Source organism: Stegastes partitus, unplaced genomic scaffold, assembly GCF_000690725.1.
Source record: "Stegastes partitus isolate 25-593 unplaced genomic scaffold, Stegastes_partitus-1.0.2 Scaffold214, whole genome shotgun sequence".
Lineage (NCBI taxonomy): Eukaryota > Metazoa > Chordata > Actinopteri > Pomacentridae > Stegastes > Stegastes partitus.
Window position 1 is genome coordinate 1 of NW_007577945.1, and position 63548 is coordinate 63548.

The 63548-nt window shown below is 41.4% G+C and overlaps 3 protein-coding genes across 4 annotated transcripts; 2 read left to right on the forward strand and 1 right to left on the reverse strand.

Annotated features, from left to right (window-relative positions):
* Positions 1-170: 170 nt before the first annotated feature.
* On the reverse strand, positions 171-33824 carry LOC103356685 (ADP-ribosyl cyclase/cyclic ADP-ribose hydrolase 1-like). Its single transcript, XM_008280928.1, has 12 exons — positions 32086-33824; positions 14871-15035; positions 7531-7863; positions 7051-7172; positions 6822-6945; positions 5618-5744; positions 5391-5526; positions 3996-4078; positions 3776-3849; positions 3592-3684; positions 3028-3114; positions 171-2179 (listed from the first exon to the last, which is right to left on the reverse strand). The coding sequence occupies exons 4-12, from the start codon at positions 7154-7156 to the stop codon at positions 2080-2082; spliced, it is 930 nt and encodes a 309-aa protein (XP_008279150.1). The 5' UTR covers positions 7157-7172; positions 7531-7863; positions 14871-15035; positions 32086-33824; the 3' UTR covers positions 171-2079.
* On the forward strand, positions 12784-27064 carry LOC103356684 (inositol monophosphatase 1-like). 2 transcript variants are annotated; one of them, XM_008280927.1, is made up of 9 exons: positions 12784-12804; positions 17945-18058; positions 19125-19258; positions 21096-21200; positions 21454-21499; positions 21693-21801; positions 21976-22084; positions 23315-23466; positions 25858-27064. In XM_008280927.1, the coding sequence occupies exons 2-9, from the start codon at positions 17996-17998 to the stop codon at positions 25971-25973; spliced, it is 834 nt and encodes a 277-aa protein (XP_008279149.1). In that variant the 5' UTR covers positions 12784-12804; positions 17945-17995; the 3' UTR covers positions 25974-27064. The 2 variants fall into 2 exon arrangements, with proteins under 2 accessions (XP_008279149.1, XP_008279148.1); XM_008280926.1 differs by lacking the exon at positions 12784-12804 and adding an exon at positions 17552-17609.
* A 108-nt stretch (positions 33825-33932) lies between the features above and the next one.
* LOC103356683 (inositol monophosphatase 1-like) lies at positions 33933-38377 on the forward strand. The gene is made up of 9 exons (XM_008280925.1): positions 33933-34017; positions 34919-35013; positions 35742-35881; positions 35990-36094; positions 37052-37097; positions 37189-37297; positions 37403-37511; positions 37814-37965; positions 38142-38377. The coding sequence occupies exons 2-9, from the start codon at positions 34951-34953 to the stop codon at positions 38270-38272; spliced, it is 855 nt and encodes a 284-aa protein (XP_008279147.1). The 5' UTR covers positions 33933-34017; positions 34919-34950; the 3' UTR covers positions 38273-38377.
* The last annotated feature ends 25171 nt before the right edge of the window (positions 38378-63548 follow it).

Here is a 63548-nt window from a genome sequence, read left to right on the forward strand (position 1 = left end):
TTGTATTAGTACTTTTACCAAAATAAAACTTCTTCCTCTCCACAGAAATACTCTATTACAAGTAAAAGTGATGCATTTAAAAGTTTACTAGAGTTAAAACACAAAAGCATTTATTTCAAAGCAAACGGAAGACACCTTTAAAATAAATAAACAAAATAATATTGATATACATTTATCGGACAAATGCGCTAATATGTTTGCTTATTTATTAAGCAGTGGAATAAAAAGCACAATAGTTCCCTCTGAAATGGTGGAGTACATGTTTAAAGCAGCAGAAGTCCAAGTAAGTTTGTATCAATTGGAACTACTTTTACTTTTAATAATTAGTGAGCAATTCAGATCAAAACTGCAAACATATATGAAAATATAGCAGTTTATATGATGCATTGTTGTACATATACGCTAAACAGTGGAGTAGATGAGTTATTAGCTCCATTTCACCCAACAACAAATAACATTTAATTGCAAATATTTCTGTGGTTTTACTTTGTGCACTTTTAAATCTGAATCATTTGAAATTGAGTATTTGTGTGCAGAGAGTAATGTCATTACCTAATGCATACCTCTTTCACCACTGCCTCTAAGAAACAAAAATAAAGACTTTTATTGTGAAAGGCCCATATCTAGGACATTAGGAATGATGAGGTTAATAACAGACACATAAAAAGATAAAACGTGAATGATTAAATATATAACGATTAAACGAGCCTGCCCCCAATGGTACCAACCAAAACAACAATACTTCAATAACAGCAATAAAGCTATTTAAAGTTCAATAAGATGCATTATCTGTACATTGCACTTCCTTGTGGAGGGTGTAAATGCTCACTAATGGACGCCTTTAACAACAAGACAACAAAATAAATGGTAAATAATTAAATAGGCTACATTATATATTTTTGCAGCTCTAAATTCAGTTAAACTTCAAAATCTGAAGTGTAAACATTCAGATATGAACCCACAACAGATCCATCAAACGTGCTTTTTAATAACTTACAGTAACCACAGTTCTAGATACAGACACCTTCTGATTGGCCGCAGTGCAATTCAGGATGGGAGTTATTCAAAAAAGCACAAAAATGTATGCGTGGTGCAAGCATAAACATGTCCACGATGTTTTGTGTCGAGCGAGTAAGTGGGTTAATAATAGATATGCTGAAGGATGTTTGTGGGCTATAATTCAAAGGTCATGAAAAAGCTGTCAATAGCGAACGTGTTGAGAAACGCCACAGAGCAAAAGCGAGGGAGTCAGAAGTAAAGGTTAGCCGCTCCAGTAAACAGGTTTGTCGTCCCAGTTTTTATAACGACTTAATTGCTCAGTAATACAGGCATGTCTAAGATGTGTCCTACTGGAATGACCTCATAAATAAATAATAAATGAAGTGGCAGAGTAGGCGATAAGTACGTTATGGTTCCAAGATCAGATCAAACTCCAAACTGTGGTTTCGATATGAACGGGAAACGGCAAAACAAAGCAAACAACTCAAGTTTCATGTGGGTGTGTTCCACCCTGAAGCTTTATATTCATGAAAGCTGAGCACGCTGTATTGTGATACTTGCTACTGAAACCAACGTTTTTAAAAAAATATTCTCCAAACTATCACAGAATATTTTAATGTTCAGGGCTTGCACTGCATCCTCTGTGATCTGTGGTCACCATAAAAACAGACAGCACGACAAACTGGTGTTTTAGAAATTATTATTATTATTATTATTAACGTGCTTCAGAGCCCCACTCATCACCAGCACTCATCCAAGCAGGTTTTTAACCCGACAATATCTGACCACCAAAGGGCTGTGTTCAAATAATTTCATGCCAAAATATGACTGATCTTTTTCACCCAACACAATCCTGCTGAGAGTACGCCCGGAGCTCTTGGAAAACAGACACTCAGGGTTTTTCTGCAAAGACTTAATCTGAACACACATCTCATTCAAGAAATCATTGGAGCTGCCGATCTCTGACCTTTGTCTCGAGATGTCAGCATTCACAGTGTCGGCTGTTTGCTTATTTAACAGTGACCTTAATTCCACCTTCACCCAGTATAAATACCAGCATCAGACTACACGGAGCGGCATTCAGTCGGACGATAAGCTCGTTCTGTGTTGGAGGCTGTTTGCACACGTCTGGCAGGACGACTGCTTGGGGTCCTGGATACACTGAAGGATCATCAGGGTCCTGTGGACAGACATGATTACTGTTAATCCAGAATGCTCTCATTAGAAAGTTGAGCTTTTAACAAATGTGATATAAAATGAAGATGTCACGATACATCTATGTAGCTAGCTTAGCCCTTAAATTGAACAATGATAAGTTTACTGCAAGTGCAACAGTGCCAGATGAGTCTATTAAAGGCTTAAAACGACTTGTTTTAGTCAAAATATCCACAATGTTGCAACAGCGAGTGAATTCTGTGTCATGTCATGTTATATTCCAGTTGGTTGTAGAAGCAGTCGAACTGTTAGAATTTACACACAGCCTACGCAGGTGGCCTCCATCCTTGTAGGTTATTTTTTGGGCCTTTTTTTTGGCCTTTATTTGACAGCACAGTGACGAGAGAGACGGGAAAGTGGGGGAGAAGAATGGGTGAAGGATCTGCCGTAAAGGGTCTCGAACTCACTACCACAGCGTTGGGGACTTTAGCCCCTGAACCTGAGACGCCAGGTCAACCAGGTGAGCTGTCATGGCGCCCCACAAATGCATTTTTGAGGGCCTAAACATGCTCAAAAACTTGTGAAATTTGCATCAGAACTGGCGAAAAATGTGATATTTTATGGGTCCTAATGTGGCTCCTTAGCACCTCCTACACACTTTGTAACATCCACTATGGCCACGACGTTTCACCTACAGCTACGATTTTTGGTAGCGTATTTAAGTTTAAACCTCCAAATCATCCATCACCAATGTGTGTCCAATGGCAATCTAAACCCATCGTCCTGGATTGACGCCCGAGGTTTCTACCACTTCCCTGTTATAAATCTCTCTAAAGCCACAGCGGCTTGAAGGGGCCTCAGGATGTCACTTACTGGTCGTTGTCGGTGCAGGTCCAGCGGAAACCTCTGGACTGGAGGATCTGGATCAGGTCCACAATGGATCCATGACTACATGATTCTCTGTGGAGGAGAAGAACAAGTGTTATAAACTGTGAAAATGATGTTTAAAAGGATACTACTTTCTGATAAGTTACCATTTACTATTATTTGCCGAGTATAATGACAACATTTGTGCTCCCAGACTGTGGAAGATGTTCCTGTTTGATAAGGTTCAAATCTACTTTGTGGTCATTATATTTGGGTAACAGTATCGCCTTGTCATTTTAATTATAAACGCTGGATACTTGTGGGCTTCAAGCTTTTTAATAAACCATAACGATCGCAGTTTATATGGTAATAATAAATGGATTTTGGTCCATCAGTCCTGCTGAAAGAGCGAAAAATATTCATGTTTTGGTGAAGCAATGATCTACTGACTATCAATAAAGTCATTATTTATGGCTCATGACTGCTTAAATAACAGTAGCTTATCACAAAGTGGTCCTTTTTGTATAGTAACTTGGTGTTCCTGGTGGTGTTTGCTGTTTTTGTGCTCACATATGGGGTCCTTTTAGGTCGGTCACCACCTTAATGTTGACATAATCCACCCTCTGAGGATTCAGGTTGTCCAGTTCAACACTTCCAAACATGCTGTGAAATTTTTTAAATAAAAGAAGATTTTCTTTAATATATAGTCAAAGAAACTGACAGCAACGCATCAGCATCGTTCACTGCTTCCTACCTTTTCCTGTTGAAGGCGTTAACAATAGATCCATTCAGTAACACAGTGATGTTTCCGCACGCCGTCTCTGCAAACTAACAAATGGATGAAGAAAATCACTGGAGAGCAATTGTCCCGCTGCCGGTTTTGGAGCGGTATGTTGCAGAGGAATGACAAACAGCACAACTGTGTGTAGAATGTCATGATGGAAGTATTTCTGCAGCTGGGACATTAAACTCACATTTTGCGAGGCTTGTCTCCACAGAGAGTAGACTGGATGGTTTCTACATGCTGACCAGTTCGGACAAGAGCTGAAATCAAAACCTGTGTCAAATTCACATGTGTCGTTACTTGAGAGATGAATTAACAGTAACAAAAACAAGTTGAAGGTGACATGCACATTTGTAATAAAAGTCCGAAAAGGATCTAAAAAAAACATTTGGGAGCACAGCTGCAGCTGCCTGAGTGATGATGTTTTAGCTAAATCCCAGTGCTACCGTATGATTTCCAGATTTCTTCATGGTAAAAATTCCCAAACATAAATGTCTCCATCATTCAATACACATTTTTTTTTTGTGACTTAAATACGAACAACAATCATTACACAAATAGTTTGATATCATGTCTATATAGTGAATGTGATGCTATAGTTGGCAGCTGGTTAGCTTAAATATGAAAAATGCCAGGAAATGGGGGAAACAGCTGGTCTGGCTCTGTCCTTAAGTTGCAAACTCAAGCTACAAGCAGCTGTAACGCAAAAATAATTAACCCTTAATATCTACTTTGTCCACTATGAGCACAAACAAGTGAGCTCTTCCTGCTGTTTCATGTATTTGTGCTAAGCTAGGCTAAGCTAACTGGTTGCATATGTTAGTTTCAGATTCATTAAACAGGCGAGCGTGCAAGTTTATTTCAATATAACTTTTTTATATTATTAGCAAAGAACATTCTTTGTACTATTTGCACTATTTTAAACTTAAATACTTGAGATATGTATTGTTTGTAGAATTAATCTTAAATGTGACTTGCTAATGTTGATGGCTAGCTCTTAGCATTAATAATAGCACTACATTAACATTTTAAATGGTGCAGCATTTAAATATAAACAGTATATGTATGTACTAGTGATAGCCTGAACTATAAAACAAATGTAAATGTAAAAGTTTTTAATTCTTTAATTAATACATAATTCATGTTTCATTTTGTCTTTTCTTTATTTTGATTTCATTTTGGTAAATATTAGTAGACTTAAATGTTTTTCTTTTGATAGACGAGGTCACTTGATTTGTTCATAAAATAAAAAAAAAAAAGAAAAGAAAATGGAATTTATATTTTATATTTGCTTTTATGTGATTACTGATTTAATACAGTGGTTCCTTCAAGGGATCATGATACATCTCAGGGGTTGTAAGATAATTAATTAGACAGGAAAGAAGACAAACTGTTTTTCTGCTACATAAAAATAGATTTTTTGTCTTTTCTCTTTTTTTCATTTGAGGAAACAATCTGTCTTTGGTGAACTTGTGCACATATTCTAGATATACACAAGGTTTATTGAAGTTTCTTTATCAAAAACAAGCATTGTGGCACATCTTGTAATCGTCTCTGTCTTGTTTAAATCTGAAAAACTACATACCCGAGTCCTCGTCTTGGCCACACCAGATGAGGTCATTGAACATGTAGCCGACCAGTGTGTCCTCCAGCGTCCAGAAGTGCCGGAAAACAGCTGCGTAGCTGTGCATCAGTGTCCTGGTTTTACTCCAGAACAGGAACTAAACAAAAAAACAAATTTGAAAACAAAGCATGTTAAAGTACAGAATCAAGTATCAATGAAAAATGAGCTCAAACAAAAATACCACTCACCCTGTTGCAAGGCCAGATCTGTGGCATCACATTAAACATCTGATAATAATCCTCCACTGAGACGTTACAAGAAGACTGATGGACCACCGCCTCCTCAAACTGTCTCCAGATCTCCTCACAGTCGTAACTACACATTAAACGACAGAGATGCAACAATTAGTCAATTTAAAATGGAAAAGAGTACAAATGGATCGGCAGCAATTCTAAAAAGCAGAATTAGTTTTGACACGTGTTATTTGTACAGAAAAATAGGCCAAAATTCTTGCGTGTACACAGTTCTGAAACATGAATATTTACTGGTCTTTGGGGGTTTTGTTGGACAAAATAGGACATTTCCTCCCTTGAGCTCTGAGAAACTGAGATTTTTCACCATTTTCTCACATTTAATAGCAAAAATGGTTCAGAAATTAATCCACTGATTAACTGATAACAAAAGAACAATAATTAGCTCTGATTTCAAAGCACATGTGCCACGTTTGGGGGGGAAAAAAAATGCTTGTTCTGCAGATCACTAGTATGCTTCCAACTGTACAGACGACATTTTGAGCTTCATGAGATTTATGTGATGTTTCTCATTAAATTTAATGCCAATTAAAAGCGTGACCAACAGATTGACAGTTGATATTACGTCAATTACTGGACTGTAATCCATGAAGGCCTCAGCATGAACAGCCTGAGCAGAGGTTTTGACGCTTTGTTTACTTGTGATGAAACGGATTAACAACAAATGACATGTGTTACAAATGACATTGAGTTAAATTACAGGTAGTCGAGTAACATAAGAAAGAATTCTCAATTTAATAAAAATGTATTTTCATGCAAAGGATATCAGTACATGCTCTTTGTTACACAGTAATAAGCTCTTTCTTTCTTTCTTTCTTTCTTTCTTTCTTTCTTTCTTTCTTTCTTTCTTTCTTTCTACAGAAGCTAAACCCATAAGAAGAAAGAAACTCATTCACTGAACACCACATCAAAACTACCCTTCATCTGGACTTCAATACTGGCCTGATAATGTGCCCGCCAAAACTTTCTTCTTTTTTTTTCATTTGCAGAAGCTCAAATCTTTCAACTTTTGATGCTCAGTTCACATCAGAGCTAAGCTGTGGATTCATGTTTCAATGCATCAAATGTGCATCAAATCTGAGGCCCGGTCAAGGTTGCAAAATGCTGTGACAGGATAAATAATGGTTGCACGGTGCCTTACCTTAAGCTGGGGTTGACTATTGTGACGTAGGTGTAACACCTTCCAACCACAATGTGTTTAATGTTGGGGGTTGTCCCGAGCTGTGCCCTCAGTTGACCCTGGCACATCTGAGCCATGATAAACCCTTTGAAATAAATACAGAGAGAATAGAAACGATGTGATCTATTACATTTAGGAGTGGCACTACGAAAGACAAAGATGCGGGTGAACTTTACGAGGAATTACTTACATATTGTGACGCTGACGGCGACAAAGGACGCAGATGTTTTGGAGGAGGCGACAGCGAGACCCTGGACCGCCTCATCGCTCCTCTGAGGAGATGCGTGTTTGTACATGTTTCAATCCGCCTGGCTGTGGATGAGAAAATAAGGTTTTATGTCAGGTTTCGGATGTGGCAGCGGGCCAGCAGGTACTTTCCCTTAGAACTCACAAGATGTGTGTTTAGTTCTGTGTGATTGACTGGAATCTAATTATCCTGTGGCGTGTATAGAACTCCTTCCCACGTTTGTTTTTTTTTTATTCTTCCAGAGCTGTCGAACTTGGCAACACTCCTACACCCTCCAGGAGATGGTTGACCTTTAGACAACAATACAGCTTCTTGCATTTGAAGGATAAACCCAAAACCCACATCACCAATTCTAGACTACAAAGGGTAGCGCATGCAATCCAAATCTGCTTTGCAATTCAGTGACAGAACGTAAATGCTCACCGCTTTCCATGCAGAAGGTTAAGCTGCAACAAACGGCTCCATGGCTGCGATGGTAAACGCTTGGCCCCCCCAGTCTGACTTCAGCCTAAATGGAGTCCCGTCGTGGTGTGATGCGACGTGTACCCTCCTCTAATGGTTGACACGCTCGACGGGACGCTCTTCATAGGTCGACGAACGCGTCTCCTTACCAACCCGGAGACGTTCTTAAAGGACGGATGAGATAAGGTCGTTTTTTGTCTTGCAGAGAGTGGATCCACATGACTCCCATTATGGTGCCGCTAGGAATCCCCCTGAACACAGTGAGCGCTGTTCTCCCGGAGCCTGTTGTGACAGCTGGAGAACAGTATATGCGTTACTGTATTTCTTAATATGCGACATAGATTCAGCTTCTCAGGCTTCATGTTTGTCTCGAGATTAGCTGAAGGTGTTGTGTGGCATTTGCTCAGCTGTAGGCAAGCAGCTGATTGAGGTTTTATTAGCAAACGTACAGACATGGCATGGAAAGAATTATTAATTTTCAATAAACCTCTGTATTAATGATGAGTTCTCGGTTTTGTTTGAGTGCCACTGCAATGCCTTAGAGGGCTTTGCAAAATGTTATTTTGATTAAAAAGCAGCAGCATGTCTGTACCGTATAAGATCAATGTTAGAGGTGAATGCAACAGTTATGTAAGACTGGGACACTGCAGCTACTGCAGAATTACTGCCAGTAATCGTGTACTTTGACTGGTTTTAGTCAGATATTTTCACGCAGGTCCTGGATTTTAAATAGTGGATCATTTCATTGCATACTTTTACACTTTTCACTGCTCATGTGCATAAAGAACTGAGCAAGTTAGTGATTCTTAAATGTTAGATGACAATCAATCAGGTTAGTTTGCAGGTTGTGTTTGTCTTTTTGGCTGTGAGTTACTGCAGAGAAAGTATGCGATTAGGTCATTTGTAGCCATTAAAATGTTGTTCTGTCTGTTTGTGAACCACTTCGGTCCAAACCAAGACTGTTTAAAAGAAGGCGGCGTAAACCTGCATTAATTCTCAAGCCATAATGAGTTGATGGTCTTAATTACTTCAAGCGTTTCAAGCCTCAATAAATGCAGCATAATGTTCATTTTGTCAATTACAGTTCCATGTATGTTTGTGTACAATGTCAGTCTAAGTAATCGGAACTCTTTTTGGGCTTTTAAAACCATTTCATCGCTCCTCCAAAAGGCTTCCTCAGTTCCAGCTGACAGGTTGGGAATCCCTGGAAATTATTCTCAAACCCAAATGACCCCGAGACGAGACGGCTCGAGGTGTGAGCGGTTGTGAAACCGTGAGGTGAAGGAAAAGTCAAGGTGTTAACGGTGGTTCAACTTACAACACAGTCCAAGTTTATTTTCCCTGACGGCCTCCTGGTGAACTTTAGTCCCATTTACGTTGTCAGTTGGCCCCATGTGAATAAAGAGTAAAACAGCAATAATAACAATCTTATTGTATTTTTTTCTATTTGTCTTTTAGGCATTGTGTTTGACTTTGTTTTATGGGTTGCTATTTTTAAACAAACAGCACTTTGGTTCAGATCTTGCTGTTTTTAAATGTGCTAAGTGATGCAGGTTATGTTTCTGGCCACCTTGTGATTGACAAGATAATATAGTTGTGGCACAGTGGCGACGTCAGTTTCTTTAAATACTGTCGATGATGCTGATTAAAATATCTAAAGAACTGTTTGATGGATCGCCACTTAATTTGTTACAGAAACCCAACCTTCCCTCTATCGATTTAATGTGAAATATTATGTCAAAATGCCAATTACTGGACGGACTGACATGAAATCTGCTGCAGACGTCCAAGGTTTTCCTTTGCTAATAATCAGACATCCATACTACATTAACTGCACTCAGCTGTGTGCTTGTTAATGAGCAAATGTTTGCATATTAACAGGAAATAAGATAATGAACAGGACAGACATCACATCTACTAAACACCAACACACTTGCTTTGTCATTGTGAGTGTGAGCACAGATGTAAATCCTCGGATTAGTCTTAGTTAATGTAGGAGCTACTTAAGCTTCAGTCACAACCGGACGCACGACTTTTGGGATCAGACGTCCTTTGTGGATTGTGGGTGCCATAGAGGCCGTAGAGGTAAAGGAAAGGTTGCAAGGGCTCCGTCACAAAGGCGCAAGTCTGCCTTGCGAGTCGCAGGGGCGATGTGAATTGTCCGTTTGAGCAGGGGTGCTAACTGCAAAGTGTGATTGCTGTGGAAATTGTATTCACTTCTTGAGTTTGTCTTGCCACCAGCATACGTGGCACACACTCACCGCTTAGGAAAAGACAGGAACACATGGTGAAAGGAAGTCACACTTGCCTCACACAAGACGACGTACTGACAGCGGACGTCAGCTTGGTGTGATTTTCGAAAAACAAAACAAAAACAAAACAAACCAGAGACACTTCAGCGATCAGGTGATAGGTGCTCTTTCTATCTTTCTAAATTCTGTTAACATACTGACAGGGTTTGAGCTAAAGGTCGTCCCATCATCCTGGGGCGCTAAAAAATAGATCTGGGACGATACAAATTGATTTCAGGACAAAAGTTAAAACTATATAACAAATAGTGATGAAAATCTGTATGTGTGTAAATGGTAAGTGGTCTGCACTTATATCGCGCTTTTTCTACCTTAGCGGCACTCAAAGCACTTTACAATGTTTCTCATTCACCCATTCACACACAGAGCGGCCATGCAAGGTGCTGCCTGCCACTGGGAGCAACTTCGGGTTCAGTGTCTTGCCCAAGGACACTTCGACTGTGGAGGGGGCGGGGATCGAACCACCAACCTAATGGTCAGAGGACAATCGCTCTACCACCTGAGCCACAGCCGTGTGTGTGTGTGTGTGTGTGTGTGTATGTGTGTGTGTGTGTGTGTGTCCAGCTCCCGTTGGTCTGCTCAGCTTGTCTCTGTGTATCAGGCGCCAGTCAGTAACTTAACTAACTCTTAAGTGATAACAAGAGGACACTCAGGTCATAAACAGTGAAGTCAGAGCAAAAGGGACTCTAGTCTCTAATCTTTTCACATGGAAGGGAGAACATCATGCTGCTGCTTCAGACGTTAAAATGAACTCTTGTTTGCAAAGAGGTAGATTAACTTAAAGCAATACAAAGCTGATTATAATATGGTATATCCATTATTTGTTTGAAGCAATAGAAGATCACTGGTGAAACACGGGAGAGCGCCGTGAGCACGCCGTTTATACTCCTGCATTGGGTGACGGACGCCCACTGTGCGTTCGATTTTGTTCATGACTTGTGAGTGCGTGCTCCATGCTTAACACAAAAGGGGCACTTGCTCCCTCATTGCATGCAATGTGCATCTTAGACGACAGATTTTCTTCCCACAGCACCTTAAAAATTGCACATCTCACTTGCAAACTAACCAAGTTAAACTTGTGGCGTCGCTGTTCTCACATAATTTGTTGAATTTTTTTGACATGTGCTTACAGGTTGTCTGCATCTCAAAATTTCAGAGGACGGACTTGCGTGGCCATGCACGTTATTTGGACGCAGACGGGCCGCAGGAGCCTGTACGGCCGGTTGTGTCAAAGGAAATTATATGTTTCACAGTGTTTCACAATTAACGGTTAAAACATTTCAACATATTTAGCTGAGTGATGAGTGTAGGAGGAGAGCATCCTGCATGAGACACCGCTGTCTTCAGTAGACAAACTGTCATAACATCAGATTGTTATCTCACTGCTACTAGAAAAATGTGAATTAAATATTTAGGTTGAAATGGCCTGATTCCTGTCAGCACTCTTAAAGGGTTCTGAATTATACTGGTTCACTTGTACACTGAACAATATAAAGGACTTCCCATTACAGCATCACATTAAACCCTGTTTTAGTTAATATATAGGCAGCATCCGCAAAAAAAATTCTAAAGAGTAGAAGAGGAGTGATTCATATTAAACTGGCCTGTATGAAACGAGGCAGCATAATGTGCTCTGAGCTGGAGGACTTAATGCGTGCCGAACTGTTGCCAGACATCTCATTAGCTGCTCTAAGAAGATGACGACTTGGAATTTGGAAAAAAAAAAAAAAGGCCATTTCAGGTTAAATCTGTAAGACAGTATGGATGAGATTGTGCCCTCGTGTTTTTAAAGCTAATTGCGTTATTAGCACTCTGCACAGGAGGACAGAGCGTCTCCACAGGACTGTCTGAGCTTTATTGACCAAAGGAAAAACTACTCTGAGGTTAAGCAGCTGAATAAAAGGGCCTCGACAGAAAAAAAGACGCTGAGCAAAGCACAAAACTTAATCCGGACCTTTAGGTAAAGAAATGTGGGCATCAGATTTGAAAAGCAAGCAGTTATTTCTCACACAAGGGCCCTAAATTCTCTACCGACAAACTCAAATGTGTCTTGGAAACTAACTGAAGTAAAAGGACACTTAAAGATCCCTGCAGTGAAAATCGAGTTTTTTTCTCCCTTGCCATCATGTCGCATTGAGTAGTTTTACAGCGATTGAGCAGAGGTGAGCTGGTGTGCTTATGCTGCAGCGACTTCAGAAGGGAGTTTAAAGAGAGAGAGGCAACAGTGTGGAGTTAAATCTGAGCCATTGTGAGGGACAAAGGGATTATTTTAATTGAAAAAAGGGTTTAAATATGTATTTCTGATGCACGGAGATAATTTCAAACAACCTTAAAATAACCAAATCATCTCTATAGACAAGTAAACAGGAGTTTTCTTTGGTTTTGTTTTGGTTTTTATCCCACTTATACAGCATCAATAACACCTCAGTGATTAGCTCAACTTTGATGGCAACGATGGGAAACTAACTGAACAAATATTTCACAGTGAGATGCAGGAAAAGTCATTCGCTTGCGTACAGATCCTATTGCACAATTACTCAAGAAGCCACAGTCTCTATTCCAACTAACTTTTTTTGACGCAATTTCCTCTTCCCTGGGATTATTTTGCAATTAATTGCCCTCTTCCGAGAGCGCAAGTTAGTGTGGGCAAGTTTACTCTGAGGTAGAGTGAAAAATAGAAAGCTGAGTGATTTACTGGTTGACGGAAGGAAGTCTGCGTCGAGCTGAAGTGTCACTGACGCTGCAGCCACATTTGATCTGTTTCCCCTCCCGAGCGTCTGCAATTCATTTGTTTATGGCCGAAACTATGACAAAACAATGACAAAGCTCCCCTCACAAGCTGCTCACGTTAAGACTACTTAATGTGTTTTGTGACACCAGCCGCCGAAAACAAAGCCAAAATGACTCACGGAAAGCAGACGGGCCAGTAAGTCGCCGCATTTGCAAGGCTATGACTGGCAAATGTTTGAGATTTTACTCAGCTGCAAAAACCAAAACCACCTTGTTAGTGTTTCAGTTTTATATAAAGTCTTAATATGAGTAATTACACATGAAAGAATCATCAAGCTTTTTAGGTCAGTGGGGACAGGTTTTGACACGGATCACTTCATGTCAATTAAAGATTACACCACCCCAAGTCGCCTGCAGCAGTAAAAACCTCCACACAATATGTTTTTTTGATTCCTCCTCAGAGGCAGAGGCAGCCGGCGTAGCTGTGTATAATCACTTACAGTGTTGCTGCTGCCATCTCATGGCCTAAAGAGGCCTTTTGTGTTTATTAATATGTGCAACGGCAGTTTGTGAAAACAAGGCAATCCTTTATCGTAAGTTTTAAGCATGGTGTTCTCCCATGCACTAATTTCTCATCTTAGATTTGATACTGATGACTACGATTGGTTTAAAAAAAACATGTAGAGCAGATGGAAAATATGTGAGATGTACTGATTAGAACCACTCACTGGCAAAGTGAGTTGAGTATCTTGTTATACCGCAACATCCTGCCATTCATGTGGATGCTACTGTGACAAAAACAGGTTCCTAACCTACATAATATCAAACATGTGATTTTAATGTTGTGGCTGATCAGTGTATTTAAACTTAGTTCAGTGTTAGGTGAAATCATTTTAGATATTGTTGCTCTGTAGATTTGAAGATAAATACTGATAAATTTACAACTATTGACATATATGGAAAATAAAAATACTCAAAAGATAAAAGTAAAGTCAAGCAGGTAATTAAATATTGTATTCTGATGAAAAAAAGTCAGATTTGCTCAATTTCATCCTGAGCTGTGTGAGGGGCTGAGATATAGCATCATTTCTTTGAGCTGGAAAGCATGTTATGCTAATATGATGGTGAAGTTTGACATTATATCAACTTATTGTATAATCTAATTAATGCAAATGTGGTGTAGTGGTTTTTTTTAACATGGTAACAAAAATTTCAACTTGTGCAATGTACAGTATGAGAAACTATGGAAGCGCTGAACTGCCACTCCTCACAAAAAAAAAAACAGATCAGTATCTCGTTATAACGTGATATTTTTCACGTTATAATGAGATATTACGGAGCCCGTCTGGTGACATCGATAAGAAATAAGAATAACTCGTTCCCACGCATCAGTAAAGAGATCGCAGGATATCGGTGTAGTTCATTCCAAGGTTCAAATCAAATTAAATGAAATCAAAATACTCCATGTTTCATGCATGTCCGCCCGTTATCCTTAATCGACAGCTGGTTTGACCGCACTGTGAAATTTGCTCCACAACTTCTCTTGTTTCTTCATATTAGTAATGCGAGGCCACGACTTAACTATGTTGTTCCCACGCATTAATAACTCGTGGCCACGATTTACTAATGCATGGGAACGAGTTAGTTTTTATTTCTTATCGATGTCACCAGACGGGCTCCGTAAGATATAACGTTTCAACAACATACCAACTTATCTCGTTATAACGAGGTACGTTTTTATCTCATTATAACGTGATAAGGTTTCACGTTGGTCTCGGTGGAGGAGGCCTCCTGTGCTCTGGTTGTGAACCGGCACTTGGCCGTTGCAGTGGCAGCTGGCGACACCATGGCAGCCCTGAACGATGCCCCACTGTTGAAGTTTCTACGAAATCATAGTGTACCAGAAGAGTGCCTCTCGTATATGAAATCTCACCATGTCTCAACCCAATCATGAAGTAGAATTGAATCAGATCGTGTAAATGAGTCATATTCCTCTGTTTATCCGTGCTCTGCCTGCCATTTTCTCAAACGTGATATGGCTTCACGTTATAATGTGATAAATATTATCTCGTTATAATGTGAAACTTTTCACGTTATAACGAGATACTGATCCGTTTTTTTGGCGGTTCAGCGCTTTCATAACTGACGTGGTTCGAAAGGTCAAATTCTGCTCATGTAATCTGAAGAAGTCATTCGTTATATCAGATGACAAAGTGTAACACAGTCCCGGTAATTAAAGAAAAGCAGGGCAAACATGCTCACTGAGGGTTGTTTGTGCAGCATCTATCGTGTCTTTGGCTGCACAGCATTCCAGCAATCAGGGCAGATGAGGCCTAATGGAGGGCGTTTGACGTATGTGGCATCAGCGAGGTCTTCAGACGGGCTGAACTCAGAGTGACTGTGTCTGGGCCCCGAGGGAAGTCTCTCCTGATACAACAACAAGAAGAAAAGAAGACACTGTTTGAATGATAAGCAAACATTTGCACACATTGTTTTGGACTCATTTGCAGTTTTAGTTATTTTCTTTGCATTTAAAATTCCGATCTGAGTGCGATATCAATTCACAGTGGACTGGAGGAGTACGTGAACCCTTTAAAACATTCTGCATTTATGTGTTTGTTTACCAGATTTTCTTCTAAGTCACAGTTACAAACAAAAAGTCTGTCTAAGCTAATACCACACCAGTCATTGTGCTGTTCTTGGCTGTAATGAATACACCATTCAAGTGTTCACAGTGCTACTAGCATCAGAGAAAAGACTGGAGTCAGGAGTTGGCAAACCTGGAGTCCACTCAGTGACAGATGACTGGAGGTTAGAGCCACATTCAAAGCATCTGCTGATGTGAAGCACGCCAAGAAAGAACAAAAAAAAACCCCAATCTGAATTCATCCAATCAGTAATTGTTGATTTGCATAAAGCTGGAAGGAGTTGCAAAGTAATCTCAAAGAGTTGTTAGATATTCATCAGTCCACAGTCGGACAAACTGAGTACAAAAGGATTTGGTGCTGTGGCTACTCTCCATTGAAGTGGGCGCCCGGCTAAGATGACACACAACGCAGAATGCTCAATGAGGAAAAAGAAAAGAAAGAAAGAAGAAGAAGCCCAGGGAACAGCGAAAGGTTTAAAGGATTCACTGGAGTAAACAATATGAAAAGCATGCTTGAAGTTTGACATAGAGGACGTGGATGCTTCATAACACTACCGCCATCATTAATCATCATCCTAAAGGTGAAGCACGGTGGAGGCAGCATCATTATCTGGCACCTGAACAGCTTGCCATCGACAAGAGGAGAGTTTTTCTTGCAAGATAATGTCAGGGTGACAGACAGTACAGCAGGAAAATGCCCTTCAACATTCGAGTAAATATGCTAAAAAAAAAAAAAAGACTTCAGACTAAGGAAATCCAGCCTTTGGAGCAGCCCAGGCACTTCAAGAGATCCATACCAAATATCGATGAGAACACGGCTGAGCTGAAGCCTCCAAAATTCCTCCTGAACCACATGCAGGTCTGATCCAAAGCCACCAGAAACTGCTGTTTGAGGTTTTTACTGCCAAAGAAGCTCCACTACTCATTAAACTCAAAAGCCAGATGGAGGCACATTGTATCAGATTTCTACATCTTGGTTGAATTGCTCCTGAAGTGTCGTGCAAATCGAATAAAACTGTACAAGTTCATCTTTCCAACGACACTGGTGGTTTGTCTGTGCGATGAGGTTTTGGCAAGAAAAGTCCTTTTGAATTGTACCTAAAATGTAATCCTCATTAAAACCCATGCTGCAAAGGGGCCACTGGGGGATCTTAGTGTTCAGGCTACTGTATGTAAATGTTTAAATTAAAAATATAAAGAAATTGCATATTTTGTAAGTCATACAGTATCCCACCACCCCTCCTACACAGCTCTTTTGTTCGCATTTTAGGGTGAGGTACATGTAAGAACAATCATTTTAATACAGGATAGTTTTTTTCTTTATATAAAAGTTTCATTTAAAAAAAAAAAAAAAAAGTCTGCAAGCATCCTCTTATAAAATGATGGACAATCTGGATAACTTTTCTGAAAAAAAGAAAATGATAAAACATGCACAGTGAGCCCTCATAATAACCAAGATAAAAGCTTAAAATCAAAGTTACTCATCGGGCTCATTGGGTTAAATCCAAGTCTTTGCCTCCTTTTCCCACCTGCACTGTGGATATTTCACCAGTGTGTTCAATTATAAAATAAGACATTAAAGGCGGTGGGTTATTAGGTTAAACAAATTGTGTTTGTTATTGAATAAAGACGAGATTACATTTCACTTATTAACAATTAATGGTACAAAAACTGGCAAATCTAAGGGCTTCGCACAGTTTCTTGTCACTGTATCCACCATTTGTTTTCCCACATGCTCATATACAAACAACATACTAATACACATGCAGATATACACAAACTACACACTTATCACAACATAAACTCAAGACCTTATTGTCAAACAAGCTGCTGCATAAATTCCTGATTTATTACCTGTGTGCACATACACAAGAGTCCTGTTTTTCGTGTGTGTTGCAGAACACTGTTCATTTTGCGTCTTGTTTTGCTCGTGCACAAGACAAACACACTACTAGCTGAACCTGAATGTAAATTAAACTGATTTTAATCCACATTTAAACAGGCAGAGGTGTAATACTTGACTGTGACAGTGACCTGGAAAGATGTACCGACTTATTATTAAACATTACGTTCGTCGGTAAGACAGAAAAAACTCCCACTTGCAAAAATTACCCACCGTTGCAGTCTCTTCTTCAAGACTTGTCAAGAAAAGTTGTTGTAGAACGAAATCGACATAAACACCGCTTCCTCTCTGGAAGGGAGCTTATTGGTTCCCATAAAGACATGTGACAGCGCTATAGCCAATGAGAGCGAAGTCTTTTCACTTCCCTGCACTGATTGACCAATGAGAGTGAGAGATTCCGATACTCCCACCCACTTGTGGGCAAAAGTCATTGCTGAGAGGAGTCTCGGAGGTGGGTGGAATTAGCTTTAGCTCATTTAAACTGTTTAGTACTTTATCTATTTTTAACGCTGCAAGTGAAAACCCTTACATAGCTGCCTGGTTAAACCGCTAATGTTATGTTTGTAGCCGTTGTTGTCATTACGTTTACCACATTTATCATGCTGCCCCACCGTGAAAGCTAATAGCTAGCGTAGGGAGCTAATGTATGCTAAAAACTGATTTTCTAGCTTCATAATTATTTAGCTAGTTTTCCAGCCATAAGCTCTCCAGCTTGTATCTGTAGGTGCTATTACGAGGCAGGCTGCATGCTACCGTGAATGAGAAGAGTCGTGCTTCTTCCTGCAGGTGTCTTCAGTCCGTCTTTTGTGAATATATCTGCTCATCTTCCACATCAACATGAGTGATCCCTGGCAGGAGTGCATGGATCACTGTGTGGAGGTCACCAAGAAGGCTGGGGAGGTAAGGGAACACTCTTAAAGCTGATTTAAAAGAAAAAAAGAAAATCTCTGTAAATGTACTTTATTTTGAGTAGAAACATCAGTGTCACCGTTTATTAAACCAGGATTTTCAGGTTTAAAAATGGCAGAAAATCAAAGCTGGCACATAATCACATTAAGAACACATGTATTACAGTGACATATAGCATATCATGCAGTAACACATGACCTGAGAGACATAAAAGAAAAAAGCTAGGCTATTTACAGCAGTAAAATTCCTAATGGACCTTATTGTGGAAGAGTTTTCAGATGATGCATGTCTAATAAAAAGTTAAATGCTAAAACTGAGTGCTACAGAACAGTTTTGTCAAGGTTAAAACACAATCTAGAGACACTCAAGACTGTATGTTTCAGGTATGATTTAGATAAAAGCAGGCTACATGTCCTACATTAAAAATATAACATGGAAAACATTGTTGGTCACGTTAACCCGTGCATGTAAAGCATGTCACCATAATTAATTTAGTAGATTAATTTATCTTTCAGTGATCTTTAGAGATGCTGTGTGTGCTTGACAGGACTTTCATCCAGATCTGTAGCGCATAATTGATTAGTTGTCAACTATTTTTATAGGTAAATAATTTATTTGAGTAGTTTTAAAGAAAAAAATAGTCAAAATTCTTTAATTCCAGCTTCCTAAATTTCAATATTTTGTCCTTTCTCGTATCATCTGATCAGAAACTTAATATCTAAGACATATGAGGATGTTATCTTTGCCTTTAGGTGATACTTATGGACATTTTTCATGCGTTTTATAAACCAAACAAGTAACCAATTAATCGAGAAAACAAACAACATATAGTCGACAATGGAAAGCTAGTTGCAGCCCTCCTTCTGTCAGTGAACACCCGTGTTATCCAGAAATAATAAAGACAGCACATAAGGATATTTGGGTTTTGGAGCTGAGACACCTTGTCATCTATGGCCCCGTCACTGCCAACAATATGTAACCACAATATGCTGCGCTAATTAAAGCGGCAGATGTAGTCAGTCATCCAAACACAACCCGCTCACTGTGTTTCTGCCAGATGATCCGTGAGGCGCTCCAGAGGGACATCACCGTCATGCAGAAGAGCTCACCGGTTGACCTGGTGACCGAGACGGACCAGAAAGTGGAGCAGCTCATTATATCCTCCATCAAGGAAAAGTATCCCACGCACAGGTACTGGGTCTAACAGAACGGCAGCTCATATTGTCATGCTGTTTGTGTTTCATGTGTTCTGTGTTGTTCCTCTCGTTTCACTTTGCTTATTTTGTTGGCAGCGTGCATAATGGTTAGGGATGAATCAAACATCTTCACGGCTTTGCTCTTATCACTGCCCCAGACAGGACAGTTGGCATTACTAATACAAATGCAACACCCACCACATTAAACTAGACATCAAAAAACAACTGCTAATATTGTGCCTGTAAATACTAAGCTAGCATTTTAGGCATTTTATTTATTCAGTTAACTGTGACATTAGGATCAGAACCACCTTTAGCAATACAATTCTGGTTGGGAAATATGAATTCTTTCTTTCTTTCTTCGGGGATTTATTTATTTTTGATAACCTAAAAATTATAACAAATGAAATGTATTAAATTATTGTAATCCACATGTCCATTGTTCATAATGTGCAAATGCAGAATGTAACCTTCCACAACAGATACTAAACAGTAAGGAAAAAACAGAGAAGACATGACCTCTGTGTCCTTCATGGTAGCTGCAGCTTTGCCTTCCATATTGCAAAAAGGTGTATCTAATGTCACATATTCTCACCTGAAGGAAAACACGACAGTAATAAAGTGCAAAGTTATTAATAATTTTACAGTGCAGGTACCAGTTGAGGTCATGCGATGCATAAGAATTGCCATTTGTTGATTCACTTTTTATTAAGAGGTTTAAAAACAACACACGACAACAACTGTGTACACACAGACTGATGCTTTTACAATATCTTCAGCAGATTAAGATCAGGCCTCACGAGGTGTTGCATAGTTCACCCATTTGTCCCAGTGGGAAGCAAACTGTCCCAGTTAATGATTGACAAAGACGGTTAAGTTTCCAGCCATTATCTATACACCGCTTAATCCTCACTAGGGTCACGAGGGGGCTGGAGTCTATCCCAGCTGACTCAGGGTAAAGGCAGGGGACACCCTGGACAGGTCACCAGTCTATCACAGACATTTTGTAAATGTCCATTGTAATGTCCATCCACTCATTCAATGTCAGATTCTCTCTTAATAGCATTTTCTTGTGACCGTCTTTTTATCAGCTGGTAACAATACATTTAGTAAACATTAGTGATGCACGATATTGAAACTTTTGGCCGATACCGATATCTGATATTAAGATTTCTGATATTGTCAATAACCGATATTACCGATGTCGATATGCAATTTTTGTTCAAACCGAAAACTGAGTCTAAGTAAGCACTGTGAGAACGTGAAAGCTAAAAGACGCCCAGACCAAATTAGACCACATAGAATAGAAATACTTTATTTTTCCCAGACCTGGGAAATTATTTATTTCTACACATAGTCTTCTTTATCACGTAACAAAAGTCAAACATATTTTAACATATTTAATGTTCAAGTCAAGGACCATTTAAGTAAAACATCTGTGAAATAGCAGCGATATCAAATATAGAGACGAAGGCGCTAATGTTAGACAATCATCAGTTTTTCACATCGACTAAATTTGTTCACCGGACCGATAACGATATATGGGAAAAACCCCTAATATTGGTCGATACCGGTGTGGTCGCCGATATATCGTGCATCCCTAGTAAATATTTATGTAAATCTCTTTATAACCAGTCTCGAGGTATACCGCCATAAAATCAGGTTTTACTGTCCAGGGTTATTCCACATCTGAATATGTATCGTAGAGCACTGTGATACCTTCAATACAACCAGTCCAAAAAATATGGTAGTGGTTTACACTTGGATTGCCTTTAGCCAATCAGAAGGCTGCTGTTTGTTGATTTTTCCTTTGTTCCTGTGTTGTTTTGAAGCTTTATAGGTGAGGAGTCGGTAGCAGCAGGCGCCCCCAGTCTTCTAACAGACAACCCCACATGGATCATCGACCCTATCGACGGCACCACCAACTTTGTCCACAGGTACTACTGCCTGCGATTAAATACTGTAAGAACCCTTGAGGAGCCCGATACCGCACCAGATTTGTTTTATCTTTGTCGCTCCTTCACTATTTTTATCTTTTAATTAGGTTCTCTCGTGGATTGTCCTCTCTGTCAGGGATAATTAGACAACCCAGATGAAACTGAACTGATAATAGGAATTAGTTCCTCTGAGCCTAAATCTAGGGGGAGTTCTTTAACTGAATGTTTTATATTGTAAATTTCTTTCGGGCAGGTTCCCGTTTGTCTCCGTATCAATCGGCTTCACGGTGAAGAAAGAGGTAGGCTCCATTGTACGCACATGGCTCTGTGATGTCTTGATTATAAGAAACATTAACATGATAGCAGCCCCGTTCACCCAGGGAATTTATAAAGAGTAGTACAGTAAAGTTCTCCTTTTTAGGCAGCTGCTGCTCTATTTTTAGCCCTCCTCCCACACCACAATAATTACTGCTGTTTTCTGTGCTGCTTCAGATAGAGTTTGGAATCGTCTACAGCTGCATCGAGGACAAAATGTACACCGCGCGGAAAGGAAAGGGAGCGTTCTGCAATGGATCCCCCATTAAGGTGTCTGGACAAGAAGGTAAATATTAGTCATCGCGCCACACTTTGGAGTTGCAGTTACGAAGAAATCCACCAGGTGGAGCCAACATTCTTTGTGTGGAACAAGAAATCAAAGTGATTCTGTATTTTCAGAGCGAACCTGCTGCTGTTTGATGAATGATAATCTCTTTTTTTTTTTTGTTTCCACTCCAAGATATCAGCAAGTCTCTGGTGCTGACAGAAATGGGCTTCAAGAAGGATCCTGAAAGATTCCAAACAATGCTGGCCAACATCAGGACCATCCTCACCATCCCCGTACACGGGTAAATATGTGCTTAAGCTTCAGCCCTTACAGCCGGGGGTTAGTGGCGCTTTCATATGACAGCAAACACTCTGTGAGCCGCTGCTTTGTCAGAAGTACACCAAAAGAGCAACTGGTGAGTTTGCAGCAAAGCCAAATGGTTTTATTTATGAAGTTCGGGCTGCCGTCGTAATGTTGACTTGTTGATGCTCCTCTGACCAGATTCTTATTAGTGGGACGATAGCTGGTGGAGAAAAGCGCTGCATCGATACCCAACTAGAACGAATCTACTATTTTTTGCTATTTTCTACTTGTTAACACTTTGGCACTTTCACAACTTTGAACTCACGCAACCTAATGGAAGCTGCTAGCTCTAACTTGTTTATTTATGTACCTTTTTAACTGGAAATTGACTCTGCTCCAAACTCATCAACACAAAGCAATCACAGTGCGGTTGCGTTTTGTTACAACAAGCAAAAACTCGGGTGTAAACTTTGCAAAGTCGCAGCTCAACGTGGCGAAGCATCGAAACATGGTGGGTTGACGGTTCTTGTGCTGCGATCACCAGTTGATGTCGTTCTATTTTCTGAAATCATATGAATATGTGCAGCTAAAATAACAAGTTGAATGATCTGATATGCTGCAAATACCAGTGTTTTGCTTTGAATTTGCATGAACTCGGTGCAGATAATGTGCAGATTTTTTCTCCCCCTCCCAATCGATTGGTTGAAAAGTAGGAAGGATTTTCAGTTTCTTTGGTTGACAACAGCCCCATAGCTACCGTGTATGTCCCCTCATAATAACAAGGCAAAGCTCACTGTGTCTGCAGCTTCTTGTTCCATTACTGCCTTTACAAAATAGTGAAAAATGCTGAAAATGACTATTGCCGTGTTTTCTAGACTGTTTTTTTTGTGATAGATGATTGTGGTCAGCGCTGACCTCTGTGACCAACACACTGTGTTTCCTGTGGCTCTTCTACAATAAAAGCCACTCTGTAGCCACCCTTCAACCGTCGGAGAGCATAAACACAGAAACAGAAACAAGATGATTTGAATCCAACATGGAAACGTCAGACTCCCAACACACCGCAATCAAACCCGTGATAACAGAGTGTGAATAAAGCGACTCGATATCGCTGCAAAAAAAAAAAGAGAAATAATATCCCAGATGTGGTTTGATCTCATGAAAATCTGACTGAACTCTCACCAAAGCATCTGGAAGTTGGAAGCAAAAATCCCATTTCCATCCACAGAATCCGCTCCCCGGGCAGTGCAGCTGTCAATATGTGTCTGGTAGCGTGCGGATCGGCCGATGCCTACTACCACATGGGCATCCACTGCTGGGACATGGCTGGAGGGGCAGCGGTTGTTACCGAAGCCGGCGGAGTAATCATGGACATTTCAGGTGAGTCACTGAGAAGCCGTGAGCTCTTCAAACAACACTTCAGTTAAACTTTTCAAAGGCTGCTGAGTCACTGGATGAAATGAAAAGAGGAAGGATTGCTGTAGGAGATTGCTTTACAGAACAAAGCGGCGAGAACGGGCTGCTGTTCTTTCAGTGAGAACACAACAGAAGTTATTGTTTATGAATTATTTATTGTTACCAGTCGTTCTTGTTATTGGGCTTTATCCTCCTTTCGGCTCATAAATGCCTCCGAAACGCAGTCAGATGAGGAAAGGGCAATTACTGGCTTTGTACTTGAGACGGAGCGTTTTGATCTTAAATTTGGGCCACAGTGCTGCTGACATAACAGCTGTCCTGACATTTAGTATGCTAAGGAAGCTGCTGTGTTTGTCTAGTCAAACATGCACTTTTAGCAATTGCAGTGCTATTAAAAGAGTAAACACACCCTTGATTCATGCAGCGGCTATTTAAAGAGCCGTGGCAGAGCGCACGCAGACGGCGGGGCAGATTTACGAGGTGCCTTCGTCTGTGTCCGCCAGTTTGCTTTGTGTGGACAAAGACTGAAGGTCATAACTCACTAATGAGCTCCTCTCAAAAATCTGATCCTATTTAGTGTGATATTAGGAAACGAGAACGCGTCCACGGTCTTGTAAACGCATCACAATCTAATGGTGTTCTGAGCAGCGTGTCACTTTTTTTTCTCTTGCCACTAAGTCGGTGTCATCACTCCTTCACACGTCTTGTTCTGCTTCTTTTTAATTGGATTTCTGAAAACATGATGTCCACTCGCTTATACAGTATGTACATTAAGGCCAGTGCTTGTCTTGAATAATATGTTTGTTTTAGATCAGGGGTGTCCAATCCTGGTCCTGGAGGGCCACAGTCCTGCATGTTTCAGATGTTTCCCTCTTCCAGCGCACCTGATTCAAATGATCAGGATTGTTATCGGGCTTCTGCCGAGCTTGATGATGAGCTGATCATTTGAATCAGGTGTGTTGGAAGAGGGAAGCATCTAAAACATGCAGGACTGTGGCCCTCCAGGACCAGGATTGGACACCCCTGGTTTAGATGCTCTTTGACTTCAGTTTAAATAAGAGATTCATCTTCACGTGATCTTGTAAGTTTGTGATATTATCTGTTTTATACTGACAACTCTGACATAAGACTACTTTTCAAACGCCATATTAGATCTTTGCTGTGGCTCAACTGTGCAAAATCACAGAATTACTCAATTTTTAAAGTTTTGAGCATAACTATATAATATAACAATAGAATAGAATGCCTTTATTGTCACTCTACACATGTACAATGAGATTAAGAGCTACCAAATTTATAGGGCTGGACCCGAATAACTGACTATTCGTTTGCTGTGCTGGAATCGGGATATCAATTTTGATCTCCGAATATCCCCCTGCCGCTGCCGACACTGACAGTGGATACAGTACTGTGACCGCTGATGGTGGAAACGCCCGTCCACTGCTGCCCCGTCACCCGCCACCCCCTCGGGATATTTGTCATTAATTAGCCCAAATATCCGGAGAACAGAAAATGCTATTCGGACCAGCCCTACAAATTTAACAGTGCATTGGAATAAACAGAGGATGTTTCTTTTCAAGACATAAGAGCGCCTGAACAGGTCGCAAATGAGTGATTGTTTTTGCAAATTATTAATCTGCAGATATTTTTGTTTGTTTTGTAAAATACAGAATGCTAAAAAAAAAAATGGCTGCCTTTGAGGTGACATTTTCAGATGTCTCATTTTGTTTGACCAAGATCCCCAAAATGTAGAATATTCCATATATGATGATATATTGCAAAAAAAATAGCAACTATTCTCTATTGAGACATAAAATTTAACAAATAATTCAATTTATTTTTCCAGATTTTGCTTGAAAACTGACTAAAGTGAAGATTCAGTTATTAAAATACTTTTTCTTAACCAACTGATTGTTTATCTAAAAATCAACAATGACTAGATGACACATTTTAGTTTGTCAGACGAATTCAATCTTCATCTGCAAGACACGGCTGCAACGAATCATTGTTTTTTGTTTAGTTTTTTTCTCTTAATTGCTTGTTTTCTCTTAAAAAAATAAAAAAATCAGCCCAAACCCAAATGTTCACATTTCATAAGCTGGTACAAGATATTTTTTTGGCATTTTAATGTTTCGTTCAATCGTCAAAAAAAGTTTTCTGTCGATCAACAAACAGATAAACAGTTTCACGGCTACATTCGGGGCATCCGGCTGGTTTGTTCAACTTGCTGACACACTTATTTTAAGCATGCGCTGCTTATACTTTGTAAGTAAGCAGTTGATAATTTAGACACGTACAACATGTGAAGAAAAAAACAACATTTGATGCTCCGTTTTATTTTTCTCTTTTAACCAGGTGGACCATTTGATCTGATGTCTCGCAGGCTGATCGTGGCCAGCAGCAGGGTGATAGCAGAACGCATTGCGAAGGAGATAACAGAGTTTCAGGTTGGCAGGGACGACACTGAGTAAACTTTAGCCAATTTAAGTCGTGCAAACACGCTCAGCTGTTTTCTGTGGAACAGGTTTCAAGTCCATCTTTGCCTTAAGAACCAAAATAATACAGACGTACCTCTGAGGAACATCTGAGCGGGTTTGATACACAATCTGAGCTTTCAGCCTTCTGTCTGTCTGTGTTGTATTCCAGCACTTATCCATTCACTTGTTGTTTTTAATCACTCAGCCATGTCTTAGTATTTATATTTATTTGTGTGGATGATGCAGCCAGAACAAGATAAAAGATTAAATACCTCAACACAGCATCACTGAAGCTACTTTACAATCACAGTGTGCAAGTTTCGACCAATTATTTTTTGCTTTTTCATTTGGGATTTTTGAAAATGTTTTTAAAGTGAATTCTTGAGGTCCAGCATCATGAATAGTCGTTTGCACTAAATGCACCAGTGGCAGTGTCCATACAAGTACTGTACTGTAGAAGAGCTTCTCTGTCAAATCCAGAACTTAAACCTGCAGTGTGGAACTTTTGTCTCTCCCTCCCGGCAGTGAAAGTACACAAACACTGGCAGGAGCTCATGATATGAATGTTAAAGCCACATTGTCCAGCTGAAATATTCTACAAACCGTCCGAGCAGCAGGATGACATCCGTGTCTGCCCTCAGTCCCTTTTTTTTTCTTCTCTCAGCGCTGTCCAAGCAAAGAAAAGTCACACCAGTGTTAGTCCGTGTTTGTCCTCACCATCAGTCACTTACACTGTGTGTTTTTTTTTTTTTTTGGAGCATCAGAAACCTTTCTTGGATGCTTCCTGGGTTTTTTTTTTTTTCCCCCGCATATGGGCTCCTCTATACTCCCAGCTGCTGTCGCCTCATCCATCTTCATCGCTACAGTTGCTTCAGCTCTGGCAAACCGATCATTGCTGACTGACCAAAAAAACAAAAAAGAAGAAGAGTGTCGCCAGATTTGAAAACTTCAATATACAGCAAAAACACACAGAGGTTCACCTCGTTTGGAATGTAACAGACGCAAAAGTCCCGCACTCCAGCTTCAGACGTGTTGTTTTGTGTTTTTGTACGTATGTAATAAAGACAGCAAACAAATATATCTTACTCATGACCAGCCTCTTTTTTTAAAACAGATAAAATGAGATCAGCGTGGGCCTGCACGCACACGTTATCGTGGAAGACAATCACTGGCAAGCGTTTCTGCAGCATAACAAACCAACGCAGCACATTTCAGTACCCATATGAGGGTTCAGTGTCATGACTTGTCCCCTGTGAAATATGAGCATCAACTATAAAACATGACTACTCAATAAAACCTGTCATTCTTGTACGTCTCGCATTACCTCATTCAAACATTCCTGAACAGACTAGCCAACCTGCCAGCCTGTAACGTTGAGTACAGCCATTGTGGAAAAATCGAGGCCCCTCTGTATCCAATTTAAAGAAAAAGGCTCCTAAACGTCTCAGGGACATCTCAACAGTAGCCTGAATCAGCGATGTGTTCAGGGCATAAACGTCCATACCGGCTTCGACCTAGAACACATGATAAATCTATAAAGCAGAAGCATGAGCAAGAAAAATGCCTATTGCTGCAAACAGGAAACCCAATAAACAGTAAACAGGCCTCTGACACTCCGTAAAACACGGGGAGAGGAGGGGAAGGGGGGGGGAACAAACCAAAAAAAAACCCTACTGCTAGCGTTGTGATTTAGTAGAGAGATAAAAGCATTCACAGCCATTACACCATGTAAAATTCTCCGCTGCATTTCCCCTGCCCTTTCACTCCGTTGCTGCAGATAGCTCACATGCACGGCGCTGGACTGCCCCCCGGCCTGATCTGCTCTATGAAATAGTCCAGAGTTTTTGCTCTCCATGGACTGCTGTTTTCTTTTTTTTTCCAACTTGTGTTTGCTGATGACTAACAAACGGTTAGTCAATGGTGCGAGTTCGTCTGCAGTAGGAGGCTGCAGACGTGATCGCCGGTGTCGGAGATCACTTCAGGAGTCGACACCTTCACACCAACAGCTGTGCAATAAATCCCTGCATTTTTTTGGGATTTTAAATGTTGTTCTTCTTATTTTTTTTTACAGAGTTATTAGCAGCCAACCATGTGCTCATACCTCTACTTCAGTCTATGTTGCCAGTAAGGAAGTGCCAACCATTGTTCTTTGAAAAACTGCAGAGGCTGTGTTTTCCTGCTATATACCAAAAATGTGCCCCTAGAGATCGGTGAGTTGGACAATTTGAACAACTTTACTTGGGCTTTTGTTTGGGAGTTTCTGGCTGTTTCTTAGTTTCACTCATTTTTTACGGTGGCTTTGTGCTATGGTCATTGTCACATACTGTATTTCCTTTATTCATTATAAGCTTTTATTAGATGTGTTTAAGGTGTCAGTTGGATCATCAATCCACTACTTTGATTTAATATCTCACTATTAGATGGTTTGTCATTAAATTTAATTCACATTTGTACACGATCGTCAGAAGATGAACCGAATTACTTCATCAGATCGTCAGATTTATTTATTTTTTTAGCCCTACAATGGCGTTACCATTTCTATTTGTGTCCACAGCTGTTGAATTGATATTGACTTTGCTACAGATCTTCATTATTCCCAGAAAATAGTGAAATTCAAGCCACAAAGACCTTAGTGAGCCCTCATGGACACTTAACGCATAACACCAGCGTCAGGTGATCCCATAGACTGCAATTATAAATGGACGAATCCTTTGTTATTTCAACCACAGGTTTACCAAAAAGCAGTTTTGAAGTTCAGTGTAGTGGTTCTGGCCGTCACCATCGTTGCAGCGACTGACTCTTCCTAACTTACAGCTAATCCAAAAATGAGCAACGAAATGTCCTCTGATGGCATCCACCTGTCAATCAAAGCAGCCACGGGCTTAATTATGCAGAATGTTAGGGCTTAATATGATTTAAATAGGTGAGTTACATAGAAAATCACCCCATGCACAGTCTGAATGAACGGGGAAATTAGCTATAAAATCGGGTAAACATGTTTATTTCTACTGTAATGTTTGGCATTTTAACATGCAGATCAATGGGGATTGACTCACTTTTGGAGCCAGCCTCAAGTGGCCATTTGAGGAACTGCAGTTTTTTGGCACTAAAGAATCCCCTACTTGTCCTGTAATGCCACCAGCAGGCTAGAGTTTCCCTGCATCGAGTAAAATATGTCATCACATTCTCTATGGATTGCCACCAAATAACATAATCCACTGTTCCTAGACAAATAATCCTGATAATGTTGGTGTTTACTTTCGTCTCCATCGCCGTGTCGTTGTGTACAGACGTTCACGGTGCCAGCATCGGGTCTGTTTCCTAACGTTTCTAATGCTTTAGTTTAACCGGATACCAAATGACATTCCCATCAGCCTCAGCTGTGCTCGTTGTCATGTTCAGTTAGCTTCTCCTGCTGGATATACGGTTTGAGTAACTGAAGCACTTTTCGGCTGCATTTGTTTGGATGATAGAACATGCAATGTAAGTCCACTTAGCAGATCCCTGTAGGATTAATGGCAGGTTGTTAGCAGACACCCTGCAGCCCTCCATCAGGAAGAATTCCCACTTGCTGCAATATAAACCATAGGCCTCAAGCTTCCCACAGCTCTGCTCTACAGAGAGGGGAAATTGGAGGCAGCCTCCCTACTGGCCGGCGAGTTCTAATCAACTCATGAAGAATAATGTAGATTTTGACTTCTGTGACGACAGGTTTCTAAGTAATTCATTCGCGGCCCCTTTTCTCATCATTTCACAGCAAGCCATCAATGATTGCAAGGAAAGGGTTGGCACGTTGTTAAAAAAAAAAGTCTTAAAGTGTGAATCATCCATCATTATGCCTTAGAGTTTCATCTGTACAGTGACCACCCACCCAAGCATTCAACCTGCCTGCTATATATAGAGGAAAGTTGTACAGTTAGAAAACGTTCAGGCCTGTTCTTGCTTGCAGTTGCACCTCTTTAGTCTTACCATCTTATCCAGGTATAACAATATGCGAAGCTGCTTATGAAAAGTGGCTCAAGTTTTGGTAGCATAAAGCAGACTAAACCCTGAATATAAAGATTAAAATGGCAAATTTCTGGTTAAGTTTTGCCTCTCGAATTGCAATGCCGCTTGATCCTCTTTTGACTGAAATGTCTTAACAACTTGGATTGCTGTGACGTATTGTACAGACGTTCGTAGCTGCCAGAGGATTAAGTCTGGTGACTTCGGTGATCCCTGCATTTCCTTCCTGTTGCATCATCAGCAGGTTGAGTCAAACGCTTTACAGTTATTTCAGTAGATTGCCATGAGATGTGACACATGCAGTAAAATTCCTACAGAATGAGTTGAAATCACTTCTGAGTCACAAGAAAGGGTTTAATTTTGTCAGTACTTTTTAATTTATGGTCCATCAGTAGAACAAAATCCTCCGAAATGAATGACATTCCCATCAGCCTCAGCTGTACATTCTGTTCATGGCTTAGTATAATATAATAAAGTCCTTCTACGGTCATTGATGAAACCCCTCTTAGTGTATCAAAGTCACTTATTTAGATGTTTTCTTGCAATAAAATAACCCCTTCATACCTTAAAATGGCCTAGCTGTAACTCTACACCATTGCTACCTCTAGAATATGCAGATATATGAAGTATTTGCCTCTATCCACACCCACCTACCCCCCTCTGCTCAAACACTATAAACTAGTCTACGCTACAAAATGACATAACAGTGGAGAAATCTGGCCATATGTCTTGAAACCAGAAACAGAATCTAAAGAGGAACAATGATACTGACAGCCCCAACGTGCAACATGAGAGGGTTGGTTCCTGGTTATGTACGAAAACGTGCCTATTTGACAGCCTGTTTTTGGGACTGCTACCAGTACAGCGCCAAGCCAAGGTGGGAACGCTCAGCCATGGTATTGGCTGCTTATTTTGCTCATGATATATCTCTCAGCGTATTAAAAAAAAAAAAACCTCCAGGACTCTACCATATGAACACATTGCTGGATTGTGGTCAGAAGGTCAAGAAATTTCTGTTCTGTCTCCTTTGCTGAACACTGTTCCTTCCTCTCAATGGGAAACCTTATGAGGTCAAGGAAGGAGCATTCATAAGAACAAAGGAAACAACAACCATGATGCTCAGAGAATCTGACTGCTCCTACGTTAGGCTACATAGTCATGCGATGGCAGATATTGTTGACGTTGGTCTGCCGCTTAACGAGACAAGACAGGAATCACTGAAGCACTTTTCATTAGCAGGTAGAGAAATCGACCGGCTCTATTATTATTGGCTGAGATTTAAATCAGGGGTTCCCAAAGTGGGGGGCGGGTTGTGAGATGCAGAGGGAGGGTCGCGAGGTGATTTTCAGACTGTGTTCCAAACTGTTCTCTATGACAGAAATAGTGGTTTATATAGTATGTTTGCCATTTTCTACTAGTGTCTGATTCTCAACAGGTGGTTTACCATAAAATACCCACAATGTGTCCTGGTTTTCGTATATTTTGGTCACCTCCAGTCTCTGGCACCGTCACTGGCTGAAAAGTGTGGAAACCCTGATTTAGATACTTTCTGGTCAGTTAAAAATTATAGATTGTGTATTACAGATGACTGTAGTTTCTAGGTCTGAAAAGAAAAAGACAAGGGAAAAGGTGCCTTAAACCTGTATTTTTTCTCGAGCCCAGCAGGGGGCGACTCCTCTGCTTGCAAAAAGAAGCCTGATTGGACTGAAGTCTACCAGAAAATGATCCCACTTCGCCCTTGATTTGGTGCCTCAGTAAACATTTTCCTAATGAGTTTATGGTCTCAATTGCTACTTTGAAGTCTCCTTCAGCACAGCATGATGTTCGCTCTGTAAATTATGGTGCCATTTGGAGTAAAATAGACCATAAAGCAGAGCCCGTGTTAAGACGTGGCGACCGTGTGATTGACAGATCACTGCCATATGTGTGCACGGTGTCCTTGAGTGCTCAGTCAGATCCACCCGCCGCTTGTCAGTTTCAAAAGAACAAGATAAAAGAACCCGTGGCTTCAAAACGGTAGTCCACAAACGCGTAGGAAACGTCACTGTTGCTATGTTCATTTTTCATATACAGTCTATAAGCGGAAAATCAAAGTACGTACCGTTGTGTCTGAAAACAGCCGGCGACTAGACGAAGTCTCATCTTTCAGGGTGCGCCGTTGACCTTCAGCAGCTCCGCCATCATGGCAGTCCTCAGTTACAGCTGTGATTCCGGAGAACCAAACATCCAAAACATCCGTCATTCTGGATAAATTATTCATAACGGACCTGCCAGGGAGACAGCAGGACTGATGTATTTGTTTTGCTTGTCCTCTCACTTCCCGCCGCATGTCTCCCAACATCTCTGAGAGCGTCTTATATTTAGTGCACAACGGGGACGACGGGGTGACAACCGCTCTCCTGCTGATCCCAGTCAAACTAAACTTTCAACAAATCCACCCCCCCCCCTTCATGAGATCCCATCCTGATCTGTTGAATTCAACGGGGGTCTCGTTTGTTTTAGCTGCAGCTTGTGCATCAGGATTTCTGGCAAATCCACAACTTGTACAAAGGGGATGATGATGTTGTCTGCCAGCTTTATTTTTTGTTTAACGAAGCTGTTGCCATATGGAAATTGATATCAGATGACTAACCAGCTTCAGACGTAATTTCGCTTTCCTGTCATTGCCGGTGCAGTAACATGGTTAGTCTATTTCAACACTTACAAACCTCAGTTATGCAAGGTGTGGCTGTGATGAATATCATGTCTGAACCAGCCCTTGAGAACATCAGCCTGTTTCTGCTTTTTTTAAAACAGAGGTATCAGACAACATAGAACCTAATGCATATTTTTAAGCAGTATAAAAGAAGCTCACATGTAGATCATCAGAGTGTTGCTGCCTTCGTTTGTCTGCACCCCAACATTTCAAATGCGCCATATGTCTCCTCACATTTGAGCTCGTGAGCAAGGAGATGCAATTTTCTTGAGACATGCAGCATTTACCACTGATTGAACAATCTGTCTTGCAGCAAGGTACGACTTCCTGTAAGACAACTGTCAGGGTTCCACCACAAGTAGCTTGATGATTCAGAAAATAGTCTTTTACGCTCCCCGAGGACTTCAGCGCAGCATGAATTTGAATGAAAGGGAGCCGAAGTTATGTCACTTCTGGGCGAAAACATTAAAAGCGCACACTGTATCTCTGCAAGTGGCATCCCACGCTGAAGCATTGTATATTTTTTAAGGGTGCCTGATTGTGACGATTCCCTCGTGGAATATTATTTTGAATTTAAGCTTGAAATAGACACATAAACACTGACACCTATGGATCTGTGTGTCTGCACTTCATGAGGATAATTTTCAAGACTTTATCCAACTTCCAGCGAGGCACACCGGCAAACAGGCGTGCATGCACACACATTATCTACACTGACTCACCGGGGGACCTTTGAAAGTGTTCTCCACCAGTGGAATACAATAAAGGACATGAAGGGAGAGCTCAATAGCTGCAAAAAACTGTCAGGAAATATAAAACTGTCAGGAGCTTTGTAGAATCCTGTGTTTAAAACCGAGTGGAGCTGGAATGTACGGTTTGATTTCCCCCAAAATAGCGTAAGATTCCAGTATCTGTTCTGCTTTATGATCTATAGGCAACAAGAGGGTGGAAATCTCAGGCCGTCACTGCTCAGTATTTACTTAAGTCAGCTATAGCATGTATGATATGCAGCAGGGCGTGGCTTCCTGTGACACCTACAGAAGAATTAGGGAAGACTTCCAAAAATTTTCCACTTCTCCAAGCATAGATGCACCTCGCGAGTGTGGCATCATGTTGTTGCAGGTCTGCCTTTTGTAAGAACAGAATGTTTTTTTCCTTCGGGTTGCCGTGAAGAGACATGCGAGGGCGGTGCTAGTACTTTTCCCACTCTGTCATGCCAGCTTTTTTTTTTTTTGGGTTGCCTCATCTCTTCAATGAGGCAATTTAAACTTAAGCTTCAACCAAAGAAGGTGCACTAACATCTAGAGGCTACCTGAGTGCAGCGCCTGACCCCACAAGGTAAGCTTTTCTTTTCATCTTCTTCAACTTGTACCCCTCTCGGAGTGGAGAGTGGATTCTTCATAGAGCAGCCTCCACTCTGACACACTTCAATAGCAGAAGATGTTATGTGTAGTAGAGAGTAGTTGACATACAGGGTGTTCTAGCAGCGCCGGGTTCAATGAGTTGAGGGGTGGCGTCTCGTCCTGAAGTAACACTCGTGCCGTACCAGTTTAAGTGATTTAATCTGTATCCCTAAACAAATTATCAGCTCATTTTCATTCACGACGGACGTGACGTGTCCTCCTCCAGCTTCAAAACTCTCATTTTCAAAGTTTAGTTACTTATCAGTGTACCTTCTCACTTTCCAAAAAATCAGACGAGGAAAAATAAACACCACAATCTGAGTCACCGTAGTAAATTTAATGAGCATCTGCGAGCGATTTGAGTACTCCGGGTACACGCTACTTCCAGGCACAGATAGTACTGCAGCCCGAGAAACAGCCTGCATGTAATAGAAACCACCCAAAACAGGAACAATAAAGATGCACATGCAATCTTTAAGCTATCAATTACAAGCTGTCTGTCTGCAAAAAACATATGGGCCGCCGTGTTCGTAGTACAGCAATCTAATCTAATTACGAGACAGTGATGTGACAAGTTTCGACACAATCTGTTGCACACTTGTTGCGCCCATAACTTGTGGTTGTGATTTAGAACAATGCAGGACTGACAGGTCCCAGCTGGAGGGGAAGTCTTACATAACGTTAGTCTGTTGTAAGAGAAGTGTGCCAATTCTGCAGGTTTCTACTGATGTTTTGTTTGCCTCAAAAATCTCTGCGGAACTATCATCACCTTTAATGCACGTCCTGTCGTCGCATTTGTGGGTCACTGAGTTTCTTTTGCTTTTTTGATTTTGTAGACTCGACCTCGTCAACCTCCTACAGAAGCACAATGGAAGACCCATGGCAGAAACCATATGACTTTGCTGTGTCAGTGGCAAGAAAAGCTGGGGCGGTAAGTCTGAGACGTTTCGTCCAGGGTAACTCTAAAAAGTCGGTACAGATTCTCAGCCATCCTGGTCGTGGTCGTCCTTGGTAGACGGCAATTGGGCTTGTCCTTGGTTCCTAAAGATGTTTCATTGTTCTTCCGAGAGGCTTCCTCAACCTAACTGACTGGTTTGAAGTCCATTTGCAAGCTGTCGCTCACCCAAAACTCACATGAATCAAGGCTCGTTAACGACCTGAAACTTACATGAATCGACGTGTGAATAGCGATGAAACTACCGGGTAGGAGCTGCATAATATGCAGCTGATAGCTGGCATTATAGGCCTCCTCCCCCTGTTTAAAGATGGTTGTTCCAGTTTGACTTGCTTCCTTCACTCCTCTCTCAAACCATCTATCTTCCCAGAGTGTGAACACTGATGTCCTCAAACAGGCATCCCCTATGCTTTAGATGCAGGTGGACTGCTGAGTGTTGTCCTGAAGAGCTAGCCCTTCAATATGATGCCATGCACTCGTGGAGAAGTTATTTAATCCTGTATATCGGTCTGTGCAGTCCTTGTTGCATTGGACTGAATAAACAACATTCCTCAGCTTAGTCCTATAGCATGAACCAGTTTATATCAAAGAGTGCTGTTGCTCCGTTTGTGGACTTTGTGATGATCAGAATACAAAATATTCCTTATTTAAGCAAGCTGATTAAGTTGAATAACCAAGTCCCAATCGTATCTCTGTTCCATCAGGAAATTAGGAAAGCTGGGGAGAGTGAAATAAAAGTTTGTACAAAGAGCTCCACTGTGGACCTCGTCACCAAGACCGATGAACGGGTGGAGAAAATCATCATCGGGTCTCTTAAGGAGGAGTTTGGAGAAGGCACACACTGGTGAGTGAGCCATGCACACACACACTCATACAAACACACACACATATATGAATCTTTCCATGTTTGTTGCATATCTTGATAATCGTCAATGCTTCTTCTGTGCTGCAGTTTCATTGGGGAGGAGTCGGTCGCAAAGGGAGAGTCATGTATCTTGACAGACAAACCCACATGGATCATAGACCCGGTGGACGGCACCACGAACTTTGTACACGGGTGAGACGTCCGGAAGACACAGTTTGATACAAGATTTTGTGAAGCGTTTCGTCTGGATCAAACACAACGCTTTCTGTTAAACTCATCAAACTCAGCAGTAAAACAGGAAGCAGTTTTCTTGTGCTGTGAAAGCAGATATTCACTTAATTTGCACTGATAGTATTGTTTTTTTTTTCTTATTTGTAGCAGCGACTACTGTTTCACCTCATCGTGTCCATCAACAGAGTCAGCTAAAACCCATATATTACAAACTGAAGACTTCTACTGTCTTCTTTTTTTCTTACTGACCCAGCCAAACATACACCAATCTGCCAAAATGTTACAAACTGCTACCTAACATCCATATACATTCCAGGACTCAAGGTTTTCCAGTATAACACTGCATTGTAATGAAATGATCCATGTAATTCACTCTAATGTTGTGGCTGATTGTTGTGTTTTTACATCTCTGTATGTATTTTAACCGTAATTTCCAGGACTTTGATCCCAAATATTAAAATGTGATCTAGTCTGGGCGCTTCTTGTTAACCCAGCACGACAGGAATAGTTTGGGAAATATTCTTATCCACCATCAAGCCAAAGGTCACATGAGAAGAAAGATGCTGCAACATGAGACAGTTAGCTTAGCTTAGCATAAAGGCTGAATCCAGGAGGAAGCAGTCGCCAACAGAATCCACCAACCTGCACCACTGAAGCTCACTAATTCATGTTATACATCGCATTTTTCTCGAAAAATGTCTTTGAAAGTATGCTTAAGAGATAAGCAGGGCCATGTTAGCTGTTTCTAATGCTAAGCTACGCTACTTGTCCACTGATGCCAGCGAAATAGTAACAGATAAAATCTTAAGATTCACCAAATAAGTGTCAAAACTATCCAGTTAAAGATTTTGCAAATATAAGAAAGGCCCCTTTTCTCTAATAAACTAATCTTATATTCTTGATCGTGCTTTCCCACAGATTCCCCTTCGTGGCTGTGTCTATCGCCTTTGCTGTCAACAAGCAGGTATGTAAAATCAGACAGGAAATAGTATTACATTTAATAAAAAAATGATTTAGCCAAACTTGGAAGCTTAAAAAGTGACATCTGTTTGCAGTTGGAGTTTGGAGTGATATACAGCTGCTTGGAGGACAAGATGTACAAAGCGAGGAGGGGGAAGGGAGCTTTCTGCGACGACGAACCAATTCAGGTGTCTGACGTGAAAGGTACGGTGCTGTTAAATACGTAGACGCTGCACGAGTCAACAGACCTGTTTGAAATAATGAAATAAATGAAAACCAGTTAACCGTTTTGGCTCGCTGTCGCTACAGATATCAACAAGTCCATTATCATTTCTGAGCATGGGACTGATAGAACCCCAGAAAAAGTGAAGAAGATCTTCTCCACCATGCAAAAGATCCTCTGCATCCCAGTGCACGGGTGAGTGGTCCTGCAGTGCAAACAGTATTGTCGCTATGCTGTTGAGGTTAACACCAAATGAATGCATCAGTAGCTGTAAGCTTAAAAAGCACATTTGATGCAACATTTCCCTGTGAATTAGAAGCAATATCTCCCTTTTTGTAGACAGTATGTAGATTATTTCTTTGGCTACAACAACCAGCCCAAGATGGAACTACATTTAGGATGTGGGACACAGTTTCTGTTGCTTTTTGACCAGCCTCCAATGCTTACTGTTTGTTCACATTTGTATTCATTCATGTCTGGATGGTCCGTCCTGACAGGCTCCGTGGGTCGGGAACAGCTGCCACTAACATGTGTCTGGTGGCCACCGGGGCAGTGGAGGCCTTTTTCGAGATCGGGATCCACTGCTGGGACATCGCTGCCGGAGCAGTTATAGTCCAGGAAGCAGGAGGAATCCTCCTGGATGTTGACGGTGTGTATACTGTCAAATCTTTTATCCCATCACAAAACAATAGCTAATCATGCAGCTTATCTTTTCGCAAACAAACACGTAATTAGCGAATACTGTGGCTGAAAGCGGGGTTTGTCTTTTAAAACACTGACTGCGGGTGAAGCACCTCTTAATAAAGGCTTTGTTTGACAATTTAGGAGGACCGTTCGATCTGATGTCTCGAAGGATGGTTTCAGCAAACAATGATGTTATTGCTAAGCGGATCATCAAGGAAATCGAAATATTCCCCGCGGAAAGGGACGATGCTCCAGTCCAGAAGAAATGTTAAGATTCTTAAAGCCTGTTTACACTGAATTTCCACTGCACTGCGAAAAAAAATGAGAAAAGCTACGTTTATATGTTTTCTGAATAAAGTCACTTTGCTTGATCGCCACTGATTGTCCTAATTTGAACATTTACAATACATGTATTATTCTGCCACAACATCCACATTTTGTTGGTTCAATGTGACACAGTTTTCAATTCTGCCCCCCCACCACCACCACCACCACCAACCTGAAATTGAGGGTCATCTTGACTGGATTTCTGATCAGTTCATTTTTTTTTTTCTCCTCCTGTCTTGAATCAGAATCAGCTTTAATGGCAACACAACACACAAGGAATTTGGTTTCGACTGTTGGTGTCGCCCTAGGAATGCGCAAGGAGAAGGAAAATAAAAAATGAAGTAAAATAACTACATAAAGAAAAAAATAAAATAAATAATAATAAGGAACAGCAGAAAAAACATGTACAGTGGTGCAAAATAGCACCGCAATTAACAATATAATTATTAAATGTATAATTACGTAATGAATATAAAAAAGGCATGTTGGCTTTAAACAGTTGCCAAAGTGACACCATGTATCTCAAACTTTACCAAAAGAAAGAATCGGATTTAGTTTTTTTATGGTCCTTGAACTAATCATGTGGCAAATTGAAAACATTTACCAAGTCTTTGAAGTTGTGATATTTCCTCAAAACAAATTTTTTGAACGTGTCTCATTTTAAAAAATTGGGCTGCAAGGTGGCACAATTGGTAGAACTGTTGCCTCGCAGCAACAAGGCCGCCGGCTCGTGGGTTCTCTCCGGGTTCTCCAGCTTCCTCCCACAAGTCCAAAAACATGTTGAGGTTAATTGGTGATTCTAAATTGTCCGTAGGTGTGAATGTGAGTGTGCTTGGTTGTCTGTCTCTAAGTCTCTAAGGCATTTTAAAATGTTTCGCACGTGTAGATTCCTCTTTTTTTTGCAATTTTTGTAAAATAACTAATCAAAGATATTCAATTTTTGCATTTTTTTAAATGATTCATGGCATTTTTACTTAGTTATGCTGCACAAAATACATTTTTTGGCTCTCTCTGCTTCTAGCCATGGTTGTGTTGTTTCCATAGAGGTGAAGGACTTTATATTGTAATGAAAAATGATCCCACAGTGGATAAAAATATGGAGAAAAAAAGCCTAGAAATAATCAGAAAGTCACTTTTTAAATCCTGTCAAGTGTCTTGTAATTACCAAACAGTTGTTTTGAGAGTTGCTGTTTATTCATTACACTCATATTAACATTCACCACTAGAGGTCAATAATGCATCAGCAATTAGACGGCATCTTCAGGAAGCTCTGCTTTCACTTTGCTTTGTTGCAGCATTTCTTATAATTACTTAAAGTTCCATTATTGCGTGCTTTAGAGGCGACTGACAGCCTGTTCTGAGGTGTCTTTGTGCTTCACAGACAATCTTCTACAGGCTTCATGATGAGAAAAAGAAAAAAAAAATCACCCAACCCAGAGGATGAGGTCATTTTTAACATCTGTGCTGCACTCTTACATTCTTTATAAAAAAAATAAAATGTTCTCCCTGATCTGTAAATGAACAACTGGCTTCGCGATCGGTCACAAAAGACAGCGGTTTAGGAGCAAGCTGGGAGTGAAAAGTAGCAGCGATGGCGAATGGAACAAGACAAACAGCGGGAACAACAACAACAGCAGCAACAATAACAGCAGGAGGTGGGGTTGGTGGTGGCGGCGGCGAGGCGAGGCGAGGCGAGGCGAGGGGGGTTCCATGTTTACACTGCTGCCTTTGAAACATAAATAACTGCAGTTTCTGTGTATAATTATGCCCCTACACATGTGCCACCGCTGCACCGCGTGATGAGGTGTGTGATGATTTCAGTCGTTCAAAAGGCAAAGTCTAATTCCAGCCCTGTTTTCTTGCATCACACATGTAATAACAGACTCTTTTTTTTTCATCATGTTGGGAAGAAAAGAAAAGATTATGTGTTTTGTGCAGAGGCAGATAATAGTTGCAAATACAGTGCGTCGTAACATTTGCTTGAACTTGCCCGAAGTAGCAGATGGCTGGAATTTGCCTTGTAGGACAATACAGTAAATGCCACAGAGGTCAGAGAGCCGCGTGCGAGTTCATGAAAGCCGCTGTTGCATATTTACTTGAAACTATCGGCTTTTTCCTCGACTTGTCGCCCTTTTTTTTTTTTCCCCCCACAATCCAAGGACATTTGGCATATTGATAATTTAACAGTTTAATTCTGGGTTGTTTTAGTAAAGTTGAATCTGGACGATAATGTGGTGAATTATTAGAACATCGAGTGGATGGTTGATAATGTGTTTATCAAAACTTTTTATTTTAATCCCCCTTTTAGGCATTTATATGTGACGAGGGCCGGTTGATGGAAGCTCTAGTAGCTGGATTTTGAATTAAAGGTTGTAATAAGCAGCCGAAAATATCCATAGATGCTCTTGTAGCTACGTTCACCAGTGTGTTATGAACCAGTAACTGTAAAAAAGTAATTCTTATCACTTAAATAACATATGAATTAAAGGTTAAAATACAAAAAAGGTCAAATTAATTGATTTCGATGAAGGTTTCATGCTGCAAACATTATTCTGATGGATCGACTCGACACAATAATGTCGCATAAATTAATATTGTGCAAACTCAAATTTCCGCATTAGCTAGTTGAGGTAACCCAACAAAACTGACCTGATACCTTCATTTTTCTTCACCTTGAGGTCAGGATTTCAGCTCCTCTCTTGCTCCTACTTCACTTATTGCTTTTAATTTGTCAGCTTAAATACTTAAGCTTATAATTGTGGTAACAAAGCACATAAGCACTCAGAAAATCCTTTCAAATCAGGTGGAAATACCAGTTGGAACAACTTATGAGTAACCAACCTGAAGATGTGTGTTTATGCTACCAATCATTCAGTAAGCGTTCATTAAAAATATGTCGATTTAAGAGGAAATATGAATATTCTGAACTCAAAGTAGTTTGTTGCTTGAACGTAATTTCATTGGAAGTTGTCATAGCTCAAAAAGACTGTTGCATTATTTTTGTTAGTTAATATTTTAGACCTCGGAGGCCGGTATTAAACATGTATGAAACGTTATTCTTGCACCTAACACATATCAAATACCGAAAATGAAATTAAACATATAGCTTTGGACTGTGACCAATCAACAGGCCGAAGTATAACATCGAAAAAATCTGTCAGAGGAGGAAGCTGATCTCACGAATGAATATGGATGCATGAAAATCACCATCCAGATTATCTGATTAGTATTTCATTTTCATTTAAGCCTTAATGACTTATACGTCTGTTAAATTGTGCTGCTGCCCGTCTTGCATTTGTGAAAGATATTCTTCATCGAAACAAAACTTTCAATGGTTGAATTAACACACGTGGCCAGGTTTCCGATAGCCAACAGAGTAGCTTTAGCACATCAACAAACAGGCAGATATAAGCCATGAAAAGCACCCGGCTGTCACCTACCAAACATGAAATCAACATGCTTGAAAACATACAAAAATCAGAAGACAGCTAATGGAGACGAAGCCCAAACAGACGCTGAGGAAATGAAACCTCGTCTCTTTGGATTACAGCAGCAACCATCTGTTGGTGCACAGAGCTCGTGTCCATCACCTTTTGAAGATGTTCAAAACATCTTTACCCCTGCATTTTCACACTAACAGGAACTTTTAAGGGACAAATTTACTAAAAAAAAAAACAAACACTGTGGCACAATCACAACCAAGAATAAGCCAGATAGGAAATTTGTTGCGGGTTTGATTTCTGAAGATGTAGTTTGTGTAGCTTCTGTTATCGAAGCCTGAGGAGGATCTCGTTCATCGAAACGTGGTCTTAAAAGCGACTTATTTGGAGCCTCATGGTGTGCTAGCCTCGTGTTTTTGTGTGCGGTTATCAGGTCGCAATGACAATCTTATGACATGCCCCAGAACGATGGCGGTAAAGTGTACAAGACAGCATGGGCCAAAGGTTCCAACAGGGTTTGCTTTAGGTTTTGAAGGTGTCTGGATACGTCCTTTAGCAAAAAACCAGAGTAAACCTTGAGTTTTATGTGGATAAATGTGACATTATCAAGCAAATCCAATTATATTCACTGTCTTCTGATTGAAAATAACAGAAAGCAGTAAATTCTAACGTTTGAATGATCAAAATTATTCCATTGTTGCTTAAAAAAAACAAACTAAACAATCGTTCAATTGTCAGCCTGTTGACCAATTGATGATTTGACAAAGCGTCTCAGCTCCGTCTGTGCAGCCGCCTCTGCATGCATCATCATGACAAGCAAAGAGGTTCCCACTTTGCAGATCCTCCATCATCTTTCGCTGTATTATACATTTTTTTTTTTCCTTTGGCATTTTTTTAGCGCTCCATTAAGGAAGGAGCTGTGTGCAGGTGGCTCTAAAGAGGGCGAGATGTCAAAAAAAAGGGGATATCGGCTGACGCAGGAGGCTGTCATCCGTCCATAAAGTTACTGTTAAGTGGCAATAACAACACGGTGGCTATAGGAGATGTAGAGGAGAAAGAAAAAGAAGCGTTTTTTTATTTCGTGTCGCAGAAAGTGTCCAAATTACAACCGTTTTAAGTTGAGTGCAGCACTCAATTCAAGACTTTTCTTCTTTTTTTTGTGTGTGTGTCAGGCAGGATAATTTAACACTCGAGGTAAAATTATCCAAATAGCTTCTCTTTCTTTTTTTTCTTCTCCTCTTGCAGGAAGAAATCATCCAATCTGCAGAAATGATGTAACAGATTATACTGTAATTGTGCCGAGTGTGTACTGTATATTACACTCTGCAATCAATAGAGCTGGGGGAAGGGATAAAAAAAAAAGCAGCGGTCCAAGATGGCACTGGCGGCCTGATTTCCTAATTTCTTACAGTTAATGTCTAGAAGTGCAACGAAATCGAACTGGAAAAGAAGGGAGAGCATCACGAGGAGAAAAGCCTCCAGATATCCACTAAGAGTCCACCTTTTCTGGTTCACTAGAGCCAGAAACAAAGCAGGGCTGCATGAGATTGAGCCTGTAGATCCCGTGGGTCCAACATATATATAAAAAAACAAAACCACAGTAAACAACAACTGATCAAAATGGAAAAGGCAGGAAGCCTTTAATTTGCGCTTGTTACCATTAGCCGTCATCATTGGGTAATAGAGGCCTGCGGTTGCTTTAAATGCCCGACGACTCGCAGCACTGTACATCCAGTAATTTACAGTGCAGCCTCTTGTTGATTAGCGTACACAGGCGTTCTATTTCTGCCTCTATCCAGGCTTTTTCCTCTCTTCTTCTTCTTTTTGTCAGTCATGTTATGCAAAACATCTGAAGCAAAGCCAAAGAAATTAGCTTGTCCTGGCCGGCAGCCATATTGACTTAAGGGGGGGAGGACGCTCCTCGGTCCCAGTTGTTTTTGATGCACTATTACACTAATATAAAAAAGTTGAGACACATTTCATCAAAGCCGAACTTCTGCTTTTTTTCCCGTCTGGAGCGGATCGATGCTCGTAACCCTCCTCGAGGAAACGAGGCGGACGGACATTGTAGTGGAACCTGAAAGTTTTATGAGACGCAACGCGTGAGCGGTGTCCATCAAAGACGCTGCTAAAAAGTGGTCAATCGATGGATATTAACATCAAACCCCGCTCACAGATACAGACCAAATCAATGGCGATAATCCTAAGTAATAGCCCCCGAAGCCGATCTTACATTTATTTTAACAGATTTTTTTTTTCTTTCTCGCTTTTCCTTGACATATTAATTGCTCGCCTAAGTGCCCTATTTTCTGAGCACTTTGATTAATCTTCTTTGTCTTGTCTGTCCATCATTATTGATCCATTAAACACACTCTTAATCTTTTTGCTTTTTAAAACCAGAGATTTAATTGTGCTTTTCTGTCGAAGCCTTGTCACCTGTCCCGTCGCATGTTGCAGTCCGATGAGTTGTTTTTTTTTAGTGCAAGCGCAGCACTTGTATGTACACGCTAAATTACCCCCTCCTCCTGTTGCCCCCGTAAAGCACCGCTCTATCGCCACTGGGTTTTCTCAGTGTCATTCAAGATGTTTGAGACGTGAGAATGAGGAATCAATATCCCCGCCCGGTGCTCGTGTAGGCGTCGGCAATTAGCAGTTGCAGCCTTGGATCGGTGGCAGATGGATCAAACTGCAGTCGGGGGGGTGGGGGGAGAGGTTTCCCTATTAGTTGGTAATTTGACAAATAACCATGCAAAATGTGCCAGCCTCACCTTGCACTCTGGCAGCTGTAATCGCGGAGGAGGAGCCGCATCTCATCAAAGTTCTGAACTCCAAATGCAAAAGTTAAAAGGAGAACTCAGGTGAGAGTCGATTTGTTTTTTGTGTGTCGGTTTGATGCTTCCTGACTTTTCTGGCGGTAATTTTATTCTGCTTGTAAACATGATTTTCGAAGTGACGCTTCGGAGGACCTCAGCGCCGCTCAGGGTGTCACAGAGGTTCCTTCTCCCGACGAAGCTTTTCACGAGGCTGGAATGCACCTTCGCTCCGGTTTCGGTAACATTTGGATGAAAAGAGCGCGCGCGGGGCCGTTTCAGCAAATTATTTAGCTCTTTATTTAAAGATAAAATAAAAAGCCCGTCTTCGGTTGGAGTAAACTCGCTCGGCACTGAGAGCGAGAAGCAACTCCAACCTCCACTTTCAAATCTTTTTGTCTTACGTTTTCTAAAGACTCTCAACCCGAAGACGCTTCCGATTATTTATCTCGGGAACAATGACCAACCTTGATGCTGTGTTTATAGACGGGGTGTATTGTGTTAACCTTTTGTGTGTTGTGCACCTGGGGCCGACGAACCGACGCCGCGTTGATGTCGAGCATAAAGCAGCTGTTTTTTTTGTAAATATGGGAATTTATCCACGATTAAATACAATTAAATCGAAAAACTAAAAACGACAAATCTCAGCTGTTCTGGAAAAGTGGCTGTGACACACTAGAACATGCATGTAAATGTGAAACAGCCAAAGCTAGATTTAAAGTCCCAAATGTTATTTTAGCATTTAAAAGCTTTTCAGGTTCTCTTTTCCTGAATCGGAGGTATGTATGGACGTGTTTTTGCCTAACAGCAACACGTTAAAGAGTGAAAGGCACAGCTGCTCCGACGCTTTATGCCATCAAGAGTTGTTAACCTCCCTTCTCTTCAATAAATCTGCGTTCCAATTTCAAAACCCAGAGACTGTCCTCCAGAGATGCTTCTGGTTATTCATCTTAGGAATAATAAGCGAAATGATGACACGTTGCCAGGGTCGGAAGCTGGTTTTAGCTTTGTTATTCAATCCACTTTTTCTTTTCCCCACATCGAGCCGCTCTGCATAAAGCGACTTATTTGACTGCATTTTTTTTTTCCTCCAATAGGTTTGAAAAAGCCACTCATCCATTCATCTCGTCGCCAGCGCGTCGTGTGGGCGGGCTACGAGACCACCGGCTAGACCGCCCGTCACCTCGTGTCACCCGCGCTTCCTCCTTGTGCGGCCGAACGTCGGCGAAGGGAAGCGGCGAGGGGGGTTTATTACGCACGGGGAGTGACCACGGCTCGGCGGCGGGGCGACCCCGAAGGCGAAGCGTCGTAGCATTTGAATAATCTATTGCACCAACTCACACATTTGCATATCTGGGCACTTCCAAGTCACTGGGGCACTATGATTCACTTCCTCTACTGCCACGCTGTGTTGTTACTAGCATGAAGCAGGATGGATATTAAGCTTGTTTGAATGCAAGTTCCCTCATGAATCTTTAAGGCTGTGTAATAAAAGGGTGGAGGAGGAGGTGGTGGTGGATGGTGGGGAGGAGGCGAAAAAACAAAAAGCGACGCCGTCAGACTGCACAATTATTTTCGCTGTTTCATTCTGGAAGTTTTGTCCACGAGGAGATACCTGACAGGGGCTCTAAATTGTAAAGAAGACTGACACGGGTGTGAATTTAACAATTGCCAGTTGGAGTGTAAAGAGAGGTTGTGCGGTGTGCAGCCAAGCAGCCCCTCCATGCTCCCTGCCTCTTACCCACCTCTCATGGATCCTGTAATGGATACAGCCTCTGAAGGATTTAAGGATGGCCGGGCAGCTCACCTGTTAAAATAGAGCTCTCGCACGTAAACTTTGACAAAGCGTGACTTTTTCCCCCCCTCCCCGCAAATGATCTCGGCTTAGGAGGGCGATTTGTTGTTCTGCAAAGGAACGTAATTAAATCTCTGACCTTTTGTGATGTCGGCATATTTAAAGGCATCTTTCTTAACGAACGCCGGAGTGTTGGGGCGCTGATAACCGCGAACGCTCCGAATCAACAGAAAGCGAAAGGGGAACACTGTGTAGCCATGCACTCACCGCCGAGGTTATTGTGAGGATTGTCTAGGAAGAAGAAGAGCACAGAGGAGCTACAGGAATGAAAGATGTTAGTCTGCCAGTTTGTCACAAAAGCAGTGTGCTCCTGTGTGATAGACTGGCAGACCGTACTAGCTCAGTATCCTTGGGGACACTGTTGTAGAGTCACTTTTTTTTCTTTTTTTTTTTTTTTGAGAAGCTCCTCTCATTTTCTGAAGCAGAGAGGAAGAGGCAGAGAGAGAGAGAGAGAAGCCACTGGTTCGGTGTCTTGGAGCAGACATGCTTAAGGCTTGTTAGGCTGCTTGTGTCTGTGAAGGTTTATGGCCCGAGTCGGGCAGAAAGTCCACAATCAACTATTATGACACGGAGGATAACAAAAAAAAAAAAACTGATTTCACCGGATGGATCCTCTCAGCGGCGTTTGAGTGTGTTTGAAGAGCTGCCCAAAAACTTTGGTATAATGACATCGAGCAAAAGCATCAGGACGGAGCCGGAGGTGAAATTGGGAGCCGTCGCATTTTCACTTGACACTGTGGGTAGTCAAATCAATTTCATCCAAGTCAAGTTTTTATTTTTATTTTTTTCCACGGGCTGGAATCAAACCTCAGACACAGATGGCTGCGCAATCTGTATAGCACAGCAACTTGCTCGATTTGAATGAACTCATATTCCTGTACGGACAGAGGAGTCAAATTTACATATAAATGCTTATGTTTACAATTTGCAACTCCAATCTGCAAGAATAACTCATTCAACGCACACTCAGGAACTACAGAATAAAGTGCATGTCTACATAGTACAGTCGTGACTCGATAATCGGACCCTTAACAAGCCGAAAACCTCCTATCTGACAGGTTTTTGGGAAAAACGAACGGAACCCATGAAAAATAGCCTTAACATACCGACAGCCTTGGATTAGGATAACAGTGTATTATCTGACTGAACAATCCGACAGATTGGCTACGTTCACACTGCAGGACTTAATGCTCAATTCAGATTTTTTTGTGAAATCTATCGTTCACATTTCCAATTAAATATGATTTGTATGTGATTTGCTGTGTGAACTTCATACTTCATACTGAATTTTTAAAAAATCATCAACATTTTGCGGGGCAAGGGGCGTGGCTGGCTTGATTGACAGTCGGCAGCGACGATGCAGACGAAGCGAGCAGAAGGCGGTAAATGTGGGCGGGGCAGAGAGGGCCCACCTCTCAATCCGTCTGACCAATCACTGCTCCTATGGCTCCGCCCCCCTCCGACGATTTTTGCATCAGTGGCTCCAAAAATCCAAGATGTCAACCAGGAAGTAGCAAAACCCTGGCTTCATTTTCTCAGTGCAGAAACCAACGGGTGACGTCACGGTAGCTACGTCCATCTTTTATACAGTCTGTGGGCCTGAATATCCAGAGCCCAGAAAGTGCTATTGGGACCAGCCCTACTAGTTATTATAACAAGTATGATCAATAACTAACAACAAATGACCCTTCAAGCATCAAGCCCTCCTTGTATCTCGACCTCCATCTTGAAAATCCGACATGAAACAAGGTTTTACATTTAGTGTCGGATTATCTACTCACAACTGTATATTGAAAAAAACTGTGTTTGTTAAATATCTCACTACAAAACCACTGGCGTAGACGTGCTGCTACAACAGGAGTTTACAACCAGGCTTTAGAGACTTGCTCCATTTTAGCTACAGGAGCATTAGTGAGGTCTGGCGCTGATTATTGGCCGGCCTCGTCCCAGAGGTGTCAGATGGGGTTGAGGTCAGAGCTCTGTGAGGCCAGTCAAGTTCTTTCTCTCCTGTCTCGGAAAACCACTTCTGAGTTTGTGCACTGTGGGTTTTGCTGTTGTAAAAAGAGGCAATTCTTTCTTGAAGATCCTTTATTTATCTTCTTTTTAAAAACCTGCATCTAAAAGGAGAAACATACAGGATGTGTGTGGGAATCAAACAAAGGATCGACCCCCAACGGATAATTGGCTATCAGGTTACTGCAGGGTTTTTGCAAATTATGAAGCAGTGTAGTGCTTAAAACATAAATCCATAAAAAAATAACCTCAAACCAAATGCGTTGAATGTTGTGCACGTTCAAGATTCATTGATTTGTGCTATTATTAGTGAAATGGGAGTCACAGTAAAGGGGAAAAGATAAGGATATGAAAAAATGCACATCTATACTGTTTATATAAAGACAACAGATTTGCTTCTGTACAAGTAAATTGCAACAGCAGTGCATTTTGAAGACAATTTTGCTGAATAATGCATTTTGGGAGTGATAAATGCATCAGGAAAATGTCAATCAAAATCTTTTTCTGCCATATTTTCCACTCTATGCATCGCAAAAATCCACATCTAGTGACGACACTTTTTTCTAATGGAGGCATTTAAACGCTCACAGAACTTGGTTACTTGGTTTCCGAGCATTAACCAAAGTGCTTTTGTGGCCTAAACCTAACTGCGATCCACAAGTCTGGATGTGAACCTTGGCTACGGGTAGGAGAGATGAGTGCTGCGTACGCCCACCATCCACCCCGAGCACCTCTGGGTGGGTCCGGTGCAGTTTTTAAACGTGGTGCTTCTTCGGTTTCAGTGCAAAAACTAATTTGACGTTACATTTAACCCCTTAAATGTAATGTAGATGCATAGGAAGGTTGTTTGTAGAAGACAAGGTGGCCCAGTGTATAGGTGGACTGTTCGCTTTTTGAGTGCAAACTACAAAAAATACAATAAAGGTTACATGTTTGAGTGCGACATAGGCACATGCTTTGTTATATAGTGCATCAAACCTAAAACTGGTGGCTTGCATGAGGAAAATGCAAAATCTATTCAGTTATTTTGATCAGTTTTAGTTTTGTGTAACTTTAATAAAATGATAAATTACTATCCCTAAATTAAATTCAGTTGTTTCATTATGATTTTCCGCTCGTGTGTGTTTTGCCAGTTGCACTTTCATTGCTATAGAAAAAAAAAAATGTTCAGAAACAAATAATCAGTGTAAAAAAAAAAAAAAAAGTTATTTACACACACACACAAAAAAAAACCCAACTGTTGTCATATCTGGTAAATATGTTTGCACACATCGCCCACGCAGAGCCTCTTACTGTAACATCACGGCTGTAGTATCTGCCAGTAGAAGTTGATGGGTACAGAGAGAGTGTCCAGGGCAAGAGGTCAACTGGAGAGCCAACAAGAGCAGAATGGCGCCCCACTAAATTGCTAATTTCACTCGGTGCCCTGGAACTGTTGCTTGGATACCGTGTGATTCTAATTAACAGTTTTGTGTCTCACAGGCTCTCCTGTTAACCTCTGTTTCTTACACTTTCTATGCTATTACTGCTTATGAGTCACGTTCGATGCTGCGATGGACGCTACGGATTGAATTTTTTTATTTTTTTTTCTCTTCCCGAATCGCGGCCCAAATTGCAAAAAACGCACGTATATTGGCTGGTGGATAGAAGTTCAGTTTGTGGGCGGATCAGCGTGTCAAGGTCACGGACAAACAACCGCCGTATATATATCCATCTCTTGCTTGTTATTTTTCCGATTCTAACACCATATGATTATATAAAATCTCCGCTGTGCATTATTTCACTGCTTTCTTTTTTTTTTTTTGCAAACAATAAAACTCCTTTATCTTTCCTGAAAGCCTGAATCGTACCCCAGGGAACTGAGCTCTTTTAGCGATTAGGATAGCTGAACTCTCACAGAGTCTGCTCTTTGAATTAAGTCCCCCTCCCATTTCCAGCAGGCCTCTCACTAGGCTGATCTTGCAGGCTAATTGGCCTCGGGGTTGATGTGCAGTGTTTACCAGCGGTCCTCTGGGAGCCGGATGAACCGGTAGAGGCGAAGGGGTGCTTCGGCTTCCCTACTGCCAACGCCCGCTCAAGGCACGGACCGCTAGTCCTCGTAACTGTCCCCCGCAGCGCCCCGGTCAGGACGCCGGCTACGGCCTCGAGATAAACCACAAACTCTTCTGAGTTCACGCAGGGTGAAGGAATAAAGTGCGAGGAAATGCAAGAAAACAAACCCGAACCGCTGATTGCAGACTTCAGACGTGAATTACGGGAAGTCGCATTTCTGTCTGATGGGGAAGGCAGCAAAATGTAACGTCGTGGAGGAGAAGTGGCCAAAACATATCGGTGGAATCAAAGGTTGTACACAAAAAATATTCAATAAGCTTTAAATAACTATAATAATGCAAGTCAGACATAATCATAGAGATGTATACCTTCTGAGATGCATCTGTGCTGCTGTCACATCGCTGCAAAGTTCTGGCCAGAGACGGGATATTATTTCAGAAATAAGCTGTTGGGTAAAGAAAAATAACATGTCTGTGTCATGACTTGTTGAATGGAAATGGAAACGACAAGCTTCCAACCTCCTTTTTGTACACTTTGCTGGAATTATTTTTGATCATGATTCAGTCTCTCCCAAGTAATTCTCTGTACGATTTGGAAATAGTGCGTAAATGAGCAAAATAATTTCTTAAAAATGTCATTAGATAAGACTTGTGAAGTCTGCCAAAAATATACCTAATATTTGGACAGTGCTTTTGCTGTAATTTTGTCTTTTTTCATTAATTTTTTATTTAGTTCCAACTTCCAAGCACACTTCTACAAAATGACTCTGAACAGACGGGATGCAGCACAAATATTTACACCCTCATCGTCCTTTTTAGCCTTTTTGTTTTCGTTGCAGCGTAAAATCTTCCAAGCTCCGACCACGACGTCAAATCTAAGTGCACCAAAGCAATGACAGCTAGTAGTAATTCCAGTTGTATGAGCACATAGGACATATTGAACAGTAGAGGGTTTGTTGTGTTAGCCTATATGGCAAATTTAATATACGAGAGGACATGAGGGCTCCTAGATGAGCAGAAAATATGGCATTCGTTATCATCTCTGGATTTCAGTTTTCTCTGACTTTAACCAATCAGCGTTGAGCCATGCATGGCAGGTTTTTCAGAGCCACTCAGAAGTACGTTACTCTTTTCTTCCTCCAGAAACAACCCTGAAATTAGTTCTGTAGTTCTTGCAACATAAAGGACAGGACAGCCCTTATACAGCCTTTGTGGAGGTCATTCTATAATGCAAGAAAACAAGCACTTAAGATGCACAAATATTATTAAGCAGAGATATCAGTAGCTACAGAAAGCAGTATTCAAGTATCCTGCACCACTGATATACTACTATACCTGGCATTTGCAACAAACCAAACTGTTAGAATATTTGTGCACAATTCTGCAAGTTGGGATTGTTTTAGGGCTGCAAGGTGGCTCGGTGGTTAGCATCGTTGCCTCGCAGGTAGAAGGGCGCTGGTCCCAGTGAGGACACCCGGAAAAACATGTTGAGGTTGATACTAAATTGTCCGTAGGTGTGAATGTGAGTGTGCTTGGTTGTCTGTCTCTAAGTGTAGCCCTGTGATGGACTGGTGACCTGTCCAGGGTGTCTCCTGCCTTCACCCTGAGTCAGCTGGGATAGACTCCAGCCCCCCACGACCCTAGAGAGGATTAAGAGGTGTATAGATAATGGATGGATGGGATTATTTTAACTGAGGATAAACCTCCTGTCCCTGGAGCTTTATGGTATCTACACAGACGCACTGCTGCAATTAATAGCAACAACCAGTACAGACTGTATCTGTGGTCATAGCTTGCCTGCTAGAAGATACAGTCAGACAGTTTTCTCAGGTAATGCACCACATTGGCTTGAATATTATAGACGGGAAGTTTCCAGTTAGACCAAGCAGAAGCGAGACCAAACCAGCAAAGACTTTTAAAGAAGATTTTATGTAAATTCACATTTGCAGTCTCTTGAAAGTTGTCAGACTTGTTTGTTGATATGGTTTTTCCACAGCTCACACCAATTATTAATAATGAAGGAAACCGAAAACCAGTAATTGGAACCAACGATGTATTTGTAGTAAAAATGAAATTGCTGCCTTCAGTCAGTAGAACAAGAAGAATTCCAACACAAACCTTTGTTGGAACACCTTTATTCATCCTTTGCACTTTTTAAAAATATTTTCTACTTCCATGTTGCTGTTACTTGTGATGTGACTACAGATGGAGCAAAGCTGCAGCATCAGAGCCAGACCAGCATGGTTTTAAATCTGCTTTATGAGGAATTTGGTTAAAAAAGTAACACAGATCATCTGAAAGCTTCTCATCGGGAGGGAGCCTTACGAGGCATGTGGAGGACAAACATCCCACTGGCACAAAAAAAAATGCTAGAAAACAGGAAGCTAATTATTTGCAGTTTTTAAACAAACAGCAAAAAAAAAGGAAGAAAAAAGTAACTCACAAATTGCCTCCAACAGTCGCTGCAAGGTGCTGCCTTCTGAACAAACCACATCCTCACTCCTCTCCCAGTACACTCACATGTACAGGGAAGGGGGCGTGCCCTTCCACCTTTCCAGTTCCAACCGGCCAATCAGAACACATCTACACTCCTGAGAACCCGCCTACTCAGTGAACCAATGAGAGAGCTGCTCTGGAGGCGCGCCCCCTTCTCTGCAAACAAGAAGCTCAGGTGTTGACCTCTGAGTGACATCTTTGTGAACATGCTTCAATCAGGCAAGTAAACCTTAAAGAGAACAATTTCCTCCATAGAAGCTGCACTTAGCATGTAAACACAAAAACAAAATGGAGTGTTGTTTATGTCCACGTCTTTACAGGAAAGGTCTGCATGTGGTGAGAGAGTTTACCATCTACGCCAGCTGATTTTCATCCTGATTTGTCTCAGCAGTGATTATGTAAAGCGACGCCACCAGCTTGTTTTCAGTCGTCTTTTGTGCATTTCCTCTACAACGTGTCAAAGAAGGCTCCTGCACCGCTAACAAAACACTGCAAACTGACTTGAACCGCGGGTTACAGGCTACAAACAGGCTCATTATTCAACAGCCTCTCCTGAAGCTACGCCGGCGCCACAATCAAAAAAGAATATCCGACGTTGTGAACTTGTAATTGTCTAGCACTTGAACGCTTTTCATACCGTCGGCTCTTGAAGAGGCGCTTTACATTTCAGCAGACGGTTTTAAACAAAATTGAAGGTGCAACCTCGCTAATAGGGTGCAACAGCTTCCTCGATTTCTCGCTCGCCGCTTCTCCTTCTCTTTACATCTGCCCACAATCGCATTTACACAGATGCTTTCTGCCGTCGCTACCCAACTGCGGCTCGCTTCAATTGCAAGCTCTACCGGCTAATTGTATTCTTCCTACACTATGTGCACAGAGCTTGGGTTTTAATTTCGAGACAACGCGCTCGTTTCGCAAAAAAAAAAAATTTCAGTCGAACCAGACTCCAATTAAAATTAATGTATTCTGATCAGTGTTTTCTGTTTATTTGCCTTTAACTTCTCAGGAAGCGACTATCATCTGTTTTTTGCTCCCTTTCTCATTTCAAACCGTCGTTGAGTGTAGCCGCACTGTGAGGAATTTGGACGTGGTGATGTAGAGCTGTTGCCTCCACACACAAAAAAAAACAGAGAGCTTCAGAATGGCATTTTCTGTAAATTAAGCAGACACTCTTGGTTTCAAACTGGCATTTGTTTCAATTATCTAGATCGAGCGAGAAGCTGTGCTTTCCTTGAATCTTTTCCTGATTGGATGGGAAGGCCAGATGGGAAGCAAGGCAAGCAGAGAGAGAAACGAGAGCCGAGGAGTGGCGAGGAACGGCGTCCGCGGCGGCTCAGACAAATCAATTACAGGTAAATGCCATGCGCACCAAAAGAATGCACAAAAAAAAGCCTTTTGGTGTAGTTTTGGAGTCGGTCAAAGAAGCGCAGATTGAGTGCTGCTGACCTTGTGAAGATATAGAGAAGATAATATGAGCTTCTGTTACTACATTTCACCTTACAAGTCACATGTGCTCAGGTGTAATCTACCACAAGCATCTCTCAGGTACCTCTGTTCCTCGCTGCGATTGTAAATACTCTCATTTTTATATCTTTTTTATACCTATTGTCACTTTTTAAAAATACATCTATAGGCTCAGGGCTGCAAGGTGGCTCGGTGGTTAGCACTGTTGCCTCGCAGCAAGAAGGTCGCTGTCGTTCGGTCGTTCAAGTCCCAGTGAGAACACCCGGGATCTTTCTGTGTGGAGTTTGCATGTTCTCCCCGTGCAGCGTGGGTTCTCTCCAGGCTCCTTCCACAAGTCCAAAAACACGTTGAGGTTAATTGGTGATTCTAAATTGTCCGTAGATGTGAATGTGAGTGTGCTTGGTTGTCTGTCTCTAAGTGTAGCCCTGTGATAGACTGGTGACCTGTCCAGGGTGTCCCCTGCCTTCACCCTGAGTCAGTTGAGATAGGCTCCATTCCCCCTACAACCCTAGTGAGGATTAAGCGGTGTACAGATAATGGATGGATCTATAGGCCCCACAAACATCTTGTTATTATCCAGTTTGTTCATTTACAGTTGTTCTTTGCACTGAATGGGATTACACCCAATTTCATTGCACTTCTTTTTGGTATAACGACATTAAAGCAGAGATCTCCAACTCCGGTCCTCGTGAGCTAATGTCCTGCAGGTTTTTGACTTTTCCACACCTGATTCAAATGAATGGATCGTTAACAGACTTGTGTAGAATTTGACAACAAGCTGCTGGAGATCCATTCATTTGAGGTGTGTTGCAGCACGGAAACGTCTAAAACCTGCAGGACAGTAGCTCACGAGGACCGGAGCTGGAGATCTCTGCATTAAAGCTTTCTGATTCTCAAACCAAGGTTGCATTTTTCCTCCACCGACGTCCCAAAACTCTTCAGCATGTCTGTGAAATCACAGAACCCCGTAGACGAAAACTGAACATGCGCCTGTGTCCTGTGGGATTTGTTATTCACTAAGTCTTGGATTATGATGTTTCGCAGACGGCACAACCCTAATTTAAAATTAAAGGTGTACGAGAGCAAGCTCCGGATGAGCTCCAAGCTGCCTCCTCACAACGCTGAATTTTTAGCCTCCTTTCTTTTCTTGTTTGTGTGGTAAGTGAGTCCACTTTCTTGTTGCTAATACCCAATTAGGGAGATGATTATTGATTGAGGTGTTGACAGTTGACCGCTAATCTCCCCTCTCTCAGGATGAGGCGATCGATAGGTGAGTGTAATGAGCAACCTGGTTTCTCAGTGCTAATAAAGAGAATTAGATTCAGGCTTGATACATATTTGTAGAACAATAGGAGGAGAGCAAGACGCCGTGTGCCGATTTTTTTTTGTTTTTATTGTGAAAGCAAACAAGGCCGCCAAAAGCCATTTCCAGGAGCCTCTGTTGTTCCCTACATATCCATAAGCCACCTCTGAAGTTTCAGCCCTGTGCTTATATTAAAATTTTTTAAAACCCTTGGGCGCTTATAAACAAACAGTGATTAAGAGCGAAGGTAAGCTAATGCCACCAATTGCTCCAGAACAGCGTGATTATGGCTAATTATTTCCAGAAGGCAATTTTCCTGCACTTTGTTTTACCAACTTCGCCGCGATGAAAGCGCCTCATGAATGAACGGCTGTTTTGTTGCTGACCCATCAAGGGCAGCTAAACAATCAAACGGGAGCAATTGACGGAACCATTATTGGGGCGAAAAAAAAAAGAAGAAGGAATTTGCCGTTCAAGGACAATACAATTGTTCTTGACATATGGGTCCTGCTTTGATTAGAGTTAATGCCTCTGTATTCTTTTTTTTTGTTGCTATTTTCGCCTCCGTGTCTTCTCGCACTGTCCTGTGAAATCCACTTTATATACACGCGACTGTTTTGGTGTAGACAGAAGTGTCATGTTCGCCTCGTGGTTGTCACTTTCTCCCCGTGTGAGGATGCTTACGCGGCGCCATGATGCCGTCTCTGCGGGCCGCGTTGCTGTTTTCAGACACCGTATTAAAATGCAGAGGAAACTTTAGGAAAATATGACACATACCCTCGGCACATTAAATCTCAGGCTTTTCGGGCTTCCGAATATGATGTAAAATGAGATAGGTAGGCAGTTGCAAATATAAAATCTGTCTACACAGTGTCTTATGGATAAATAAATCCAAGGAGGCTTTTTTTTGTTGTTGTTGTTGTTGGAATCTATAATGTTCTTTTTCAAGTTTGTGCACCGTAGATGTGATGCTACGTCTAAATAAACCCGCATTAAAGCAGCATTAATCGATATTAGCAACAGAGCAGACGACTGTGTATGACGTGAACATTGTTGCCTGCAGTAAGTTTTTTCGAGCTCCTTGTTTCGGTTCCAGGACTCATAACTTTGTTGGATTTTGTTCACTTCTGCTGCTGCTGTCACTTTGCTTTCAGTGCAGCAGGCAGCTCGAGCGCTACACTGATAGAGATCGAATATTTGAAGCGTCTATAGCAGCACAAAACATGACATTTTTTTTGGGAGAGTGAACACTGGAGTGAACATTTCTAAGGTGATGTAACGGAGGGAGGCTGTTGTTTGTTCACGTATCGGTCAGTGAGGTGACATTATGAGCATGTCATTTTATTTATAGAAAGGATATTATTTTACATATACCGCAAGGGTTTGTCTAGAAGTAACTGCCATTTTTGTAAGATTTATTTTATTTTTTTAATCTTGAAATTGCATCCTAGTTAATGATTTTAAAGAGTGGACACAATAATAATAACTTTATTCATATAGTAGCTTTAAAAACAGAGTTTACAGACAGCACAAAAAAGAAAAGGAAGAATTACAACAATGACCATTGAGCCAAAAGTGACAAAGCAGAGTTAAACTTAGTAAAAGATTTTCAAAATAAAAGCACCACCAGAACAGATAATAAAAGAAGCAAATATGATATATCCGAGTAAGGCCGGGGTGTCCAATCCTGGTCCTGGAGGGCCACAATCCTGCATGTTTTAGATGTTTCCCTCTTCCAACACACCTGATGATGAGCTGATCATTTGAATCAGGTGTGCTGGAAGAGAGAAACATCTAAAACATGCAGGATTGTGGCCCTCGAGGACCAGGATTGCCCACCCCTGGAGTAAGGAAAAAGAACTGGAATACAAGAAAATTGAGGGCAAAACCATAAACAAGAATAATAGTAGATAAATGTACGTAAAGAAAGGGTAAAACAGCATAAAATGAATAAATAAAAATTTAAAAATTGACTAGACAATAAAAATAGACGACATCACATGAGAGCAAATCTATAAAAATGGGTTTTGAGAAGGGATTTTTAAAAAACGTGCTTTACACAAGTGTATGTAACCAGACAAATAAGAGAAAACTGTTCCGGTCAATCTGCTGTTGGTCGACGTGTCCATCGCTTTCCGCCGAACGCTGTCCGGCGCGGTTTGCCTCAAATCACCCAGGCTTGGATGCTGCATGTGCTCTGGCTTGCCTGTGATATCATGTACTCTGGTGACGACTGAACTCAGCCTGACAGTAGCTACACTCTGCACACACACACACACACTCGCCATCTGGCAAGGTTTTGAAATGGAACTCCCCCCATTCAAGAGGCCTTCCTCCATCATTCACCGATTCAAGAGTGACTTTCTAATTCAGTGTCATTCATTCCGAGGCTGGAGCGATTGAATCTGCAGCTTGGGTTACGGTTACTGATTCATAGGGTCAAATAAGAACGATTTTTATGGGTTTTTTTCTTTCCTGCTTCGTCTTCTTTTTGTGACGACAAGGTTACGGCGGATTGCAGCCACCAAGTGTGGATCGGGACTAGAAGTGTGCACGTTTCCAGTGACACATGACAGAAAAGAATAGAACCTGCGATAGCGGCACAGTTTCGAGAAGTGAGAATGCGTCATTATCGTGTTGAGTTCAGCATCTTTCTGAAAGATACCTTTGCAAGAAAAGCAATTAACATTAGACAGCTGTCTTCAGCTTCCAGTCAACAGCACAGATACACAACCTTTAAAAGAAGGTATTTTTAGCACCAAGTCAAACTTTTATTACATAGTTTTGCACTTTAACAGTATTTCTGTGACTTTATTATGATTACATGTAATAGTTGTGGAAGCAAGAGTCAAATCAGGGTTTTTTTTTTCCAGTTAGGAGGACTTTTGCACGCTCTAAACGATAGTACCTGTGCTTACTTGAATCACACTAGTGTACTTCACTTACCTCCTGGACTGTGAGTATGTGCTCATTTTTCATTAAAGAGTTATAAAACTAAGTGAGTAAACTGGACTTGAAACGTTCTGTTCCTGGACTGAACACGGAGCTCAGCAGTGCACATGTGCAGTAGAGACGTGCAGTAGAAGTTTCTGGAAACTTTACGAGGCGGCTGTGGTTCAGGTGGTAGAGCAGGTCGGTCAATGATCGGAAGGTTGGTGGTTCACAAAATTAAGTAAATACAGCTAAATTTTAAGTAAACTTTACAGGAAGATATGAAGTAGACTGAATTTAAGACTAATGGTTATATTTACTTACCTTTTTTGAGGGCAACCGGTTTCCTAGATTCGTTTAAGTACGATCAACTTCTCAAATTCTACATTGTGGTAGAACGGGTCGGTCAATGTTCGGAAGGTCGGCGGTTCGATTCCGCCCTGTGTCATGGTCGTTGTGTCCTTGGGCAAGACGCTTCACCCACCTTGCCTGGTGTGAATGCATAAGAATGAATTGTTGAGGTGGTGGTCGGAGGGGCAGAATGGCACCCATGCCTCTGTCAATCTGCACCAGGGCAGCTGTAGCTACAATCATAGCTACCACCACCGAGTTGAATGTGTGAATGAGTAATTAACAGTGTAAAGTGTCTAGAAAAGTGCTATATAAATTTGATTATTATTATTTAAGTTTCTAACACTTGGAAAGTTCATTATACTATTATTCTATTTTTAAGTTCACAAAATTAAGTAAATACAGCTAAATTTTAAGTAAACTTTACACGTAGATATGAAGTAAACCGAACTCTTTAAGACTAATGTTTATATTTACTTACCTTTTTTGAGTGCAACCGGTTTCCTAGATTCATTTAAGTAAGATAAACTTTTCATATTTTACAGTGCCTTAAAAGTTTCCAGAAACTTCTCCTGCACGTCTCTACTGCACATGTGCACTGCTGAGCTCTGTGTTCAGTCCAGGAACAGAACGTTTCAAGTCCAGTTTACTCAATTAGTTTTATAACGCTTTAAGGAAAAATGAGCACATAGTTGAGTTAAATGAACAGGACAATGAGAAATAAGTAAAGTACACTAATGTGATTTAACTAAGAATAGGTATTACCTTTTAGAGTGTAGGAATCCACACCACCTATTTATTTATTTTTTTTCTTTGTGCAGCAGAAATGTGCATTAACAAAATCCATTCTGATCATCAAAACAAACAACTTCCGACACTTTGGACTCCCTCAGCTTGCACTTGCCCTTTTAAAGTTTTGAACTTTCATCACTTGCCAACATCAATGGAAAGTCTTTACAGGTAAACTCCTCCCGCTAAAGGAGGAGAGAAAAACAAAAACTTTGCCTGCTCATTTGCAAAGCTAGGTTAAGCTTATGTAAAAGAGATGCATTCCGAGGTACGTTGGAGGCCCCGGAAACAAACATTTCCCCCCCCACACACCCTCTCTCTCCTCCCTCCAGCTCCCCTCCGCCTGACAGCCGAGTGACAGCTATTTAAATGCAAACTGTCATTAACAAACACAACCCTGCGCGACACCTGCTTTAATCACGGCAACAAAGGCGCAGCAAGTGGCCGAGTAGGAGCCCCCTTCTCCGTGTGATATTCAAATGACGGGGCGGCGCAACACACAAAAACAACAACATCAAAGAATGGGGCTGAGCGAGGGAGGCGGGAGGTGGTGGTGGTGGTGGTGGTGGGGGGGTAGATACGCTGTGGAGTGTGCCTCCTACCACCACTGTTAATCAGCTTCATTTAAAAAAAAAAAAAAAAGTGCGGCGGGCTGAAAGTCACTAAATCGCTTACACTCTTAGAAGTGCGTGAAATTGCAGTGATTACTTTCATTTTTTAAAAATGCAGCACACTTTGATGCAGCATCAGCGGGGCGACTATCACTTCAGGAGTATTTTTCTTTTAGGTGAATCTGCAGCGATGTTAGTTGCAGGAACAACAGAGCTGCTGCTGCTGCTGTCTGGTGAAGTTAATGCACTTCTGTGAGCCGCTTTGCTTGGACGGCGGCCCGACGCGTCTCGGTTGTGGTCCTGTCTCAGGCCTTGTTATTGTTGTTCTTGCCCGTTCATAATTTAAATGAGGGAAGTCACTGGGCTATGACATCCTTCCTGCCCCGCCAAGGCGCCGGGGCACTTGTAACTAATGCATTGCATTTGTTTTGATAATTCTCTTCTTCGCTGTAACTTTCCAGCAGCTGCAAAATTCCCTTCGTCTGTTCCGACCACGTATTTGCACAGTCTGAGGTCAGCAAATGAAGATAAACATTTCCTCTCGGCGTTTTCATCCCGCCGTCGGTTTGTTCCTCGGCAGCGGAAATCTGCCGCCACTCACGCGAATATTCAAGGGACCGAGCCTCGACACGACCATGTGTTTCTGTTTTTCTACATTTGTTTTTTTCTTCTCTCCCTCGTACACCTCTCGAATCTCAACATTTGGATGATACAATCTACCAAATGCTTCCCCCCGTATGCAACATGCTGAGGACAAATCATCTGAGCACATCTGGCAAGAAAATGAAGAAGAAAATGAGTGCACCTTCGCTTCCCCCCTCCGTGTTTGCAGATCTTGTGCAAACCAGCGGCCAAACATCAAATGCTGTTTTACGCATTTAGTCAGTAATTTAAATCTATACGCTTACAGACATGAGCTGGAGGCGATTTATCAGCGAAAATCCACATCCTCGGCCGCTGGTATGTGCCACGTTTGATTCACACGCGCCGCTGATTAGACTAATTCCTGGAGTGAATCATGCATCTGGGCAGCGGATCGAGCGGCAGGAGACGTGTGCGCGCACGGGTGTCGATTGCATCACCACAACTTCGGTAAAGCGATGTAACTGCAATTATTAGACATCTGGTACAAGAGCAGGAGAGGATAAATCAGGAGCCACTCTGACTAATCAAATTTAATCACACAAGCAGCCTACTGGATATAATTAATGGTCACGGCGTCGAACGTCTTTCTGCGACAAGCTGCTGCGAATTGTTTCCCATAAATGTTGTAATTATATGCAACAACATGTTTTCCAGCTCCTATGCGAAAGTCATGCTTGGGAAAAGCTAATTGTCAGGATAAATAATCATTCAGCTAAGTGGAGATGCAGATATCAGAAAAATACTTTAAATGCTTAATTAAGATTCCCGCGTTTTGCCGTCTTAATGAAGTGATGAAGGTGTTGAAGTATCACCGGCTGAATGTACTTAAAGTATGAAAAGGAAAACGCACGAGGCCTCTGTGACTGATGCGTTATTACAGAGGGAATTATCATATTGCTAAAGCGTCCGTGTTTAAGCAGCGTTTGACCTACTTTATATACGTAGTGGGAGGTTTAGTCGAGCGAATCAATCTAGAAGTTCACGAGATGATGTATGGAGTTAATAAAAGTTGTGCTACAGATATTTGTACACATTGTTCGAGCGTGTAGCGGTCGTTTTTGTGGAAATCAAGTTTATATGCGTTCAAGTTTGATTGGTCACTACTGACACCGAGTGGTGAGTCGGCATGCAGCGTTGACGTGTTTGATTGGCCGAGGGATGAAAAGACTCCGTAGCACCTCTGAAACTTCTGGACCGAAGGTGCACATGTTTTCGCGGTTGCAATGACTGAACATAAACACTTGCTAGACATAGAGCTCGATGTAGCTGTACCAGGAGAAAAAGTTACAGAGCCCTGTTCTACAATCTTTGCAGTTTTTTGTATATCATATATGTTCGGAACCCTGTGAGTTCTTGTGTTTTAGATTCAACTGGTGCATTTCGTCATCTTACTGTCCACTTGTTGGTAAAATTATGTTGCGCGCTTTCACATGAGGGGACGTCAAAGTTAAAAATACGAACGATTCCTTCCCTTTTGTTATTCTTTTACTCTGAAAATACAGAAGCACGTTAGCGTAACATGGCTGCACGCTGCGGACCGTTGGGTGTCTACTGAACAACCATTTATGTTCACCCTTGAACTGAATTTTGTTATTTTTAATAATAATAATAATAATAATAATAATAATAATAATAACACATTTATTTTGTATAGCGCTTTTCACGAAACTCAAAGTCGCTTAATGGGAGAAGATAAAAACAAGAACAAACAAGTTGAATATGAAACAGATAGGCAAGTAAAAATAAAAATGTAAAACAGTTAAACATTAAAAGCAATCTTAAAAAGGTGAGTTTTTAAAAGGGGCTTGAATGTGTTGAGGTCAGAGCAGTGTCGGATGGGAGATGGAAGGGAGCTCCAGAGGGTGGGAGCAGCAACAGAAAACGCTCTGTCCCCCCAGGTTCAGTGTTTGGTCCTTGGTGGTGGGACGAGGAGGTGAGCAGAGGAGGTTGCGGGAAGGCGTGTGAAGCTAGAGCAGGTCTGTGAGGTAGGGGAGGACCAGATGATGGAGGGCTTTGTGGGTGAGGAGGAGGAGGATCTTGAACATGGTGCGTTCTTTGACAGGGAGCCAGTGGAGATGTTGGAGGACGGGGGTGATGTGATCACGTGAGCGGATGTGGATGAGGAGACGGGTGGCAGAGTTCTGAATACGTTTTTTGAGGAGTTTGGAGGGTAAACCATAGAGGAGGCTGTTGCAGTCTGGAGGTGATGAAGGCATGGATGAGTGTTTCAGATGGAGAAAGACTGTTTTTGTGACCTGTTTGATATGCTGTTCAAAAGTGAGGTTGGTATTGAAGATTAGTCCAAGGTTGCGTGTATTTGACTGTTTATTTTGTTGCTGTTTTGTTATTTATATCAACTTTTAACTTTTTTTTCCCCCTTAGACTGTGACCATATTCGCTGATGATGCTAAAACGAAATTCCTTTTTATTTTTGTACAATGACAATACAGCTGCTTCTTACA

Coding starts and splice junctions, on each gene's coding strand:
- LOC103356685 (XM_008280928.1), bottom strand. CDS start 7,156: ATGTACAAACACGCATCTCCTCAGAGGAGCGATGAGGCGGTCCAGGGT. Junction 4,079..5,390: donor TGGCCAAGACGAGGACTCGG/GTATGTAGTTTT, acceptor AATTTGACACAG/GTTTTGATTTCAGCTCTTGT. Junction 2,180..3,027: donor ACCTGCACCGACAACGACCA/GTAAGTGACATC, acceptor GTCTGTCCACAG/GACCCTGATGATCCTTCAGT.
- LOC103356684 (XM_008280927.1), top strand. CDS start 17,996: ATGAGTGATCCCTGGCAGGAGTGCATGGATCACTGTGTGGAGGTCACC. Junction 21,201..21,453: donor ACCACCAACTTTGTCCACAG/GTACTACTGCCT, acceptor TCTTTCGGGCAG/GTTCCCGTTTGTCTCCGTAT. Junction 21,500..21,692: donor GCTTCACGGTGAAGAAAGAG/GTAGGCTCCATT, acceptor GTGCTGCTTCAG/ATAGAGTTTGGAATCGTCTA.
- LOC103356683 (XM_008280925.1), top strand. CDS start 34,951: ATGGAAGACCCATGGCAGAAACCATATGACTTTGCTGTGTCAGTGGCA. Junction 37,298..37,402: donor TCAGGTGTCTGACGTGAAAG/GTACGGTGCTGT, acceptor CTGTCGCTACAG/ATATCAACAAGTCCATTATC. Junction 37,512..37,813: donor CTCTGCATCCCAGTGCACGG/GTGAGTGGTCCT, acceptor CCGTCCTGACAG/GCTCCGTGGGTCGGGAACAG.